General features: G+C 38.8%; 1 protein-coding gene and 1 pseudogene across 1 annotated transcript; both read left to right on the top strand.

Moving 5' to 3' along the window:
* Positions 1–11962: 11962 nt before the first annotated feature.
* Positions 11963–68594, top strand: Samt1 (spermatogenesis associated multipass transmembrane protein 1). Its single transcript, XM_087600958.1, has 3 exons — positions 11963–12057; positions 65714–65812; positions 67800–68594. Exons 2-3 carry the CDS (start codon positions 65784–65786, stop codon positions 68470–68472), a joined length of 702 nt encoding a protein of 233 aa, XP_087457084.1. The 5' UTR covers positions 11963–12057; positions 65714–65783; the 3' UTR covers positions 68473–68594.
* On the top strand, positions 12015–14340 carry LOC685806 (hypothetical protein; annotated as a pseudogene).
* Positions 68595–70681: the final 2087 nt, after the last annotated feature.

The raw sequence follows: 70681 nt of genomic DNA, 5'->3' as shown, positions 1-70681 counted from the left end.
GGCATCTGGGTACCATTGGAATGTCACAGAAGAACCAAGACTATAGTGAGGCCTTGCAACCTGGATCTAGCCCAGGGCTGAGGGGGAAGTGTGATATCTTCTGACTAGTTCCACTAGGATAGTCCTTGACTTCATGGTGGTGGGCTGCAGGTTTGTCTTGGTTTCAGCCTCAGCTGCGAGCATAGGGAAGCCTTCTAGAAGAGATTAGAAAGCAGCTCTGTAGGCAAAGCTCTTCTCTGTGGCTCCCTACCACTGATCCCAATGAAAAGAGGCAGTCCATTATTTTAAGACATTTATTATCATGGCTGAAGTTGGCCCAGTAAACCCGTACACCACTTCTCAAGGTGAGACTGAAATTATATACCTTTTACATCAAGGGGTGTCTTGGAAGGAAATTTCATTGGCTAAGCATCTAGGACTTTAGGTACATCATTATAATCGAGATCTGCCTTGAGCTTATGTGACATATCATCACATCCTGTACCTGTGGAGGGGCTTGGGGCATTGCCCTTACCTGACTGATGGCCATAAATCTATGGAGTTCTGCAGCTAGTGAATAGGCCTGGTTTCCTGGGATTCATGAGAAATGCCTACCATTCCCTTTTAATGTCACCAGGGTTTCAAGACTCAGTTCAACCAGGAACTAGAATGCCTTTCACAACCCCATAGTTTTCCTCAGGTAATTCGCAGGAACAAGACATTGAAGTATGTTCATAACCATAGAACAGGCCAGGGAATGTGGGGACAGTATGGGCACCAAGTATTTGGAAAGCTCCACAGAAAAATAATGTTAGGGTATTGTTGTTAGCAAAACTACAATATAAAGAATAGAAAAGCTGTGAAATGTTTTCTTTGGAAAAACATCATAAAAACTGTTTTAGTATCATAGTCCAGAGGAATAAGACTGGGAGTACAGATATAAGGATATAGAATAAAATTATTAGGTAGTAAATAGGTGAAACCAGGATACTGTCTAGCTAAACATGGATAGGGTTTCTTTGAAACTTTAGTATAGTGAGCTAGCTCTTGGAGTGTGGATTAAGTCCTAGTTAAATTCTTTGAACTCCCAGGGCAAATATGGCAAGTGATGTTTTTATTCAGAATTACACTTGGGAATAACAAAATAACAAAATTCAATAAGTATTAAAATGTTCAATAAGTATTGAACAGAGAATATCAGGACAGTAAATCTATGCACATGGGTTAAGCTATGGACTATGTGGATGTGTGAGTGGAAAAGTCTTGGGACATAAAAAATGTTAAAATCTTATGCATTCTGGTCATATATAGCTAGACATTTAAGAAATAGGGGTTGAAGATGGAGAATGAGTTTCCATCATCAGTAAGCCAAATTTTTGTAGAAACTGTGAATTTTTATCAAGACCACCCACAAATGACATGGTGCCAGTGTACTTGTTTGTGTGTGACCTGACTTCAAAAAGCTGGTCCAGGAGTTGTATGACCTAAGTTAGAACTATAAGTATGTTGATGGTCATGGTACACATTCTCCAGGATAGTAGCACAAGGAAATGCCATTTTTCATCTAAGCATTCAGATCAAAGACTTATACACTGGTAATTATAAAAGGTTATTTTGTTCTGATATATCTATGTTAAAAGGGAGTTAACACTACTATAGTATGTAGGAGGGGAAATGAGAAGATATATATTGTGGCTAAGAAAGTAGAAATTTCACCAGTAAAAGCTGAGTGCATTTAGTCCTTGATATGGAAGACTAGGCCTTATATAGGTGTTCTTTTTTCCTGTAGAAAGTAAAATGAAAAATTGTTGCAGAGTGACATGACAACAGCCAACCTTGAACTGTTCATGGGAGATTACAAGGCAAGGCCAGTGAGCTTATGAATATAAAATATATAAAGTTGTCACAGTCAGGCTTGGGCATATCAGAAGTCCCAAACAAAGTCTGGTGTAGCCATAATTATACTTTCTTCCTCTAACAAATACTTTGATAGTGCTTATTTCTTTTTTCAGACAAATGCCCAGTATTATGTTAAAAGTTGTTGTGTGCCTACATATGGATGTGCACACCCCTTGCAATACACACAAACTCTCTCTCTCTCTCTCTCTCTTTCTTTCTCTCTCTCTCTCTCTCTCTCTCACACACACACACACACACACACACACACACACACACACACACACACACACACACATTACTATTTAGTCCTTGTAATGAATGCCAGTTCTGTAAATGTTTTCAAGGCTTATCATTTGAAACTGCATTCCTTTTCTTGAATAATACCACCTTTTGAATTTTAGCTTTTCTGAGTTTCCTATATTATGATTTATACGTTGAGGCCTCTTGATTTTGTTTCCTCTCAGTTTGAAATGCCCCTTGGTATCATTCTTCTGTATCTTATATTCAAGCAGTAATGATTGTGAGATTTTATTGGTGGGTTGGCTCATATAAATAAGGGATACAGTCTGACAAGTAACTCCAGGATACTCTAGTGGTTACAAACTTTCCACTCCACCTTCACAGTATTTTCTGAGCCTTAAATGCAAGTACAGTTTTAGATAGGTCCATTGAGACTGGAAGCAAGATTCTGCATTTTGATTTGTTATGCTTTCTGGAGAACTCTCTGAAATAGCTTATTATATTTAGTTAGACTCATTTGCACCTTTACTTACCAGTGATCATGATACGTTAAGATACAGTTATAGTTACTTCAAGAGAAATTTAACCAGCAAAACCCCATAGCTGAATGTCCTTAGAAATACAGTGACCTTTGTGAAAGGTATACTTCTGTAAGTTCTACAAAGGTTATGGGAATAACACACACATAATTCCTGGACTCCAGCAATGTCCAATTCAAGAAGTAGAACCCATAAGTGTCACTGCCTAAGTGGACAGGCTCCTGATATTAGATAAGTCATTGCCATATTGGAAACCTAATCCTAAAGTTCTAACCAAGGAATACCGAAATAAGATAATTTTTATTGTAAACCTTATTTACACATAATTCATGGCCTTATTCAACACATATCATAAACGCTTTTGCTTGATGTAGATGATAATTAATAAACATACCAACAATTAAACAATACAGTGTGAGAAATATTGAGGTATGTAGTCCTAAATGACATCTGTTCATTATGCCATTTCCTATGATCCAGAAGAATGTAATATTGTGAACACAAGTTTATATCAGACAATACCAGTACTGTCATAAAGTAAAGAACACAAAGAATCACTACTATCCAGGAATTTATTTGTATCAAATCCCTGCTTGAAAAAGAAAGTCATTTTTACCAAAGAAATATCACTGGGTACATCTACTGCTGTCTAGGACAAGCAACATAACAGGGGGTTATGACAGCTCTTATTAATATCTTGTTAGACTTTATTTTGTGTTGCTATGGATTTCATGTTTTTTTTTCTACTAAAATTAACTAGATTTCAAGGCCTTTTTATGGTGTGGGGGCCACTAGCAAATAAATAGGCAGTTGGATGAGTATGCAGGTAAGGAATGATCTTGAAAATATCGAAAGGAAAACTTTAATCAATCTATGAGGATTCTTTGAGTCATCCTTCTAAATGAAATAAGAAGTAAATCATTTCCCAAAACTTTCTCACATATGAGAAGGACATTAGACTCTCTAGCCCTTTAATACTATGCCTTGATTCTGAGTCATTGCTCATAATGAGTCATTCAACTCTAGTAGTTATGGAAACAAGAATTTTAAAATCACTCTCTTACACTGGCCAGTCACTAACACTTGCACTTCAAAGAAAGAAAGAGGCAAGTATTTGATATTTTACGTAGTCATTAGTATTAACTTTCATTTCACAAGACTAATAAGGCTGAGTCAGCCACTGAGATAAGGTTTAGCAGCTTGTTACTAGCATTTCCATGTATGTAAATGTTGGAATATTAACTGTCAGGAAACCCTGTTGTGTAAGAGGGCTCTTCAGCTTGTGCTCACCAGTTGACATGTATAGATTCCTGTGGTTGTGCATTGATAATTAACCTCTCATTTTTCTTTTTTTTTTTTTTTTGGCTATTCTTTCTTTTTATTGGATAGTTTATGTAGTTACATGTCCAATATTATCCCCTTTTCCGGTTCCCCCTCAGGCCTCCCCCTTCCCCTTGCTTCTATGAAGATGCTTCCTCACCTACCCACCCACCCACTCTCATCTCACCACCCTGGCATTCCCCTACACTGAGGAAATGAGCCTTCATAGGACCAAGGGCTTCTCTTCCTATTGATGTCAGACAATGCCAATCTCTGCTACATATGCAGCTGGAGCCATGGGTCCCTCCATGTATACACATTGGTTGGTGGTTTAGGCCCTGGGAGCTCTGGAGGCTGGCTATTCTTAATACCTCTGGAGGTCTGTTTATGCATGTTCTTGACCACTGAGCTATACCTCTGGCCAGGGAAACTTCTCTCAGAAAGTTATATTGTAGATATCTCACACTACTATCAATCTTGAGAAACTGAAATGGACCTTCATCCATCATTTACAAATTATCCCATGAGTGTCCAATGCCAATCTTCATTTCATTCTCAGTAACAGTACTTACAAAACACACAGTCAAATACATGTGCTATGTGGCTACGGTGGTACTAATATCTACAAATAAAACCATCTAAACTTAGTTCAGGACAAAGTTAACAGTTTAATCACACCTAATCAGAGCCCCATCAAAGCAGTAGAAATTGCTAATGTCTGACCATCATTATTATTTTTGCATGTAATGTTTTCTGGAAAATGTTGTATATGAGTACTGCATTTACATTATGTGCATCTTGCATTCTCTGTTCCACTCCTCCTACGTCCCTCTATAGCTTCTCACCTTCCTGTCCTCTTCTTTGTTACTGTTACACATACATGCACATACACATGCATGTAAATACAACCTGCTGAGAATATACAGTATTGTGTGTAGGGTTGATCACTTGGAACTGGAGTGGTGGGCTCATCCCTGGAGAAAAACTGATTCTCCATCTCTTAGCAGCCATTAGTTGGTTGTAGCTCTTTTTTTTTTTTGTTTGTTTTTTATTAACTTGAGTATTTCTTATATACATTTCAAGTGTTATTCCCTTTCCCGGTTTCCGGGCAAATCCCCCTCCCCCCTCCCCTTCCTTATGGGTGTTCCCCTCCCAACCCTCCCCCCATTGCCGCCCTCCCCCCATAGTCTAGTTCACTGGGGGTTCAGTCTTAGCAGGACCCAGGGCTTCCCCTTCCACTGGTGCTCTTACTAGGATATTCATTGCTACCTATGGGGTCAGAGTCCAGGGTCAGTCCATATATAGTCTTTAGGTAGTGGCTTAGTCCCTGGAAGCTCTGGTTGCTTGACATTGTTGTACTTTTGGGGTCTCGAGCCCCTTCAAGCTCTTCCAGTTCTTTCTCTGATTCCTTCAACGGGGGACCTATTCTCAGCTCAGTGGTTTGCTGCTGGCATTCGCCTCTGTATTTGCTGTATTCTGGCTGTGTCTCTCAGGAGCGATCTACATCCGGCTCCTGTCGGTCTGCACTTCTTTGCTTCATCCATCTTGTCCAATTGGGTGGCTGTATATGTATGGGCCACCTGTGGGGCAGGCTCTGAATGGGTGTTCCTTCAGTCTCTGTTTTAATCTTTGCCTCTCCCTTCCCAGCCAAGGGTATTCTTTTTCCTCATTTAAAGAAGGAGTGAAGCATTCACATTTTGATCATCCGTCTTGAGTTTCGTTTGTTCTAGGGATCAAGGGTAATTCAAGCATTTGGGCTAATAGCCACTTATCAATGAGTGCATACCATGTATGTCTTTCTGTGATTGGGTTAGCTCACTCAGGATGATATTTTCCAGTTCCAACCATTTGCCTACGAATTTCATAGACTCGTTGTTTTTGATAGCTGAGTAATATTCCATTGTGTAGATGTACCACATTTTCTGTATCCATTCCTCTGTTGAAGGGCATCTCGGTTCTTTCCATTTTCTGGCTATTATAAATAAGGCTGCGATGAACATAGTGGAGCACGTGTCTCTTTTATATGTTGAGGCATCTTTTGGGTATATGCCCAAGAGAGGTATAGCTGGATCCTCAGGCAGTTCAATGTCCAATTTTCTGAGGAACCTCCAGACTGATTTCCAGAATGGTTTTACCAGTCTGCAATCCCACCAACAATGGAGGAGTGTTCCTCTTTCTCCGCATCCTCGCCAGCATCTGCTGTCACCTGAGTTTTTGATCTTAGCCATTCTAACTGGTGTGAAGTGAAATCTCAGGGTTGTTTTGATTTGCATTTCCCTTATGACTAAAGATGTTGAACATTTCTTTAGGTGTTTCTCAGCCATTCGGCATTCCTCAGCTGTGAATTCTTTGTTTAGCTCTGAACCCCATTTTTTAATAGGGTTATTTGTTTCCCTGCGGTCTAACTTCTTGAGTTCTTTGTATATTTTGGATATAAGGCCTCTATCTGTTGTAGGATTGGTAAAGATCTTTTCCCAATCTGTTGGTTGCCGTTTTGTCCTAACCACCGTGTCCTTTGCCTTACAGAAGCTTTGCAGTTTTATGAGATCCCATTTGTCGATTCTTGATCTTAGAGCATAAGCCATTGGTGTTTTGTTCAGGAAATTTTTTCCAGTGCCCATGTGTTCCAGATGCTTCCCTAGTTTTTCTTCTATTAGTTTGAGTGTGTCTGGTTTGATGTGGAGGTCCTTGATCCACTTGGACTTAAGCTTTGTACAGGGTGATAAGCATGGATCGATCTGCATTCTTCTACATGTTGACCTCCAGTTGAACCAGCACCATTTGCTGAAAATGCTATCTTTTTTCCATTGGATGGTTTTGGCTCCTTTGTCAAAAATCAAGTGACCATAGGTGTGTGGGTTCATTTCTGGGTCTTCAATTCTATTCCATTGGTCTATCTGTCTGTCTCTGTACCAATACCATGCAGTTTTTATCACTATTGCTCTGTAATACTGCTTGAGTTCAGGGATAGTGATTCCCCCTGAAGTCCTTTTATTGTTGAGGATAGCTTTAGCTATCCTGGGTTTTTTGTTATTCCAGATGAATTTGCAAATTGTTCTGTCTAACTCTTTGAAGAATTGGATTGGAATTTTGATGGGGATTGCATTGAATCTGTAGATTGCTTTTGGTAAAATGGCCATTTTACTATATTAATCCTGCCAATCCATGAGCATGGGAGATCTTTCCATCTTCTGAGGTCTTCTTCAATTTCTTTCCTCAGTGTCTTGAAGTTCTTATTGTACAGATCTTTTACTTGCTTGGTTAAAGTCACACCGAGGTACTTTATATTATTTGGGTCTATTATGAAGGGTGTCGTTTCCCTAATTTCTTTCTCGGCTTGTTTCTCTTTTGTATAGAGGAAGGCAACTGATTTATTTGAGTTAATTTTATACCCAGCAGATTTGCTGAAGTTGTTTATCAGCTTTAGTAGTTCTCTGGTGGAACTCTTGGGATCACTTAAATATACTATCATGTCATCTGCAAATAGTGATATTTTGACTTCTTCTTTTCCGATCTGTATCCCCTTGATCTCCTTTTGTTGTCTGATTGCTCTGGCTAGAATTTCAAGAACTATATTGAATAAGTAGGGAGAGAGTGGGCAGCCTTGTCTAGTCCCTGATTTTAGTGGGATTGCTTCGAGTTTCTCTCCATTTAGTTTAATGTTAGCAACTGGTTTGCTGTATATGGCTTTTACTATGTTTAGGTATGGGCCTTGAATTCCTATTCTTTCCAGGACTTTTATCATGAAGGGGTGTTGAATTTTGTCAAATGCTTTCTCAGCATCTAATGAAATGATCATGTGGTTTTGTTCTTTCAGTTTGTTTATATGATGGATCACGTTGATGGTTTTCCGTATATTAAACCATCCCGGCATGCCTGGGATGAAGCCTACTTGATCATGGTGGATGATTGTTTTGATGTGCTCTTGAATTCGGTTTGCCAGAATTTTATTGAGTATTTTTGCGTCGATATTCATAAGGGAAATTGGTCTGAAGTTCTCTTTCTTTGTTGTGTCTTTGTGTGGTTTAGGTATAAGAGTAATTGTGGCTTCGTAGAAGGAATTCGGTAGTGCTCCATCTGTTTCAATTTTGTGGAATAGTTTGGATAATATTGGTATGAGGTCTTCTATGAAGGTTTGATAGAATTCTGCACTAAACCCGTCTGGACCTGGCCTCTTTTTGGTTGGAAGACCTTTAATGAGTGCTTCTATTTCCTTAGGAGTTATGGGGTTGTTTAACTGGTTTATCTGTTCCTGATTTAACTTCGATACCTGGTATCTGTCTAGGAAATTGTCCATTTCCTGAAGATTTTCAAATTTTGTTGAATATAGGTTTTTATAGTAAGATCTGATGATTTTTTGAATTTCCTCTGAATCTGTAGTTATGTCTCCCTTTTCATTTCTAATTTTGTTAATTTGGACGCACTCTCTGTGTCCTCTCGTTAGTCTGGCTAAGGGTTTATCTATCTTGTTGATTTTCTCAAAGAACCAACTTTTGGTTCTGTTGATTCTTTCTATGGTCCTTTTTGTTTCTCCTTGGTTGATTTCAGCTCTGAGTTTGATTATTTCCTGCCTTCTACTCCTCCTGGGTGTATTTGCTTCTTTTTGTTCTAGAGCTTTTAGGTGTGCTGTCAAGCTGCTGACATATGCTCTTTCCTGTTTCTTTCTGCAGGCACTCAGCGCTATGAGTTTTCCTCTTAGCACAGCTTTCATTGTGTCCCATAAGTTTGGGTATGTTGTATCTTCATTTTCATTAAATTCTAAAAAGTTTTTAATTTCTTTATTTCTTCCTTGACCAGGTTACCATTGAGTTTCAATTTCCACGTATATGTGGGCATTCTTCCCTTATTGTTATTGAAGACCAGTTTTAGGCCGTGGTGGTCCGATAGCACGCATGGGATTATTTCTATCTTTCTGTACCTGTTGAGGCCCGTTTTTTGACCAATTATATGGTCAATTTTGGAGAAAGTACCATGAGGAGCTGAGAAGAAGGTATATCATTTTGCTTTAGGATAGAATGTTCTATAAATATCCGTTAAGTCCATTTGGCTCATGACTTCTCTTAGTCTGTCGACATCACTGTTTAATTTCTGTTTCCATGATCTGTCCATTGATGAGAGTGGGGTGTTGAAGTCTCCCACTATTATTGTGTGAGGTGCAATGTGTGTTTTGAGCTTTAGTAAGGTTTCTTTTACGTATGTAGGTGCCCTTGTATTTGGGGCATAGATATTTAGGATTGAGAGTTCATCTTGGTGGATTTTTCCTTTGATGAATATGAAGTGTCCTTCCTTATCTTTTTTGATGACTTTTAGTTGGAAATTGATTTTATTTGATATTAGAATGGCTACTCCAGCTTGCTTCTTCTGACCATTTGCTTGGAAAGTTGTTTTCCAGCCTTTCACTCTGAGGTAGTGTCTGTCTTTGTCTCTGAGGTGTGTTTCCTGTAGGCAGCAGAATGCAGGGTCCTCATTGCGTATCCAGTTTGTTAATGTATGTCTTTTTATTGGGGAGTTGAGGCCATTGATATTGAGAGATATTAAGGAATAGTGATTATTGCTTCCCTTTATATTCATATTTGGATGTGAGGTTATGTTTGTGTGCTTTCATTCTCTTTGTTTTGTTGCCAAGACGATTAGTTTCTTGCTTCTTCTAGGGTATAGCTTGCCTCCTTATGTTGGGCTTTACCATTTATTATCCTTTGTAGTGCTGGATTTGTAGAAAGATATTGTGTAAATTTGGTTTTGTCATGGAATATCTTGGTTTCTCCATCAATGTTAATTGAGAGTTTTGCTGGATACATTAACCTGGGCTGGCATTTGTGTTCTCTTAGGGTCTGTATGACATCAGTCCAGGATCTTCTGGCCTTCATAGTTTCTGGCGAGAAGTCTGGTGTGATTCTGATAGGTCTCCCTTTATATGTTACTTGACCTTTTTCCCTTACTGCTTTTAATATTCTTTCTTTATTTTGTGCGTTTGGTGTTTTGACAATTATGTGACGGGAGGTGTTTCTTTTCTGGTCCAATCTATTTGGAGTTCTGTAGGCTTCTTGTATGTCTATGGGTATCTCTTTTTTTAGGTTAGGGAAGTTTTCTTCTATGATTTTGTTGAAGATATTTACTGGTCCTTTGAGCTGGGAGTCTTCACTCTCTTCTATACCTATTATCCTTAGGTTTGATCTTCTCATTGAGTCCTGGATTTCCTGTATGTTTTGGACCAGTAGCTTTTTCCGCTTTACATTATCTTTGACAGTTGAGTCAATGATTTCTATGGAATCTTCTGCTCCTGAGATTCTCTCTTCCATCTCTTGAATTCTGTTGGTGAGGCTTGTATCTACAGCTCCTTGTCTCTTCTTTTGGTTTTCTATATCCAGGGTTGTTTCCATGTGTTCTTTCTTGATTGCTTCTATTTCCATTTTTAATTCCTTCAACTGTTTGATTGTGTTTTCCTGGAATTCTTTCAGGGATATTTGCGATTCCTCTCTGTAGGCTTTTACTTGTTTATTAATGTTTTCCTGTGCTTCCCTAAGTGTGTTCATGTCTTTCTTGAAGTCCTCCAGCATCATGATCAAATATGATTTTGTAACTAGATCTTGCTTTTCTGGTGTGTTTGGATATTCCATGTTTGTTTTGGTGGGAGAATTGGGCTCCGATGGTGGCATGTAGTCTTGGTTTCTGTTGCTTGGGTTCCTGCGCTTGCCTCTCGCCATCAGATTATCTCCAGTGTTACTTTGTTCTGCTATTTCTGACAGTGGCTAGACTGTCCTATAAGCCTGTGTGACAGGAGTGCTGTAGACCTGTTTTCCTCTCTTTCAGTCAGTTATGGGGACAGAGTGTTCTGCTTTCTGGCGTGTAGTTTTTCCTCTCTACAGGTCTTCAGCTGTTCCTGTGGGCCTGTGTCTTGAGTTCACCAGGCAGCTTTTTTGCAGCAGAAAATTTGGTCTTACCTGTGGTCCCGAGGCTCAGGTTCGCTAGTGGGGTGCTGCCCACGGGCTCTCTGCAGCGGCAGCAACCAGGAAGACCTGTGCCGCCCCTTCCGGGAGCTTCAGTGCACCAGGGTTCCAGATGGTCTTTGGCTTTTTCCTCTGGCGTCCGAGATGTGTGTGCAGGGAGCAGTCACTTCTGGTTTCCCAGGCTTGTCTGCCTCTCTGAAGGTTTAGCTCTCCCTCCCACGGGATTTGGGTGCAGAGAACTGTTTATCCGGTCTGTTTCTTTCAGGTTCCGGCGGTGTCTCAGGCACAGGGGTCCTGCCGCTCCTGGGCCCTTCCCCACGGGAGCCCAGAGGCCTTATACAGTTTCCTCTTGGGCCAGGGATGTGGGCAGGGGTGAGCAGAGTTGGTGGTCTCTTCCGCTCTGCAGCCTCAGGAGTGCCCACCTGACCAGGCGGTTGGGTCTCTCTCTCACCGGGTCTGGGAGCAGAGAGCTGCTGTGGGCCGGGATCCACGGGTGTGGGACTTCCGGTAAACACAGAACTTGCCGGGTCCTAGAGAAATTCTGCTTTCCTGTGTCCCAAGCTCACCAGGCAGCTTTCTTGCAGCAGAAAATTTGGTCTTACCTGTGGTCCCGAGGCTCAGGTTCGCTCGTGGGGTGCTCCCCACGGGCTCTCTGCAGCGGCAGCAACCAGGAAGACCTGTGCCGCCCCTTCCGGGAGCTTCAGTGCACCAGGGTTCCAGATGGTCTTTGGCTTTTTCCTCTGGCGTCCGAGATGTGTGTGCAGGGAGCAGTCACTTCTGGTTTCCCAGGCTTGTCTGCCTCTCTGAAGGTTTAGCTCTCCCTCCCCTCATTTTTCTTATCTATAAAAAAGTGATAATGACTACATGGATATATTTTGAAGTTTAAGAATATCAGTTTTTTTGATCTCCATGAAATGTATAAGGCTTCAGGGAAGAATTGTAAAGGTTTGTGTGAGTCAGGAGTTGATTGGTGAGACACTTTTCTGAGTTGAAATGTCTGCCTAATAGAATTTTCCTGCAGGTGATTCACCTCTTATGTGGCTCCTCTTCTGACCAACATTTCCTGTTATTTGGAAGACATTTATCATCACAGCATTGTTTCAAATGGAACAACTCACCCTTGGTACATGGAGGTAAATCTGTAAATTAGATTTGAGGGATTTCTAATTGGGTCTGTATTAAGCACATGCATTTACACTGTAAGATTCAGACATGAGACATGAGCCCATTCAGGTACAATTGGGCTATCATATTTGTGTGGAAAGCAGCATTTTCTACCTGTCTCTGGTTGTAATGAAAACTCACTACTCCCGAAGTCCACTGCTAGAGATCTGTGTTTGCAAGTAAAACGGTGTGAGTAGGGTATTACTGATGCAACCATCACCTGAATTCCTATCTTTCTGTTGTAACTTTTCAAGGGGTACAGTTACTACCTTCCCTAAATTGGGAAGCACATGTCACAGAAACTGTCCAGTATTGGGTACCTGGGAGGTAAATTTTCTGAACCACATGATCCTGTGCTTCAGAAAATTTGCATGGAGAGCATCAATGAAATTTACCACATACTTGGTTGCTGAAAACACTTGCAACCTTGTAATTTTTCTCAATACCCTATGCCATCCCTCAAGAAATAATTTTCTATATTCATTAACACTTACTACCTTCAAACGTATAAATGCAGGACAGATCTAAATGAATTGGTGTGCATATTACATGTAGAATTTTTATATTTTGCTAAGAGATACATAAAATGTAGCAGGAAATTTGATATGCAATAATAAAAAACGTTCATGTCCTTAAACTGTATATTTGTTTACACCATGGGTAAATTATGGAAATATCAATAAGTCCTCATGGTTTCCATGGACATTTTAGATGTCAGTCCTGAATAATAAATTCAGGATCTTTTAGGGTTTCAGCATTCACTTTTCTACAGATTTTGAAAATCATTATTACTGTGGCTTTAATTTTAAAAATTGTATAGATTTTTAAAAAAGTTTTCCATTTCAGAAATTGTGCATAAGAATAACATTCCACACTGTTAGTTTGATCTATTTAGTATTCTTTTTGGCATGCATGTTTATGTTCCTATGTCATTGACTGTGGTTTTGTGTGTGTGTGTGTGTGTGTGTGTGTGTGTGTGTGTGTGTGCATTACTGTGTGTCAAAGCATGTACACATATGTAAGACTATACATGTTTTATGTATGGAGCTTGGACATGCATGCTTATACCACGTGGATTATCTTTATTTTGTTTTATTTTATTTCTTCATACTTCTTTTCTCCATAGTCATATGATAGTCCTGATGTGAAATTTAGAAATAATATTTGAAAATTCTTGTGATTTTTAATCTCATTTATTTTTATGTTTTTACATTGAAAACACAGATTATAAAACATCACAATTCATGTGATATGATACACTATTTTCTCACTATTAATACCTAGAATTAATATTCCTAGTTAATATATACTTACAGCTTAATACATTACAGATACATTGAAATTGTGCAAAACAAACCAGGACTAGATTGTAATCCTTTCATGGTCCTAAGTTCCAGGCTTCTTATACCATTACTTGTATTATGTTTGTTAAACACTAATGTCTAGACTTCTAAAATGCAACTATGTGAAAAGAGTGACATGCTATTAGATATTAGTGCTACATGTAAAGTGACTATTTTGTTTTGCCAAATTCTTTGGTGTCCATGACTTGACTTTATATTTATTCAATGTCATCTTCAAATTTAACAGTTTGACAGAGTGCATCTACAAGCTGAGTGGCTTCCTTAGTAGCTTATCAGCTTTCGTGTTGGAAATACTCATTGCAAGCAGCTTATGCTGGCACCTATGGGAATTTGAAAACAATGTTGTGCAGTATGTGTCCTTTGGACTGTGGGAAGTATATTTTCCTCAACAACTTAATGTCTCTGGAACACTAACAAAGATGCTGGTGTACATCCCAATTGACACAGTATGGAAAATTTCAACTGAAATTTTGTATGCACAGAATCTGATAGTATGGGCCATTTTGATGAAGCCTGTAGTTCTGGCTTTCAGTGCAATGGGCACTAAAATCAGCTGCATGAAAGACACACTTGGACATGCAGATATATTGCTACAAGATTTCTGCCATAATTTTGTGTGTCAGCAAAATGTTCACATTTGTTTCTGTGACCTGGGACCACATGGTAGACTTTTATGGCCAAATCACTCTTGAATTTCCACCTGATTTTCGTGTTAAGAAAGAAACCTTAAGAAGAAAACATTTAACTGCAGTGTTACCAGTAGGCCTCCTAATAGACACCATGTTATCCTTTGGTGTGTTCATGTTTGTCTCTGAGATAAAGCATTTGAAACTACAGAGTCTTCTGAAAGACAAGTGTGGTTCTAAAACAAATCCAATCGAGGCCTGAATTTAGGAATTATGCATTTGTAACATATGTGAGAATGTTCCTTGAGAAGTTTCCATTACTACAGGAAACTGATGTGGCCTTAAACTCATTCTAGATAAATTTCTTCTATACCAAGAATCAAATGTTTCTAATGTTCTGGTTAAGATTATTCATATTCTATAACCCTTACCTTTTTTGGATTTTTTTTATTTATATTTCTAATATTACTCCCTCTTCCATTTCTTGTCCATAAGCTGCCTATCCCATCTCCATCACCCTTCTTCTATAAGGGTGTTATCCTCACCACCAATGCTCCATTCCTGAATCCCCGAATTTCCCTACACTGGGGGGGGGGGGCGTCCAACCATGGAAGGACCAATTGATTTTCCTTCCATTGGTGCTCAACAAGGACATCCTCTGCTCCATATGCAGCTGGCGGCATGGGTCAGTCCATGTATAGTCTTTGAGTAGTGGTTTAGTCCATGGAAGGTCCAATTGGTTGGCATTGTTGTTCTTATGGAGTTGCAAGTTCCTTCAGTTCTTCCACTCCTTTCTCTAATTCCTCCAAAGGGGATCCCATTCTCAGTTCATTGGTTTGCTGCTGATATTCGCCTCTGTATTTGACTTGCTCTGGCTGTGCCTCTCAGAAGATAGCTATATTCGGCTCCTGTCAGCCTGCACTTATTAGCTTCATAAATCTTAACTAGTTTTGGTGGCTGTGTAACCATGTGCTGCCGCAGGCACTGAATGCCTATTCCTTCAGTCTCTGCTCCAAACTTTGCTCCATAAACCCTCCTATGAATATTGTTGCCCCTCATTTAAGAAGGAGTAAAGCATCCACACTTTGATGATTCTTCTTGAGTTCATGTGGTCTGTGGATTGTATCTTGGGTAATTCACATTTTGGGGCTAATATCCAATTATCAGTGAGTGCATACATACCATGTGTGTTTTTCTGTGATTGTGTTACCTCCCTCAAGTTGATAGTTTCTAGTTCAATCCACTTAACTATGAATTTCATGAAGTCATTGTTTTTGAGAGCTGAGTGGTACTCGATTGTTTAGATGTGCAACATTTTCTGTATCTGTCCTCTGTTGAAGGACATCTGGGTTCTTACCACCTTCTGGCTATTATAAATAAGGCTGCTATGAACATAGTGGAGCATGTGTCCTTGTTGTATGTTAGAACATCATTTGGGTATATGCCCAGGAGGGGTATAGCTGTGTCATCAAGAAGTGCAATGCCTGGGGCTGGGGATTTAGCTCAGTGGTAGAGCGCTTACCTCGGAAGCACAAGGCCCTGGGTTTGGTCCCCAGCTCCGAAAAAAAGAACCAAAAAAAAAAAAAAAGAAGAAGAAGTGCAATGCCTAACGTTCTGAAGAACATCGAGACTGATTTTGAGAGTGGTTTTACCAGGTTGCAATCCCAACAATGGAGGAGTGTAACTATTTCCCAACATCCTTGCAAGCATCTGTGTTACCTGAGTTTTTAACTTCACCATTATGACTGGGGAGAGGTGGAATCTCATGGTGGTTTTGATTTGCATTTCCCTGATAACTAAGGATTTTGAACATTTCTTTAGTTACTTCTCAGCCATTCAAAATTTCTCAGCTGAGAATTCTTTATTTAGCCTGCACTCCATTTTTAATAGAGTTATATGGCTCTCTGGATTCTAAATTCTCGACTTCTTTGTATATTCTGGATATTATCCCTCTATCAGATGTAGGGTTGGTAAAGATATTTTCCCAGTCTGTTGGTTGCCATTTTTTGTCCTAATGACAATGTCCTTTGGCTTACAGAAGCTTTGCCATTTTATGACATCCCATTTGTCAATTCCTGATCTTAAACATAAGTCATTAATGTTTTTTTAGGTAAGTTTCCCCAGTGCTAATGTGATCCAGACTCTTCCCCACTATTTCTTCTATTAGTTTGAATGTATCTGGTATTATGTTGAGATGCATGATCTCCTTGCGTTTAAGCTTTGTACAGGGTGATAAGAAAAGATCAATTTGCATTCTTCTACATGCTGACCACCAGTTGAACCAGCACCATTTGTTGAAAATGATATATTTTTCTTCCATTGGATGATTTTAGCTCCTTTGTCAAAGATCAATTGACTACAGGTGTGTGGTTTCAGTTCTGATCATCATTTCTATTCCACTGATCTACCTACTTATCCCTGTAACAATACCACACAGTTTTACCACTATTTCTCTGTAATATTCCTTGAGGTCAGGGATGGTGATTCCCAAAAGAAGTTTTTATATGGTTGTGGATAGTCTTCACGATTCTGGGTTTTTTGTTATTCCAAATGAATTTGCTAATTCCTCTTTGTAAATCTATGAAGAATTAAGCTGGGATTTTGATGGGGATTGCATTGAATCTGTAGATTGCTTTGGCAATATGGCCATTGTTACTATATTAATACTGCCAATGCATGATAGTGGGAGATCTATCCATCTTCTGAAATCTGTGATGGGTGTTATTTACATAATTTCTTCTCAGCCTGTTCATCCTTTGAATAGGGGAAGGCTACTGATTTGTTTGATTTGATTTTATACCCCGCCACTTTGCTGAAGTTGTTTATCAGGCTTAGTAATTTTATGGTGGAACTTTTGGGCTCACTTAGGTGTACTATCACATCATCTCAAAATGATATTTTGAGTTCTTCCTTTCCAATTTGCATTCTTTGACCTTCATTTTTTGTCTGACTCCTCTGGCTAGGATTTGAGTACTATATTGAATAAATAGGGAAATATAGGGCAGCTTTTCTACTCCCTGATTTTAGTGGGATTGTTTCAAGTTTCTCTCCATTTAGTATTATGTTAGTGACTGGTTTGCTGTACTTTACTTTTACTCTGTTTATGTATGGACCTTGAATTCCTGATCTTTCCAGGAATTTTATCATAAAAGGATGTTGAATTTTGTGAGATGCTTTCTCAGCATCTAATGAAATGATCATGTGGTTTCTGTTCTTTGAGTTTTTTTATGAAGTGTAGTGTGTTGATGGATTTCTATATGTTGAACCATCCCTCCATCTCCAGCTACTCCTGCTTGATTCTTCAGAACACTTGCTTGGAAAGTTGTTTTCCAGCCTTTTATTCTGTTGTAGTGTCTGTCTTTGTCTCTGAGGTATGTTTCCTATATGCAGAAAAAATCTGGGTCCTCTTTACTTATCCAGTCTGTTAGTCTATGCCTTTTAAATGAGGAATAGAGTCCATTGATGTTAAGAGATATTAAGTAAGAGTGATCATTGCTTCCTGTTATTTTCCTTATTACAGGTGAAATTATGTTTGTGTGTCTCTCTTCTTTTTGTTTTCTTTCAAGGAGATTCATTTCTTTTTTTTATAGGTGTAATCCCCCCCCCCCGTGTTGTAATTTTCCATCTACTATCCTTTGTAGGGCTGGATTGTAGAAAGACATTGTGTAAATTTTGTTTTGTCTGTTATGGAATATCTTGGTTTCTCCATCTATGTTAATTGAGAGTTTTGCTGGATATAGTAACCTGGACTGGCATTTGTGTTTTGTTAGGGTCTGTATGACATCTGGCCAGGATCTCTGGTGAGAAGTCTGGTTTAATTCTCATAAGTCTGCCTTTATATGATACTTGACATTTTTTCCTTACTGCTTTTAATATTCTTTCTTTGTATTGTGCATTTGGTGTTCTATCATGTGACAGGAGGAATTTCTATTCTGGTCCAATGTATTTGGAGTTCTGTAGGCTTCTTGTATGTTTTGGGGCATCTCTTTCTTTAGGTTGGGAAAGTTTACTTCTATAATTTTGTTGAAGGTATTTACTGGCCCTTTAAGTTAGGAGTCTTTTCTTTCTTCTATACCTATTATCCTTAGGTTTGATCTTCTCATTGTGTTTTGGATTTCCTTGATGTTTTGAGATAGGAGATTTTTGTGTTGTACATAATTTTTCACAATTGTGTCCATGTTTTCTATTGCATCTTTGGCCCCCGAGATTCTCTCTTCTGTCTTTTGTATTCTGTTGGTGATTATTCCATCTATGACTCCTGATTTCTTCCCTTGGTTTTCTATCTACAGGGTTGTCTCCATTTGTGCTTTCTTTATTATTTCTATTCCCATTTTTTTTTAACTCATAGATGGTTTTGTTCATTTCCTTCTGTTTGGTTGTTTTTTCCAGTTGTTCTTTATGGGATTTTTGTGTCTTCTACTTACTTCCTTGTGTTGTCCTGTATTTATTTAAGGGAGTTATTTATGCCCTTCTTAAAGTCTTCCATCATCCCCAGAAAATGTGATTTTAAATCCAATTCTTGATTTTTTGGTGTTTGTAGTTATCCAGTATTTGTTTGTTGGGATTACTGGCCTTTGTTGATGCCAAATAATCTTGGTTTCTTTTGATTATGTTTCTGTGCTTGCTTCTCACCATCAGGTTGTCTAGGGTGTAAGCTTGTTTTACTGTCTCTGACAGTGGCATGACCCTCCTATAGGCCTGTGTTATAGCACTCTTGTAGTCCTGTTTTCTTTCAGCCAGATCTGGAAACAAAGACTTTACACCTGGGTTTGTGTGACCTGAAGCCTCCAAGCCGGTCGCTTGGAGCAGAAGAGTTGGTCTTATCTCTGCTCTCAGGTGTGTATGTGTATGTACTCATGGCGACTGTCTTTCAGCTCTTAGCACAGGCAGAAACCCAATGTGTCATACCCCTATCTCCTCGTAGGTACCTGTGCACATAGGGCACATGTGACCCTAGGCGATTTCCTCTTGGGTCAGGAATGTAGGCAGAAATTTCTTGTCTCCTCTGACGTCTCAGGATTGTCCATACTTCTGAGCATTCAGGTGTCTTGCCCACGGGATTTGAGTGCGGGTATCTGTGGAACTTGTTCAATTCAGTTCCAGGTGGAGGCAGAAACCAGACCATTCCTGCTACTGATGGCTTCTCTATTTCTGCATCCAGAGGCTATGTTGCAGGTTCCCTTTGGGCCAGCAATGTGAGCAGAAGTGTGTCCTATATTTCTTTAAGGGAGTTATTTATGTCTTTATTTCCTCTATCATCCTCATGAGATGTGATTTTAAATCCAAATCTTGCTTTTTGAGTGTGTTGGGATATCCAGCGTTTGCTTCGCTGGGATAACTGGGCTCTGATGATGCCAAGTAGTCTTGATTTCTTTTGCTTAGGTGCCTGTGCTTGCCTCTTGCCACCAGTTTTCTCTGGTTTTAGCTTCTCTTGCAGTCTCTGGTATTGGCTTGAACCTCCTGTAAACCTGTGTGTTAGCATTCATGTAGACCTGTTTTCTTTCACTCTGATCTGGGAATAGAGAGCTTCTCCTGGGTTTGTGGGTCCGGAATCCTCCATCTTTGGAGGCTTCTGGGTTACTGGGAGCACAAGAGTTGACCTTAACTCTGCTCTCAGGTTTGTCAGTGCTTCTGTTGATTGGCTTTCAGCTCCTGGCTCAGGTAGAAACTGGAAGTGTCCTGCCCCTGACTGTTCCTAAGTTTCTGTATTCAGAGGGCACTAGGCAGGTTCCTCTTGGGCCAGGAATATGAGCAGTAGCAGAGGTCTCCCCTGAGCTCTCAGGATTGTCTGCACTTCTGAGAGTACAGCTCTCCTCCCCATGGGATTTGGGTACGGACAGCTGTAGGAGTGGTTCAGCTCCAGGTGCAGGCAGAAATGGGAAATAACATGTCCCAGACTGCTCCTGCCATTGTGTGTCCTGAGGCCACCAGGCAGGTCGCTTGGAGCAGAAGTGTGGGTCTTACCTCTCCTCTCAATTGTTTCAGCACTCCCGGTGACAGAATTTCAGCTCTGGCACAAACAGAAACCAGAAGGGTCCTGCCCCTTACTATTCCTCAGTTCCTGTGCCCAGAGGGACCAAATGGTATTCACCAGGTTCCTCTTTGGCCAAAAATGTAAGAAGTGGTGATCTCTTATGAGATCTCAGGATTGTTTGTCCTTCTGTGAGTCCAGCGCTCTCTCATATTAAATTTGGACAGAGAGCTGTGGGAATGGTTTTCTTCTGGGAGCCGGAAGAAACTGGACTCCCTTAACTTTTTTATTTCTTTTTTTATTACTATTATTAACTTGAGTATTTCTTGTATACATTTCCAGTGTCATTCCCTTTCCCGGTTTCCGGGCAAACATCCCCCTCCCTCCTCCCCTTCTTTATGGGTGCTCCCCTCCCCATCATCCCCCATTGCCGCCCTCCCCCCAACAATCTAGTTCACTAGGGGTTCAGTCTTAGCAGGACCCAGGGCTACCCCTTCCACTGGTGCTCTTACTAGGATATTCATTGCTACATATGAGGTTAGAATCCAGGGTCAGTCCATGTATACTCTTTAGGTAGTGGCTTAGTCCCTGGAAGCTCTGGTTGCTTGGCATTGTTGTACATATGGGGTCTCGAGCCCCTTCAAGCTCTTCTAGTTCTTTCTCTGATTCCTTCAACGGGGGTCCTATTCTCAGTTCATCGGTTTGCTGCTGGCATTCGCGTCTCTCTTTGCGGTATTCTGGCTGTGTCTCTCAGGAGCGATCTACTTCCGGCTCCTGTGGGCCTGCACTTCTTTGCTTCATCCATCTTGTCTAATTGGATGGCTGTATATGTATGGGCCACATGTGGGGCAGGCTCTGAATGGGTGTTCCTTCTGTGTCTGTTTTAATTTTTGCCTCTCTATTCCCTGCCAAGGGTATTCTTGTTCCCCTTTTAAAGAAGGAGTGAACCATTCACATTTTGATCATCTGTCTTGAGTTTCATTTGTTCTAGGCATCTAGAGTAATTCAAGCATTTGGGCTAATAGCCACTTATCAATGAGTGCATACCATGTGTGTTTTTCTGTGATTGGGTTACCTCAGTCAGGATGATATTTTCCAGTTCCAACCATTTGCCTACAAATTTCATAAAGTCATTGTTTATGATAGCTGAGTAATATTCCATTGTGTAGATGTACCACATTTTCTGTATCCATTCTTCTGTTGAAGGGCATCTGGGTTCTTTCCAACTTCTGGCTATTATAAATAAGGCTGCGATGAACACAATGGAGCACGTGTCTTTTTTATATGTTGGGGCATCTTTTGGGTATATACCCAAGAGAGGTATAGCTGAATCCTCAGGCAGTTCTCTGTCCAATTTACTGAGGAACCTCCAGACTGATTTCCAGAATGATTGTACCAGTCTGCAATCACACCAATAATGGAGGAGTGTTCCTCTTTCTCCGCATCCTCGCCAGCATCTGCTGTCACCTGAGATTTTGATCTTAGACATTCTCACTGGTGTGAGGTGAAATCTCAGGGTTGTTTTGATTTGCATTTCCCTTATAACTAAAGATGTTGAACATTTGTTTAGGTGTTTCTCAGCCATTCAGCATTCCTCAGCTGTGAATTCTTTGTTTAGCTCTGAACCCAATTTTTAATAGGGTTAACTTCTTGAGTTCTTTGTATATTTTGGATATAAGGCCTCTATCTGTTGTAGGATAAGTAAAGATCTTTTCCCAATCTCTTGGTTGCCGTTTTGTCCTAACCACCGTGTTCTTTGCCTTAAAGAAGCTTTGCAGTTTTATGACATCCCATTAGTCGATTCTTGATCTTAGAGCATTAGCCATTGGTGTTTTGTTCAGGAAATTTTTCCAGTGCCCATGTGTTCCACAAGTTTCCCTATTTTTTCTTCTATTAGTTTGAGTGTATCTGGTTTGATGTGGAGGTCCTTGATCCACTTGGACTTAAGCTTTGTACAGGGTGATAAGCTTGGGTCAATCTGCATTCTTCTCCATGTTGACCTCCATTTGAACCAAAACCATTTGCTGAAAATGCTATCTTTTTTCCACTTGATAGTTTTGGCTCCTTTGTCAAAAATCAAGTGCCCATAGGTGTGCGGGTTCATATCTGGGTCTTCAATTCTGTTCCATTGGTCTATCTGTCTGTCTCTGTACCAATACCATGCAGTTTTTATCACTATTGCTCTGTAATACTTCTTGAGTTCAGGGATAGTGATTCCCCCTGAAGTCCTTTTATTGTTGAGGATAGTTTTAGCTATCCTGAGGTTTTTGTTATTCCAGATGAATTTGCAGATTTTTTGTCTAACTCTTTGAAGAATTGGATTGGTATTTTGATGGGGATTGCATTGAAATTGTAGATGGCTTTTGGTAAAATGGCCATTTTTACTATATTAATCCTGCCAATCAATGAGCATGGGAGATCTTTCAATCTTCTGAGGTCTTCTTCAATTTCTTTCTTCAGAGTTTTTAAGTTCTTATTGTACAAATCTTTTACTTGCTTGGTTAAAGTCACTCCGAGGTACTTTATATTATTTGGGTCTATTATGAAGGGTGCCGTTTCCCTAATTTCTTTCTTGGCTTGTTTCTCTTTTGTGTAGAGGAAGGCTACTGATTTATTTGAGTTAATTTTATACCCAGCCACTTTGCTGAAGTTGTTTATCAGCTTTAGTAGTTCTCTGGTGGAACTTTTGGGATCACTTAAATATACTATCATGTCATCTGCAAATAGTGATATTTTGACTTCTTCTTTTCTGATCTGTATCCCGTTGACCTCCTTTTGTTGTCTGATTGCTCTGGCTAGAACTTCAAGAACTATATTGAATAAGTAGGGAGAGAGTGGGCAGCCTTGTCTACTCCCTGATTTTAGTGGGATTGCTTCAAATTTCTCTCCATTTAGTTTAATATTAGCAACTGGTTTGCTGTATATGGCTTTTACTATGTTTAGGTATGGGCCTTGAATTCCTATTATTTCCAGGACTTTTATCATGAAGGGGTGTTGAATTTTGTCAAATGCTTTCTCAGCATCTAATGAAATGATCATGTGGTTTTGTTCTTTCAGTTTGTTTATATAATGGATCACGTTGATGGTTTTCCGTATATTAAACCATCCCTGCATGCCTGGGATGAAGCCTACTTGATCATGGTGGATGATTGTTTTGATGAGCTCTTGGATTCGGTTTGCCAGAATTTTATTAAGTATTTTTGCGTCAATATTCATAAGGGAAATTGGTCTGAAGTTCTCTTTCTTTGTTGGGTCTTTGTGTGGTTTAGGTATAAGAGTAATTGTGGCTTCATAGAAGGAATTCGGTAGTGCTCCAATGTTTCAATTTTGTGGAATAGTTTAGATAATATTGGTATGAGGTCTTCTATGAAGGTCTGATAGAATTCTGCACAAAACCCATCTAGACCTGGGCTCCTTTTGGTTGGGAGACCTTTAATGACTGCTTCTATTTCCTTAGGAGTTATGGAGTTGTTTAACTGGTTTATCTGTTCCTGATTTAACTTCGGTACCTGGTATCTGTCTAGGAAACTGTCCATTTCCTGCAGATTTTCAAGTTTTGATGAATATAGGCTTTTATAGTAAGATCTGATGATTTTTTGAATTTCCTCTGAATCTGTAGTTATGTCACCCTTTTCATTTCTGATTTTGTTAATTTGGACACACTCTCTGTGTCCTCTCGTTAGTCTGGCTAGGGGTTTATCTATCTTGTTGATTTTCTCAAAGAACCAACTTTTGGTTCTGTTGATTCTTTCTATGGTCCTTTTTGTTTCTACTTGGTTGATTTCAGCTCTGAGTTTGATTATTTCCTGCCTTCTACTCCTCCTGGGTGTATTTGCTTCTTTTTGTTCTAGAGCTTTTAGGTGTGCTGTCAAGCTGCTGACATATGCTCTTTCCTGTTTCTTTCTGCAGCCACTCAGCGCTATGAGTTTTCCTCTTAGCACAGCTTTCATTGTGTCCCATAAGTTTGGGTATGTTGTACCTTCATTTTCATTAAATTCTAAAAAGTTTTTAATTTCTTTCTTTATTTCTTCCTTGACCAGGTTATCATTAAGTAGAGCATTGTTCAATTTCCATGTATATGTGGGCATTCTTCCCTTAGTGTTATTGAAGACCAGTTTTAGGCCATGGTGGTCCGATAGCACGCATAGATTATTTCTATCTTTCTGTACCTGTTGAGGCCCGTTTTTTGACCAATTATATGGTCAATTTTGGAGAAGTACCATGAGGAGCTAAGAAGAAGGTATATCCTTTTGCTTTAGGATAGAATGTTCTATAAATATCTGTTAAGTCCATTTGGCTCATGACTTCTCTTAGTCTGTCTACGTCTCTGTTTAATTTCTGTTTCCATGATCTGTCCATTGATGAGAGTGGGGTGTTGAAATCTCCTACTATTATTGTGTGAGGTGCAATGTGTGTACTTTGAGCTTTAGTAAGGTTTCTTTTATGTATGTAGGTGCCCTTGTATTTGGGGCATAGATATTTAGGATTGAGAATTCATCTTGGTGGATTTTTCCTTTGATGAATATGAAGTGTCCTTCCTTATCTTTTTTGATGGCTTTTAATTGAAAATCGATTTTATTTGATATTAGAATGGCTACTCCAGCTTGCTTCTTCTGACCATTTCCTTGGAAAGTTGTTTTCCAGCCTTTCACTCTGAGGTAGTGTCTGTCTTTGTCTATGAGGTGTGTTTCCTGTAGACAGCAGAATGCAGGGTCCTGGTTACGTATCCAGTTTGTTAATGTATGTCTTTTTATTGGGGAGTTGAGGCCATTGATGTTGAGAGATATTAAGGAATAGTGATTATTGCTTCCTGTTATATTCATATTTGGATGTGAGGTTATGTTTGTGTGCTATTCTTCTCTTTGTTTTGTTGCCAAGACGATTACTTTCTTGCTTCTTCTAGGGTATAGCTTGCCTCCTTATGTTGGGCTTTACCATTTATTATCCTTTGTAGTGCTGGATTTGTAGAAAGATATTGTGTAAATTTGGTTTTGTCATGGAATATCTTGATTTCTCCATCTATGTTAATTGAGAGTTTTGCAGGATACAGTAACCTGTGCTGGCATTTGTGTTCTCTTAGGGTCCTCATGACATCTGTCCAGGATCATCTGGCTTTCATAGTTTCTGGCGAAAAGTCTGGTGTAATTCTGATAGGTCTGCCTTTATATGTTACTTGACCTTTTTCCCTTACTGCTTTTAATATTCTTTCTTTATTTTGTGCGTTTGGTGTTTTAACTATTATGTGACTGGAGGTGTTTCTTTTCTGGTCCAATCTATTTGGTGTTCTGTAGGCTTCTTGTATGCCTATGGGTATCTCTTTTTTTTAGGTTAGGGAAGTTTTCTTCTATGATTTTGTTGAAGATATTTACTGGTCCTTTGAGCTGGGAGTCTTCACTCTCTTCTATACCTATTATCCTTAGGTTTGATCTTCTCATTGAGTCCTGGATTTCCTGTAAGTTTTCGACCAGTAGCTTTTTCTGCTTTACATTATCTTTGACAGTTGTGTCAATGATTTCTATGGAATCTTCTGCTCCTGAGATTCTCTCTTCCATCTCTTGTATTCTGTTGGTTAAACTCGTATCTACAGCTCTTTGTCTCTTCTTTTGGTTTTCTATATCCAGGGTTGTTTCCATGTGTTCTTTCTTGATTGCTTCTATTTCCATTTTTAATTCCTTCAACTGTTTGATTGTGTTTTCCTGGATTTCTTTCAGGGATTTTTGCTATTCCTCTCTGTAGGCTTCTACTTGTTCTCTAAGGGAGTTCTTCATGTCTTTCTTGAAGTCCTCCAGCATCATGATCAAATATGATTTTGAAACTAGATCTTGCTTTTCTGGTGTGTTTGGATATTCCGTGTTTGCTTTGGTGGGAGAATTGGGCTCCGATGTTGCCATGTAGTCTTGGTTTCTGTTGCTTGGGTTCCTGTGCTTGCCTCTCGCCATCAGATTATCTCTAGTGTTACTTTATTCTGCTATTTCTGACAGTGGCTAGACTGTCCTATAAGCCTGTGTGTCAGGAGTGCTGTAGACCTGTTTTCCTGTTTTCTTTCAGTCAGTTATGGGGACAGAGTGCTCTGCCTTCAGGCATGTAGTTTTTCCTATCTACAGGTCTTCACCTGTTCCTGTGGGCCTGTGTCTGGAGTTCACCAGGCAGCTCACTTACAGCAGAAAAGTTGGTCCCGAGGCTCAAGTTTGCTCGTGTGGTGTTTTCCTCTGGCGTCAGAGATGTGGGCAGAGTGCCATCACTTCTGGTTTCCCAGGCATGACTGTTTATTTGAAGATTTAGCTCTCCCTCCCACGGGATTTGGGTGCAGAGACCTGATTATGCGGTAGCTCCCTTCAGGTTATGGCGGTGTCTCAGGCTCAGCGGTCCTGCTGCTCTTGGGCCCTCCTCTACGGGAACCCAGAGGCTGTATACAGTATCCCTTTGTGCCAGGGATGTGGGAAGGGGTGTGCAGTGTTGGTGGTCTCTTCTGCTCTGCAGTCTCAGGAGTGCCCACCTGACCAGGTGGTGACATCTCTCTTCCACTGGCTTTGGGAGCAGAGAGCTGCTGCGGGCCGGGATCTGCGGGTTTGGCACTCCCACAAACGGAAGTGCCCGGTCCTAGAGGAATTTTGCCTCAGTGTGTCCTGAGTTCACCAGGCAGGTCTCTTGCAGCAGAAAAGTTGGTCTTACCTGTGGTCCCGAGGCTCAAGTTTGCTCGTGGGGTGCTGCCCACGAGCTCTCTGCGGCGGCAGCAACCAGGAATATCCGCGCCACCCTTTCCGGGAGCTTCCATGCACCAGGGTTCCAGATGGCGTTTGGTGTTTTCCCCTTCATCAGAGATGTGTGCAGAGTGCAGTCTCTTCTGGTTTCCCAGGCGTGTCTGCCTCTCTGTAGGTTTAGCTCTCCCTCCCACAGGATTTGGGTGCAGAGAACTGTTTATCAGGTGGGTCCCTTCAGATTATGGCGGTGTCACAGGCGCAGTGGTCCTGCTGCTCCTTGGCCCTCCTCTACTCTACGGGAACCCAGAGGCCATATACAGTTTCCTCTTGGTCCAGGTATGTGGGCAGGGGTGGGCAGTGTTGGTGGTCTCTTCGCTCTGCAGCCTCAGGAGTGCCCACCTGACCAGGCGGTGAGGTCTCTCTCCCACGGGATTTGGGAGCAGAGAGCTGCTGAACTTTTTTATTTCTTTAATCATTATTATATCTCAAACTCTGAAATCTATGACAATATTAAGCATTTGCAAGCAAGTAGGCAAATTAACATCTGAAATGCTTGTTGCAAAAAAAAATAAACAAATGCCAAGTGAAATCACTTCATAAGGAAGTTGATGCCTAAACAAAATAATGTAACCACAATTCCTGTTTGGAGAAGTCCAATCAATCCTAACAAAAGCTAACCACTTTTTAAGAGTTTTTGAAAATCCAATAATGAAGAACCTCCTTATATATTTACACATTTGCAAGGAATTTAAAGAGTGTCACAACATAGTTGATTAGATAACTCCCACACTAGCTATCTTATGCCTCCAATAAATTCTCAGTTGACAGGAAGGAATATTGCATTAATGGTGAATAGAGTTCCATAAACAATATGTTTCTGGAAGCAAAACAAAACAAGAGAATCATAAACACTTTCAATTCCATTCATAATTTTCTACAATGAGATATTGTCATGCTCTTGTGGAGAACAATATTTTCATATAATTGATCATCAGACATTAGAGGTCATGCCAAATAAATCTTCTACCTTTTAATAATTATTCATGATAAGGAATGTCAGACTACTTCCTATTACCAATATCAACCAGGTGCATTTCCTGAGAACTACAATTAAGACTTTCTTGTTGAGATATTGGTATAACAGTGTCAGAAATGTTATGTGAGTAACCACCATAATTTAAATGGATTTAAGGCCCATTCCGTGATATAGAACCTGTAGAATATATGGTGAAATGTAAAGAATCCTGATGTTAATTGGACTTAGAAAACTCCTTTTATCTTTGTGCTCTAAGAAGATTTAAATAGAATGACTTTTAAAGAAACACTGATATATCCATAGATTAGTGCCTTATATACAACACTTAGCAGAATACTATAAATTAATGGTTAAAAAATAATAGACCAATAGGCCAATTCACTGTACCACCTCCCTATGTATAAGTAGGATTGGGGGTTTGGGGAATTATCCAATGAGTAAGGAACAGAGATCAACTGAAAAAGCCAGCATGTTATCTGTGAACACAAATCCAGTCTGGACAGGGTATACCTGGTATAGCTGGGCTAAATTTTGAAGAAATTCACTAAGTTTATTTAGTCTAGGTGGCATATGCACATGGATAAATTGGAACTATGTGAGCAGACAGAAAAACTGACAAGGTCAATCAGATTAGGGAACCCCAGAAATTTTCATATTGAAATTTTTATGTTTTTGAATCTGCTACAGTTCTGATTCCTGTCCTTGTCATGTGACCATGGCCCCCTACTATGAAGACCATGGCAACTGTTCAGATCATAGAGTCCAGATTTCTCTATTTTAGTAAGGTACATAGATACATTCTGATATTTAGGCAATAAGTTTCATTTCCCAGGCAAAAGCTCCTGAAAAAGGTATTAACTTTTGTCCAACTTGAGTAAATGGTATGCACCTTTTTGCTCATGAATAAGCAAACTGGACAAGCAAGGATTGTCTCCTTCTTCAAAAAACAACACAAGGGTGGAATTCTTTGATTTTATTGAGCTGCACCTAAGTCTCCCACACAATAGCCGCCCATACTCCTGGTATTCACCCGTGAACTAAGCTGTATTTCCCTCTGCTCAGACTCATCTCAGGTCCAAGGGCCTCATTCTCAACTCTTTGCAGTTCCCAGCAGCATCTGGGTTCCCAGAAATTTCAGAAAAACCACCTTGCTCCCAGTCTGTGCCATATGAAAGGGCTCACAACTGAAACTATTAATAATATTTTACTATATTTGCATATAGGAAGCTAGCATAACTGCCACCTGACAGGCTTCACACAGAAGATGATGGAAATAGATGTAAAAACCCACAGCCAAATATTATGTGGAGCTCTGGGAATAATATGCAAGAGGGAGAAATTAAAATAGCCTGAGGCATCAAAGACAACACAGGATAACTTACAGAATGAACGAGTCTGGGCCTATAGTGGATAACAGAAACTGAAACACCAGCAAAAGAGCATTCATGGGGTAGTCCTAAGACCCTACTCATATATAAATGATTGGCTGCATAATCTTCATGTGTAATTCCTAACAAATGTGTCAGGGGTTGTCTCTGATTCTGCATCCTGCCTTTAGACCCTTTCTTTCTAATATGGCTGCTGTCTTAGTCAGGGTTCTCAGAGACACAGAACTTATGATATTCTCTGTATAGAAAGAGAATTGCTTCATGACTTACAGTCTTTAGTCCAGCTCCTCAAAAATGATCAACAGCAGCCATGAATGGAAGTCCAAGGATCTAGCAGTGGCTCAGTCCCACAAGGCAGGCAGGCAGGCACAAAGAGAGACTTCTTTCTCCCAATGTCCTTCAGCAGGTGTGCCCCAGATTAAGGTGTATACAACCAAGCCTGAGGCTGGGATTTGCTTTGTCCCAGGTGACCTTGAATTCAGAGATCTCCTTGCCTTAAGCTACTGGGATTCATAGCCTCTTTGCCTTAAGATCTCAACATGAAGTTCTAGGTCAGAAACTTGAGCCTCCCAGCCTCAGGATCAGGATCAAAGATGAGACTTACAATTCTGTATTGCAATTCATTACAGATATAGTCAAGTTGACAACCAAAAATATCCACTACAATCCACCCTTGTTAATTTGACACAAATAGTTCATATACACATGAAAGAATACCAAGTTCGTGAATATGCCTAATATAACTATTCCTCATACAATTGAAAACACATTAGTAAATTTACAATGGGGTAATGTCCCTTAGGAACATTCTTTTAGTATGAAAACTTACATAGTAATTGATGTTAAAGAAATTTGGGGAAAGACAAATGTGTTCTTAACAAATTAAAACAGAAGAAGCATCCATATTACTTTATAATCCTAATTTCTGCAACTGGTTACATGGCCATAGCTGGTATTTATCACTACCTTCCTCTACTATCTGTTCTGTATTTCCTCTACCCTCTGTGAGCACTTCTGCAGGCCCTGGATCTTTTTCTGGAGGAGTGACCCATACCTTCGTTCCTGATGGGTCTGTGTCCTTTTCTATTCTGCTTGAATTAGGCTGCTGTAGTTTCCCATTGATTTTAACCATAGGATATGGTAATACTAAGACATGCCCTAAGGAATCTCGTACATTTCAGACATAATCCATCTTACCTGCATTGTGGAGAGGCAATACAGTTTTCTTATGGTAATCTGGATCTATGACCCCTCCTACCACTGCTATTCATTTCTTAGCCTGTTGGTTTAAGGGCATTAGAAGCCCAAAATGACCAGGGAGGAGTCTGAGCTTTCAGTTCAATGGAATGTTTTCATCACTCCTGGTAGGAGCACTTCCTCTTCTGGTCTAGGGCAGCAGGACCTAGAGTTGTGGCGACAGGAAGAAAGAAATTTATAGAGGGTCAATAGGAGTGATAGTGAGTGGAACTATTCCGTTTTCCACTCCTCAATTCCAGAACCTGTGTATTCTGGTTATGAGGAAAACTGTACCATACATCAGACACTGATTCAAAGCATATACTGCCTTCTGAAGAACTTTGCCCCAGTCCTTTATGCTGCTGCCACCTAATAGTCACTGGAACTGTGTCTTCAAAAGCCATTCCATCTTTCTATGAGACAATTTGCTTGAGGATGATGGGTATAACATGGTAAGACCAGTGGATTCCATGATTATGGGCCAACTGTCACACTTCTCTGGCTGTGAAATGAGTTCCTTGGTCAGAAGCAATACTGTATGTAATACCATGACGATGGATACAGCATTCTGTAAGTCCATGGATGGTGGTTTTGGCAGAAGCATTATGTGTAGGAAAGGCAAATCCATAATCAGAATAAGTATCTACTCCAGTGAGAACATAATGTCCTTTCCACAGACAAAGTGGTCCAATGTAGTCAACCTGTCACTAGGTTGTTGACTGGTCACCTCGAGGAATGGTGCCATATCTGGGGCTCAGTTTTGGTCTTTGCTGTTGTCAGATCTGGCCTTCAGCAGCAGCTATAGCCAGGTGAGCCTTGGTGAGTGGATATATGTGTTGTTAACCCCAAGCATAGCCTCCATCTTGACCTCCATGGCCACTTTGTTCATGTGCCCATTGAGCAATGACAGGGATAACTTGGGAAAGAGGCTGACTGTCCACAGAATGGGTCACCTCATCCACTTGATTATCGAACTCCTTGTCAGCTGAAGTCACCTTTGGTGAGCATTTAATTTGTCAAGGGTATGGTTATACATGGGAGTCATCTTCTGCTTCTCTGAGGAGAAAGGTAGGGGGTCTGGAAAAGTCAGGAGAGAGGGAAGAACTGAAAGGCTAGGAGGAATGGAAAATATTGAGAGGGAAGAGGGAGAAAGAAAGGGGGTTTGAATAGGGTATGTGGGTGCCCAGGAGAATGAATAGAGATATGCCGCTGCAAGAGTTTAGGTGGGTATAATTTCTAAAATGTACTAGGACCTGTGATGTGAGTGGATCCCAGGACTCAATGAAGATGACATTAACTGAAATGCCCACCAGTGCGAAGATAAAACTTGAAGAGACAACTTCCAGAAGATAGAGAGTGCCCCCTAGTGGTGGGATGGATCCACCCACAAATCTTCAAAATTTTTGACTGAGAATTGCTCCTGTCTAAAATAAACACAAGGAGAGAACAGAGCAGAGACTTAACTAAAGGCAATCTAGTGATTCGCTAAAATGTATATCCATTCCATGTGCAAGCATCAAACCCTGACACTATTTCTGAGACCCATGATGTGCTCGCAGACAGGAAGCTAGCATAGCTGTCCATTGAATGGCTCTAGCAACACCTAAGACAGATGGAGACACGTATAGCCAACCATTGGAATCTGGTCTGGGACCCCTATGGAAGAGTTAGGGGACGGATTGAAGGAGCTGAAGAGAATGGCAATCCTATGGAAAGATCAACAGTCTTCAATAACCTGGAATTCAGGTAGCTTCCAGAGTTTAAGGCCAACAAACAAAAGGCATACATGTACAGACTCATGGCCATCAGGCATATATGTAGCTGAGGACTATCTATTCTGGCCTCAGTTGGAGAAGATGTACTTTTCTGTAGAGACCTGAAGCCCCAGGAATTTGGAATGTTGGGAGATTAGGTGGGTGTGGGTGAGGGCATGAGAGTGATGGGTGAGTAGGTGATTGGGGAAGCAATTTTTCTGAGCGTCAAAGGGGAGGAGGGATGGAATGAATATATCTAGGATGGGGGACTGGAAAGTGGGCATCATTTGAAATATAAATAAAATAAATTAATTAACAATAAAAAGTATAGAAAGTTGCAAATTAATTTAATTACATAATTAATTAAAAATACATTTCAAAGAGATTAACCACAAGAGGTAAAGGATGATAATTCATTTTATTGAGGATAATAGTAAGCAAAATACATTATAATTTTAAACATATATGCAGGAAACCCAGTCAAAATTAAGAACAGAGGAACATACCACAGAACTTGAAAATATACATAATTTCACACTCTCTAATAGTATATAATTTCAATAACCAACATGTTGTAAAACTATAAAAACATGTTGTTATTACTCCCACTAGGTTCAGCACCACAGTGTCCCAAAATATTTGGTAGATTTTTCCATCTCAGTCAGCAAAACCTCTCACCTGATTTGCTCTATTCCATATCACACTGCTGATGGCCACTCTCTGAACCTGGTAACAATCTCTCTACCCATCCAGTTCCCAAGGCAGGCTGCCACCATGCCAGAAATATACATCTCAATTCCATGGCAGCTTACTGCCCCAGCCACAACATACTCTTTTAACTTAATTTGGCACAAGAAAAATACACAACACAATAACCTCTGATCCAATTGATAAGATATAATTGCCCACCTAAACATATAAGGCCCTATACCTATCCATCTCTTAAGAACATTCATAACAACCTGTACAGGTACATAGTGGAATCATAACATCTGTCTCCAAGTTCTCTCAGCAGCTTCTTCTTCAGTCTCCTTCCATTCCAGTCTCCTCCTCTTCCCTCAAACTTTTCTCCTGCCCATCCTTCCTTCTCGTCCAATGATATGCCTCATTCTATCTTGTACCTGCCTTCACTGGTATGTAATCCTACATTTCACCCTTTTTGTCTAATTAAAAAAAAGCTTTTCTCTCAAGTATAAGCTGAGCATAACTGTTATCATTTTGCAATTAGAAGCATAAAACATATCTAAATCACAGTCCAACACTTTAACAGTTAAACAGAACATTGAATTATCTATTCCAGATTAAGAAAGGCTTAAAATCTGTGTTATATATTGGCTAGTTTATATATTACCTGATAACTATCTAATAAAGTATGTATTTTCAGAGTTAAACAGCCTGATAGTCTATGAGACTATAATCAGCCTTCAACCACATCAGAAATCTGAGAATGACCAATTATCTATAAACATAGTAAGCCTAACATGGCTTCCAGAACTGAGAGGTTGTGTAGACAAATCTCCACTAGCACAGTGCTCTGTTAGCAACATGTGAGCACAAGTCTTCAGCCTTCTGGCTTGAAATCCATTCACAGATTCTTCAAATTCAGAATCCTCGGAGGGCTGATAATTATGGCTCAGTAGAGATTATCAGTCAACAAGTATTCTGCATAAGGTGTTCCTCTTTGGACAGTATTAGTCTGAAGATGAAACAAGCAGTTTCTGCACAATGACTGCCAAGCCACAAAGTATTGCCTCACCAGGAGGTAGAGATACTCAATTTTTTTTTGTTAAATCTGCTAAAGGGGAACTGTTAGGAGCAGATATGTCTCAATAAATGATAAATAACTTTAAATCTCATCTTGTGTGGATTTCTGATGCTTTTGACAACCATCTATCTATAAAAGGTAATCTGGATTGTTGTCCATTAATTGTCTTTATTATGTTGAAAGTATTCTAATAAACTTAGGGCCTTGAATTTGCTATTTGGCCCTTAACTCACATGTGTAATCAACTCAGAAGTTTGTAATGGCATCAATAGAAGGACTGGCTGTAAACCTTGTACTTTTAAACTTTGTAAAAAATAAATTCTATACCAAAGCAAAGATATGACTTTAACTTAGTTACCAAATGAGATTATGACTGAATGACTCACTCTAGCTAATCCCTCCATTAAATCACAACCATTTCTAAATTCCTCATAAAAACAACCTTAGAATAACCACTATTCATCATCCCCCCAAAAGTTCAGGGAATTGGGGCAAGGACTCTTTTAAAACTTCTTCAAGCTGTACAAGAGTGTTGAGATATGGGGGGGGGAGGAAGAATTAATCAAATACTGTAGCCAGATGTGTCTCCTGACTTGACCCAGCTGAAAGTCCTTGAGACCAGGAATCCAAGTAGTCACACTCTGCAAAATGCAATGCTCAAACAAAAGTTTAGAGTCGAGATATCTTTTTGTTTCTTTTGAATCTAGTTTTTCAGGCAGTCTTCCTCTCTCAAATCTTATCAGTATGACACTGTGAGGTTTCCAGAACCTAGTCACACTTTTTAAAAGCACAAAACCAAACCCTTTTCCCCAGAATACTGTGCTCCTTCATTTGTAACTAAAAAAGCTTGTATATTGCACTTTCTCCCAGAGTATTAATATAACCATAAAACTTAAAGTCACACCCATTATGTAGATTAAGCAATTTTAAAGAAGGAAGTAATCCAAACAATAGTGTTAAACAATGAGCCTGACAGACTTTTCCAATCTATCATATCAGGAAATTAACCCAAAATTCCTGTGGAGCCTATGTTAAGAGATTCTGAGATTCCTGTTGTGCTAAATATCAAAAATAACTACAAGCCCTCACTAGCCGGCAGCAAAGAGCCATATGGCATTTAGCAGGGTAATTCATAAAATGAACTAAACACCTTCTATCAATTCTAATACCAATAACAACTTATCAAACCTGGACTTTAGCCTAAAATATATCAATCTGTCAAGCTCTCTACCCAGAGTCTCAGATTTTTATTTACCCGAATACCCAAAATATATTGATCTGTTAAGCTCTCTACCAGGAGCCATAGATTTTTTTTATTTAACCTTAATAACTTGTAAATGTCAAAATTCTCTACTCAGAGTCAGTGAGTGGTTTTTCCCTATCTAAGTTCTGAACTGTGGATAAAAATGCCCACGTGATTCGGATAATCTCTGTCCTCTCTTCTTCTTAAAACAAACTAAATCAGCTTCTAATAAAACCTGTCATTAAGAAGTAGCTTGTCTAACTAGGATTTCAACCCAAAATTCCCATGGAGTCCACGTTAGAAGGAATATGTGTATCATGAAAGACTCTAAATAACTTTCTTTAAAAGGCAGCTTTAATTTCTAACTCTCTGAGCTGTCACTACTTATCACACAGCAGGGGACCCACATCCTGCCAACCCAGATCATTTCTGTTTTTCTGTTTAATGTTCCCAGGTTTGAGACATCACATGACTCAACACGGTGCTTGATTCCTATTACTTAGAAAACAAAACCTTTCTCTCAACTCTTAGGATTAATAGTGGATTCTCACTGATACGTTGTTTCACTATCTGTTGCTGTAAATTTTTAAAAAATGGCTTTATTTTACCCCACACTAGACCCAGCACTGTAGTGCCCTAATATATCTCATAGATATCTTCATCTCATTCAGCAAAACCTCTAAACTGCTTTGCTCCATCCCATATTACACTGCTGATGGCCTCTCTCTGAGACTGGCAATAGTCTCTTTACCCATCCGGTTCCCAAGGCAGGCTGCCACCATGCCAGAAATATATATCTCAATTCCTTGGCAGCTTATTATGCCAGCCGCCATGTATTCTCTTAAAACTTAATTCACCACAAGAAAGAACACACAACACAATACCTCTGATCCAATTGATAAGATATAATTGCCCACCTAAACATACAAAGCCCTATACATATCCATCCCTTAAGAACATTCATAACAACCTGTAAAGGTACAGATTGGAATCATAACATCTGTCTCCAAGTTCTCTCAGCAGCTTCTTCTTCAGTCTCCTTCCATTCCTGCCTCCTCTTCTTCCCTCGAACTATTCTCCTGTCGCTCCTTACTTCTCATCCAATGACAGGCTTCATTCTATCTTTTAACTTTCTTCACCTGTATGACATCCTACACCAACCTCCACCAAAAGATAAGTATTGGGATACAAATTGAACAGACGTATAGAATGAATGACATCATTCATCCAGTGGTTTTATCAAATATACCAACCCCATGATAAAAAAATATATATTCTATTTATCTGAGCATGGAATCTTACCTAAAAATGGGTCACACATTGTACATAAAAGACATCATTAAAAGGCCAGAAAATTTGAAATAATTTCAATTCTCCTGCATGGAGAAAATGTCATAAAACCATGAAATCAACAGCAAAGGAATCCTCAACACCCACCCAAAATTGTTGCAATTAATCATTTTAACTATAATTTTTCAAATCTTGTTTTAAAAAATGATGGTTCTTTTTTTTTTCTGGCTTCGTCGTTTTATTAGCCCACCATCCCTTCCTTCCGTTAATGAGACCCCAGTCCTCCCAGCACCTCATGGACCCAGTCATCTGGAGCCCTGAGAGCTCTGTGGAGGTGACAGGAAGAAGACAGAGGGCCAGCAACAACTGGAGGTCAGAGGATGCGAGTGGACCAGGCTCTCAGCAGCTCTGCTCCATGGAGTATCTCCTGCAGAGGTCTCCGGAGCCTTCCCTTTATTCCAGTGATTGTACCACACATGATCCTCAGCAGTATCCATCCCCAAGGTTGTGGCTTGATCCAAAGCACGGTCCACAGATTTGTGTCATCTGAACGTTTGGTCCCCACCAAGTGGGAGATAGTGGAAGCTTTTGGTTATATGGCTATCTGGCAGATAAAGGGCCACCGGCTGAGCTAGAGGGGTACAGCCCAGGCCCTGTTCCATCTGAACTCTCCACCACGACGCAGTGAACCCTCTCAGAGCACGCACCTGTCTTTCTCCCAAGTTGTTTGTCTCGGGTGGTCAATCACAGTGATAAGGAAAAGCACCTAGACTGCCTGGGACTTCCAGGTCATACAGCTGCTCAGCCTTACACGGCCCTCCTGACTCTGCTCTGGTCACACCCCCTTAACCTTGTCAGAAACACTGTATGCCTTCAGATCAATGTCTTTCCGCTTGCTGTCCGACCTCCCTGACCTCCATGCTGGCCGAATACTGGCCACATACTGGAACCAGTTGCTCACTTACTTTCCACACTCTCTGCTCTGAGTGCCAGAGTCACTGGTTTGGAATTCCTTGGGCTAAGCACAGACACCTGTTTCTTCAGGATTTCTTCAGGAACCTCTGTTCATGCCTCTAGTCCAGTTCTCTGTAAGGGTTTCCTGGCCATCCTTCTACTCTGGCACACAGTGCTACCATGCTTTAGATCTAGAATGTTCCGTGAAGGCTCACATACTGAAGGCTAGATTCTTAGCCTGTGATACTGTTGGAAGGTGGTGGGGCCTAATGACAGGAACTCTGATCCCTGGAAGGCATGTCCTTGCAGGGGTACAAGGACCCTGGCCCTTTCTCTCCCTCTCCCTCTCCCTCTCCCTCTCCCTCTCCCTCTCCCTCCTTCTTTCTATCCCTCCTTCCATTTCTCTCCATGCTGTGGTCAGTTCTGTCCCACCTGTACTCCCTGCTGTGATGTTTGGACTTGCCACAAGCCCAGTGGGCTTGGCCAAAAAAATGATGGTTCTTAAGTGCTTTATCCTCCCTTTAGCCCACAATCCAACAGAGGTAGTGGGAAAGAAAGGATATGCAGGAAGTAGACATGATTAGAAAAGTTCTTGTAGAGTGTTCCAACTGTGTTGTCTGGATATATGCAGGTCAGATCACAGGTTAGCAGAGTTATCTAGATCCACTTGCAAATAGTTCACAGATACATTAGCAGTCCAAATTCAGTAGAGTCTGGTTAGATCCAGCAGTGACTCCGCATAGAGGAGTCAGCCAGGCCTCTGTCTCAGCTGGAGTCAGGAGGAGGCACCAGGAGTAATGTCAGGAGAATTTATTGGCTGTGCCTCATTCAGTGAAGCAAATATCATTGAAGACTATAGACCTACAAGTATTGCAGTTACCTTGATAAGCAAGCTCAGCTTAGCCACTATCATTGTGCAATAAGTCCTATTTATACCCTTGAATATCACCTGTCCTCCCATGTCTTTGCTCAGCACATGTATTGACTCAGAATAAGTACCTCTCTCATCTGACATCACTCTTTCAATCGGAGTCCAGAGAATTGGCAAGAACCTGCAGCACACCACCAGAAGATTTTTGTTCATTCTGTGGATTCCTGGAAAATGCAGCTCAATTAATCAATATTAGGCAGACCAATACCTTCATATTTTTCTTATTCACATGTTTTTTCATGAGCTTGCTTTAGCACAACATCCTTTCTCCTGTGTCTACTTCAGCGAAACATTCCTTGAAGAGTCTTTCTTAAACTTTCACAAACATGTCCACCTTAATAAAACATTCTTCCACATGTTTGCCACATCAGAACACCATCCAACTGACTTTCCAAAGTTTCCACTTCAAATAATCATTTATTGAATAATGAGTTTGACAAAGAAATGAAGAAGTAAAAAACATGCTTGAAATAAGTGAGTGAATATTGAAGCAAAGAAAAGAAAACTTCTGAGGCAGTTTTTTATTTTCTCTCAATTAGACCTCTTCTGTTTGATTATACAAAGCACATACTTACCATTTGTTCAAGTCTTCCCTTTCCCCTCAGGTCTTAGGTACACATCACTGAGTAGAAACACTTTTGATGGATACAGTCCATTGAGCTCACTTTCATTCACCTTCATCTGGCTCTCATTAGAAAGGTGATCAGGGTCATTCTATCTTTGCATCTTTTTGATGCCAAGTGAAGATCAGTTTTCTTTCTTGTCCTCTCAAAGGGAAAAACATGATGAAGTAGACAGAAAATTAAAAGTAACTAAACAATATTATGACTGTCAGATGTCAAACATGTCCTTTAACTGAAATCACAACCTTAATAACAAAAAATAATATTTAGAGTCAGTAAATATCTTTGTCTCATTCTGTTCCCTGAAGTTCAAAACACAAGTGACTTGGGGTTTTTCTCATCTTATGAACCACAATCACATATGTAGCTTTCATGTAGTTATAAAATTCTTAAATTGTGATAAAAATAGTGTGCAAAAGAAACATGGGAAGATAGCTTTGCTTGAATTATTGCCAAAAGCCACAGTGAATTTTGAAAGGAAATTAAGAACTCAGAGAAGAGACAGTAATCATCTTACTCTTTTGTTCCACTTGGCTTGTTTAGTAAAAATTTAAATGTATTCACTTTACATGCTGATTGCTGTCACTCTGCCAAGTCTCTTCATACCACAGTCCATCCCCCTACCCACTCCCCTTCACTTCTCAGAAAGTGGATACCTTCCCCGGATATGTCCCACTCAGTAGTCTCAAAGCACATGTGCATGCAGAAATTCACATGCACGCGCGCGCGCGCGCACACACACACACACACACACACACACACACACACATACACACACACACACACACACACACACACACACAAGCACAGACACATTGGTTGGGCAAAACAAAAAGTAGAGTCCAAATAACTTCATGCAAACATGTAAATATATACTTGCATACTTTTCATACACTTCTCTGAATCTCTGCTAAGTTCATCCCCCCACTGATTATTGGGACACCCTCTCATCTAAGATATATGACATACCTGAGATTTAGCATTTCCCCTCCAACCCTGCCCACTCTATTTGTCAAGTAATGCTTATTGCCATCTGGCTATCACCCATCTCTTCTCACATATCATCCTTAATCCTCACCCCCAATACCCAGGGCATTTCTTCTCCCACGGTTTCTTCCCAACATATGCCTCCTATGACAAGTTGTTTACCTCGCCTAAGTAAAATTCAACCATCTTTGCTTGGATCTCATTCACCATTAGCTTTTTTTGTTCTATGGAGTATAGTGTGGGTATCCTGAATTATATAGCTAATATCCATTTATAAGTGACTTCATACCATTTATTTCCTTTCTGAACTACATTACTTAACCGCAGATACTATTCTCAAGTTCCATCTATTTGCCTGGAAAATCCATATTACCTTTGATTTTAATAGCTGGATTATATTCAAATTTTTAGATAAACCACCATTTTGTTATCCATTCTTCAGTTATGGGATATCTAATTTGTTTTACATTTCTGGCTATTATGAATAAAACACTCATAAACATAGTTGAAAAAGTATTGCTGTGGCATAGTGGAGAACTTTTGTGTGTATGCCCAGGAATGACAATCCTAGTTCTTGAGGTAGAGCAATGTCCAGTTTTACAAGAAACTGCCAAATTGTTTTCCAAATTTTATAAGTGAATACTCACACCAGCAATGGTGGAGTGTTCCCCTAGTTCCACACCCTCACTGCCAAGTGCTACAGCTTGAGGTTTTATATCTTAATCATTCTATGGTGTTTAAAATGGAATCTCATAGTCAATTTTATCTGCATTTTGTTGGTTACTAAGACTGTTGAATATTTCTTAAAGTTCATTTCAGACATTTCAAATTTCTCTGTTAAGAATTCTCTTTAGCTCTGCACCACATTTTTATTTGGGTTATTTGGGTTGTTGGTGTCTATCTTCTTTAGTTCTTTTAAACATTTTGGATATTTTCCCTCAGTGAGACCTAGGGTTGCTGAAGATCCTGTTGCAATTTACAGGCTTCTGTTTTGTCCCAGTGACAGTGTTCTTTGCCTTACAATGGCTTTTCTGTTTCCTAAGGTCCTGTTTAACAATTTTTGATCTTAGACCCTGAGTCATCAGTGTTCTATTCAGAGGAAATGTACCTTGTTCTAATTCATTGACGAGTATTTCCAACTTTTACTGTTATGAAAGTAAATATTCAGTATTATGTTCATGTACTTTATCTACAGGTAATTGCAGTTTGTGCCGCATGATAAATGTTGACTTATTTTTGTTCTACAACATGTACATATCAAGTAGACAAGCACCATTTGTTGAAGATGCCTTTTTTCCCATCGTATGGTTTTACATTCTGTGTCAAAAGTCAAGTGCTCATAGGTGTACAGATTGTTTCATAGTCTTCATTGTGACTGTATGGGTCAACCTGTATGTTCCTACAACAATGGTAATACAGGTTTTATTACTACTGCTCTGTAATACAGCTCTGATATCATCTGTAATAAGGTAACCCAGTCACAAAACAACACACATGTTATCAATTCACTGAGAAGTGGATATTAACCACTATGCTTGGAATACCCAAGATACAATTCACAAAATACATGAAGCTTAAAAAATGGAGTGGAAGAGGATTGCAACCCCATAGGAAGAACAGAAACATCAACCAACCAGATGGCCACAGCTCCCAGGGACTAAACCAACAACCAGAGACGGAACCCATGGCTCCAGCAGCATACATCTCCAGTGCATGCATATGTAACATAGAATTACCTTGTTGGACATCAGTGGGAGGGGAGGCCCTTGGTCCTGTGAAGGTTTGATACCTCAGTGTAGGTGAATTCCAGCATCATGATATGGGAGTAGGTCTGGGAGCTCCCTCATAAAAGCAGGGGAAGAGGATATGGTATAGGGAGTTTGTGAAGAGTAAACCAGGAAAGGAAGATCATTTGAAATGCAAATAAATAAAATATTCAATAAAAAAGCACAAATTAAAATAACTAAAGACAAAAGCACGAATGCTTCAGTTCTTCTTAGAAGGATGAACAACAAAATACTCAAGAGAGGACATATGGAAACAACGTGGAACAGAGTCTGAAGAAAAGGCCATCCAGAGACTGCCCAAACTATGGGTCCATGCCATAACCAGACCCCAAACCCAGACACTACTGCAGATGCTAAGAAATGCCTGCTGACAGGAGCCTTATATAGCTCTCTTTTGAGAGGTTATTCAAGAGTCTGACAAATACATAGGTGGATGCTCACAGCCAATCACTGGAATGGGGACACGGGGTCTCCAACGGATGAGTTAGAGAAATGACTGAAGGAGCTGAAGCATTTGCAACCATAGGAAGAACATCAATATCAACCAAACACATACCCCAGTGCTCCAGGAGACTAAACCGCCAACCAAAAATTATACATGGTGGGACCCAGGGCTCCAGCCACATATGTAGCAAAGAAGGGCCTTCTCAGGCATAAGCGGGGGGAGAGGCTCTCATTCCTGGGAAGGATCCAATGTAGAGAAATGCCAGGGTAGAGAGGCAGGAGAGGGTGAGTGGTGGGTGGTTGTGCTTTCTCATAAAACAGGGAAGGGAGGACAGGATAGGGGGTTTCCAGAGGGAAACTGTAAGAGGATAACATTTGAAATGTAAACAAATAAAATAGCCAAAATAAATAGAATTCAAGAAAACTAAGTGTTTGTTCTTTGAAAAAATGAACAAAATAGACAAACCCTTAGCCAAACTCAGCAAGGAAGAGAGAAAGGATCCAAATAAACAAAATAAGACATAAAAAGGGTAACATAACAGACACTGAAGAAAGCAAAAGAATCAATAGATCTTACTTCAAAAGTGTGTAGTCTACAACATTAAAAAAACTTCACGAAATTAATGATTTTCTAGACAGGTACCATTTACCAAACTAAAATCAAGATCAAGTAAAATATTTAACCAGCCTACAACCCCTAAGCAAATAGAAGCGCTCTTTAAATTCTCCTAAGCATAAAATGCAGCGCCAGATGGTGTTAGTGCCAACTTGTGCCAGAACTTCAAAAAAGTGATATTTATGATCTTGGAATCCTTTAAATGTTTATTCATTTACCAGTATGCATGGTAAAATCAACAGATATTTGCCTTCCAGAATAATGGTCACGATCCATACTTGATTCCAGACATATAGCTCCTTTAGAATATTTCCTCATGATTACCTTCACTGAGAACATTGCTTATGCTATTCCATGCTAAGAGACCAAGCATATACTGATGAGGCACAGGATTTTACTTTTGGAGGAAGCCTGAACCTTGTTCTCCAGTGAAATTCATTACTCCAAAGTCCATCTCAGATCACACAGTATATCTATGAGAATTCACTTTCATATCCTCTTGGTCATGCCCACTCATGCTGTCTTCCCACTCAGAGACAAGACACTTCATGACCAAATGTGAACCACTTCTAATTTTTATCTCCACATAACCATGCTCTCCCGTTTAATCTTTTCTGGAGGCCTAAATTTAGTCACATATATACAGCCTCTGAATTTGCTACTGTTACTAAGACTGTCTGTGGTAACTTTACAAATCATGATGTTGCTTTCAATGCATTGGTTATGTACTGTCCTTGCCCCTTTAGCTTCTTGGAACCTTAGCTCCTCAGGACTTCATTACTGTTCCAGCTCTTGGTCTTTGGAAAAGATTCTGTGAAGCCTGCAGGAGTAGGCCAGGTACTGAGAGTATCAAAAGGGGAATTCACTGAGTAAAACAATATTTCTCGTCAATTCCCCAAGAAATAAGGTCACCATTTGCTATGTACATTTTGCCATGCCAAAATCTGTAGATACCCTGCATTTCTTATTAAGATACATTGAATCTTACCTACAAACAGAAACATATGTCAGAGTATTCATGCCCAGACATACATATACTCTATCTCTCCCTCTCCTCCCCCATCTCTATTTCTCTCTACACCCATACACACAGACTTGGCTCAGGTGTCTGAATATGGATGCCCAATATTTTTATCTGCTTTATGTATGCAAAGAACATTTGTTGCTATTATCTTTACCACATGCACTCTTAATCATGGTTACCAAATGGTTGTACTGTATTTCCTCAAGGGTATTATTTCAACTATCGCAGACCTAGTTCTGGTTGTGTAGGTGTCATACCAGCTGTGGTTATTTGAATATGCTTTTCCCAGGGAGTGGCACTATTAGAAAGGTTCATGTTGTGGAGAGGTACTGCATTGTTGGATGAAGTCTGTCACTTTTGAAATGGCCTTTGATACCTTCTACCCAGCTTCGTAAAAGTCAGTCTCTGCCTATTTGCATTTATGACAAAATGTAGAACTCTCAGATTCTCCACTCCCATATCTGCATACCTACTGGCATGCTCCTACTTGGATGTTATTGGACTAAACCCATAAAACAGCCCCAATTGAATGTTGTCCTTTGTAAGATTTGCCTTGGACATGGGGTTTGTTCCAAGCAGGAAAACACTAACTAAGACAGAAATTGGTACCAGGAACTGGAGTATCACTGTGATAGGTGTGTCCATGTTTTTGTTTTAAGGAATGTGGACTTGGGGAAATTGGGTTTCTGAAGCAATAGAGCGCTTTAATTGGAGATTAATAGCTTATTCTAACAGGAATAGGGAGGACATTGTTGATGAGGGTGGTTTGATTTGTGGAAACCTGGCTCTAGAGTGTTAGGAGGAGAATAACTTTAGTATGGGACCTAGAGACAGTTTTGTGGAATTTGGTGAAGGAAGTAGCTGATTTGGGTCTTTGTCAGAAGAGCTTGCATGAGGCTCTAAGGTGAGGTCTAAGGTGAAGGGAATCAGATTAATTGCATTGACAAAGAAAGAATAGACAATGTCCTCTGGTTTACTTTCCTAAAGAGCATTCTGATAAAACATTGCTGGGTAAAAAAATCCACAAAATATATTGTTCAAGTAATAAGAGGGCACCAGCTTGTAAAAGGAAGATAAATCCTGAGTCCAAGTATCTAAAAAGGTTAAGGGAGTAGTAATCTCAGGGTAATATCCTATTCAGCTAAGCTTATTGTTTGTGTTTACAAATGAATTAGGAATAGTTTGCACTTTTAATCTTGAACAAATTACAATCAAAAAATAATTGTGATCCAGATTTGAGGCTGAAGGACTTTGATCTATATATTAAGGAATAAGGAATTAAGGAATAATGGCTAGGGAAATCTGTCCAGTATGAATGGGACTAATTATTGTGGCACACCCCCTTAATCCCAGAAGAAAGGGCAAGCAGATCTTTGAGTTCTAGACCAGTCTGGGAAAGAGAAAATTACAAGGAGAGAAAACCTGAAGGCCAAGTGTGGTGGCATGTGCCTTTAATCACAGTTTTCAGAAGACAGAGCCACAGAAAGTTTTCTGAAGCTTAATAATAAAAAGCAGTTCGTATAAATTAAAACAGAAAATAGATATGAGAAGATATAGTTGATACAAGTAAGTGCCATTCTGGAAGTTCATCACATTAACTCCTCAAATGATCCACATGTCTGGAGCTATGCTTGTACAGAGTTGGTGATGGAACTATACATCTTAGAATCCTAATTCTGAAACTGTGCAATCAGTGTCATGCCACAGGGTATAAACATGATGTTCACCAGGAAAACGAGTGAGATATATTGGACTCTAGAGCTAGACTTAAGATAGTGGAGGTAGTGTAGATTTATATGCTTTGGAAGAACTCTGTAAAGAAAATATTTATAAGAGCTGTGTGCTGGATGCTAGGCCTAGGAAGATTGAGATGTTTCTGATAGGCAATGACCTTGTCATTTCCAGACAAAAACAATGACATTTGTAAAAAACCTGAGATAGGATTTGGGGATGGCCAGTGTCAACAAATTGTAGTTAAACTTACCAGGAAATACCAGGATAGGAGTTGAATGACAACAGTTATACCTGGGAGTATGGGAATGGCTATGGTAGTATAGATACTCTAAAGCTCACTAGACAAAAGCAATACTTATTTATCATTGACTGCATTAAAAAGTGGGCCAGTAGTATGTCTAAGGAAAGGACAGGAGTTGTACTTTGAGTAAAAATTCCACATTAGCAAAATGATTGACTCCTTTGTCTTCAGTTTAAGGAAATCTGGAAGAAAAGTATCCTCCTTTGGAAGAGGTGTAATCACTGGCGAATGACTTTCAGGCATTGAAAGAACCATACATGAATCAGTGATGACTCATGAATAAAATATTGCCAGGGTGTAATATGATCTTTGGAAAACATTTGAGAGAAAACTTGGCTCTGGTGGCTGGGATCTTTTAAGATCAGCATTCAGAATGTATGAGGAATTGTACTGTTTATTCAACAAGAGTCCACTTTTCAACATGCAACCACACAATCAATGTCAATGGTGACTTAAAGGGCTCATAGGAAGAAACTGAGACTTGACATTATGAGACAAGTTCAGAATTTCTGAAGACAATACAGGAAAGGTAATTGGAAAAAGGACACTCTCACTATTCACACACCAGTGTAGTGGAGATATCAGGAATGGGTATGAAAACCAAGGGCAGAAACACATATATGGTGAACATGGTGGATCAAAGAAGACAATAATCTTGTGCTGCTGCTGATACAGATATAGTTACCAAATCCCTTGGAAATAAGATTCTGAGGCAGTGACATCAATTGGGCATTTAGTTGCTTGCAATGGTGTTGCTTCCTATTGCTTTGGTTTAATCATAACTGTGCCTACATTTTTACTTTATAATCTAATATAATATTTAACTTTATTATATATTAGCCCACAGATGGAAGATGTTGGGATTTAAGAGACTAATTATTTCAGTGTTTGAAGTTTTTAAGATAAGGATGCTGATACCTTCCCACAGCACCCTGCTCCCAAATCCTATGGTAGAGAGAGCTGAACACCCAGAAGTGTGGACAATCCTGAGATCACAGGACAGATTGCCACTTCTGCCCAACTTTGCCCACATCCCTAGCCCAAGAGGAAATTGCATCATGCCTCTGGACACAGGAATATAGGAAGAGTCAGCTGCCAATAACTGCAGTTCAGGTCTGTGCCAAGAAATGAACTAAACTGAACAGGTCAAACAGCTCCCTGCACCCAAATCCCGTGGGGGTTGTGGGGGCAGCTGGATCTTCAGAAGTGGGGACACTCCTGAGAAATCAGAGGAGACTACTCTCTGCCCATATTCCCAATTCAAGAAAAAATGCCTAGTGCAATCTGTGTTCCCTGAGCACAGGGACCTAGGAGCAGTAGGACCAGGACCCTTCCAGTTGCTGCCCTCACTAAGAGCTGAAAGCCACCCTCCAGGAGAACCTACATGCCTGAGAGCTGAGCACTCTGTTTCCACAAATGCCTAAAAAAAAACAAATAGACAGATCTACAGGAGTGCTGACACACAGGCCTACAGGATGGTCAAGCCACTGTCAGAAACAGCAAGATAAGCTAACACCAGAGACAACCTGATGGTGAGAGGCAAGCACAGGAAAACAAGCAGCAGAAGCCAAGATAACTTGGCATCATCAAAGCCCAGGTCTCCCACCAAAGCAAACACTGGATATCCAAAAACACCGAAAAAGACTTAGACATAAAATCACATTTTATCATGATGATGGAGGACTTTAAAAAGGTGATAAAACACTCCGTTAAGGAAATACAAGACAGCTCAAATAAACGAGTAGAAGCCCTTAAAGATAAAATACAGATATCCCTTAAAGAATTGCAGGAAAACACAAACAAATAGGAAAAGGAAATGAACAAAAAAGGAGTTAAAAATAGAAATAGAAACAATTAAGTAAGCACAAAGGGAGACAACCCTGGAGATGGAAAACCTAGGGAAGAGATCAGGAGTCATAGATATCAAGCATCACCAATAGAATACAAGAGATAGAAAAGAGAATCTCAGGAGCAGAATATACCATAGAAAACATTGACACAACTGTCAAAGATAATGGAAAATGGAAAAAAAAAGGTCCTAGTCCAAAATATACAGGAAGTCCAGGACACAATGAGAAGATCAAACCTAAGGATAATATGTATAGAAGAGAGTTAAGTCTTCCAAATAAAAGGTCCAGTAAATATATTCAGCTAAATTATAGAAGAATACTACCCTAACCTAAAGAAAGAAATGCCCATAAACATACAAGAAACCTAGAGAAATCCAAATATATTGTACCAGAAAAGAAACTCCTCCTGTCACATAATAGTCAAAACACCAAATGTATAAACACACAGAAAACAATATTAAAAGCAGTAAGGGAAACAGGTCAAGTAACATATAAAAGCAGACGTATAAAATTGCACAAGACATCTCACAGAGACTATGAAACCCAAGATCCTGGACAGATGTCATACAGACTCTAAGAGAACACAAATGCCAGCCCAGATTACTGTATCCAGCATAACTATCAATAAACTTTGAGGGAGAGACCAAGATATTCCATGAGAAAACCAAATTTATACAATATCTTCCTACAAACCCAGGCCCACAAAGGATAATAAATGGCAAAGCCCAACACAAGGAGGTAAGCTACATCCTAGAAAAAGCAAGAAAGTAATCTCCTTGCAATAAAACCAAAAGAAGAGAAACACAGAAACACAACCCCACTTCTAAATATGAAAATAACAGGAACCAACAATCACTATTCTTTAATATCTCTCAACATCAATGGACTCAATTCCACAATAAATAGACATAGATGAACAGATTAGATATGTAAAGAGGACCCAGAATTTTGCTGCAAATAGGAAAAAACACTTCAGAGATAAAGACAGACAATACCTCAGAGTAAAAGGCTGGAAAACAACTTCGCAATCAACTGGTCTGAAGAAGCAAGCTGGAGTAGCCATTCTAGTATCAAATAAAATCGACTTTTGACCAAAACTCATCAAAAAAGGTAAGGAAGGACTATTCATATTCATTAAAGGAAAAATCCACCAAGATGAACGCTAAATCCTAAATATTAATGCTCCAAATACAAGGGCACCTACATTCATAAAAGAAACCTTGCACCTCACAGAAAAATAGTAGGAGATTTCATTACCCCACTTTCATCAATGGACCGACCATGGAAACAGAAATTAAACAAAGACATAGAGAAACTCAGAGAAGTTATGAACCAAATGGACTTAACAGGTATTTATAGAATAGTCCATCATAAAACGAAAGGATATACCTTCTTCTCAGCATGTCATGGTGCCTCCTCCAAAATTGACTGTATAATCAGCCACAAACAGGCCTCAACATTTACAGGAAGATAGAAATAATGCCATGCAACCTATTAGATCAATATGGACTAAGGCTGATATTCAATAACAACAATAAGGAAAGAATGCACACATATACATGGAAGTTGAACAACGGCCTCCTCAATGATAATTGGTCAAGGAAAAGGTAAAGAAAGCAATTAAAGACTTCTGAGAATTTAATGAAAATGAAGGTACAACATAACCAAACACATAGGACAAAATGAAAGCTGTGCTAGGAGAAAACATAGCTCTGAATGCCTGTAGAATGAAACAGGAGAGAGCATATATCAGCAGCTTGACAGCAGACCTAAATGCTCTAGAACAAAAAGAAGCAAAAATACCCAAGAGGGGTAGAAGACAGGACATAATCAAACTTGGGCTGAAATAAACCAAGTAGAAACGAAAAGGACTCAACAAAACCAAAATCCAGTTCATTGATAAAATCAGTAAGTTGGATAAATGCTGCCAGACTAACCTGGGCACAGAGATTGTGTCCAAATTAACAAAATAAGAAATGAAAAGGGAGACAAAACAAGAGAATCCTAGGAAATTCAAAAAATCATCAGATCCTACTAAAAAAGCCTATGTTAAATAAAACTTGATAATTTGGAGGAAATGGACAATTTTCTAGACAAATACCAGGTTCTAAAGTTAAATCAGGAACAGATAAGCATTTAAACAACACCATAACTCAAAATAAATAGAAAAAGTTATTAAAACTCTCCCATCTAAAGAGAACCCAGGAACAGATGCGTTCAAGTGCAGAAATCTATCAGACCTTCATAGAAAACCTCATACCAATGCTGTACAAAATATTGCACAAAATTGAAACAGATAGAGCAATACCTAATTCCTTCTATGAAGCCACGATTATTCTTATAACTAAACCACACCAAGACTCAACAAAGAAAGAGAAATTCAGACCAATTTCCCTTATGAATATTGATGCAACAACTGCTCAATAAAATTCTTGCAAATTGAATCCAAGAACACATCAAAACCATCATCTATCATGTTCAAGTAGGCTTCATCCCAAGTGTGCAGGGATGGATCAATATATGGAAAACCATCCATGTAATTCACTATATAAACACCCTAAAAGATAAAAAGCACATGATCATTTCATTAGATGCTGAGAAAGCATTTGATAAAATTCAACACCCCTTCATGATAAAAGTCCTGGACAGAACCGGAATTCAAGACCCATACCTAAACATAGTAGAAGTCAATTACAGCAAACCAGTAGCTAACACTATACTAAATTTAGAGGAACTTCAAGTAATCCCACTAAAATCAGGGCCTAGAAAAGGTTGGCCCCTGTCTCCCGACTTATTCAATATAGTTTTTGAAGTCCTAGCCAGAACAATCAGACAACAAAAGGAGGTCAAAGCAATACAAATTGGAAAGGAAGAAGTCAAAATATCACTATATGTTTATGGTATGATAGTATAATTAAGTGACCTCTAAAGGTACCACAGAGAACTACGAAGCCTGATAAACAACTTCAGCAAAATGGATGGGTATAAAATTAACTCAAACAAATTTGGAAAACTTCCTCCACTCAAATGACACCAGACTGAGAAAGAAATTAGGGAAATGGCACCCTCATAATAGTCCCAAGTAATATAAAATAACTCAGTGTGACTTTAACAAACCAAGTGAAAGATCTGTATGATAAGAACCTCATGTCTCTGAAGAATGAAATTGAAGAAGATCTCAAAAGATGGAAAGACATTCCAGGCTCACGATTTGGCAAGATTAATATAGTAAAAATGGCCATTTTACCGAAAGCAGTCTACAGATTTACTGCAATCCCTATCAAAACTCTAATTCATTTCTTCATTGAGTTAGAAAGAACAACTTGCAAATTCATTTGGAATAATAAAAAACTCAAGATACCTAAAATTATCCTCAACAATAAAAGAATTTCTGAGGGAATCACCACCATTCCTGATCTCAATCAGTATTACAGAGCAATAGTGCTAAAAAACTGTAAAGTATTGTTACAGAGACAGGCAGGTAAATCAGTGGGAAAGAATTGAAGACCCAGAATTGAACCCACACACGTGTGGTCAGTTAAATTTTGGCAAAGGAGCCAAAACCATCCAATGGAAAAAAGATAGCATTTTCAACAAATGGTGCTGGTTCAACTGGAGGACATTATGTAGAAGAATGCAAATCAATCCATTCTTATCACCCTGTACGAACCTTATGTCCAAATGGATCAAGCACCTCCTCATCAAAACAGATACACTCAAAGTAATAGAAAAAAAAGTGGGGAAGAAGCTTGAACACCTGGGCAAAGGGAAAAAATTTCTGAACAGAACACCAATGCCTTATGCTCTAGGATCCAGAATTGACAAATGGGACCTCATAAAACTGCAAAACTCCTGTAAGGCAAAGGGCACTGTTATTAGGACAAAACGACAGACAACAGATTGGGAAAAGATCTTTACCAATCCTACATCATCTAATTAAGGCTAATATGCAAAATATACAAAGAACTCAAGAAGTTAGACTCCAGAGAGCCAAATAACCCTATTAAAACTGTGGTACAGAGCGAAACAAAGGATTCACAGTTGAACAATATCAGATGGCTGAGAAACACCTAAAGAAATGTTCAACATCCTTAATCATCAGGGGAATTCAAATCAAATCAACCCTGTGACTCCACCTCAGGGCAGTCAGAATGACTAAGATGAGAAAATCAGGTGATAGCAGATGCTGGTGAGGATGTAGAGAAAGAGGAACACTCCTCCATTGTTGGTGGGATTGCAAACTCATACAACCTCTCTGAAATTAGTTTGGAGCTTACTCAGAAAATTGGACATAGTATTACCTTAGGAAATAGCTATATCTCCCCTGGGCATATACCCAAAAGATGCTCCAAAATAAGTCATATGCAACATTGTATTCATATCAGCCTTATTTATAATAGCCAGAAGCTGGAAAGAACCCAGATAAATAAGATAAATACTAAAAGGCATAAGATCGTGGATAGATTATATCCAGAAACCTTAGAGACCACACCAAAACACAAACAACAACAGTTGGATGCAACCCTAGTTAGAAATTACCATTTATACCACACCTGGGCCTAAAGTTACTGTCTCATGGTGGTGACTGTGAAGTCAGGAGTCATCTGTCCTTTGTATGTTGCTGTTTATTTATCTTTCTGTCAAGGTGGCTAATTTATGAATCTGCCTTTATTCCTTTAGATTTGTGAAACACCTCCCAATTCTATTTTGAGTAATTGAGTAATTACGCATTTTTGATCTTATGTATCTAGAGCTCTTTCCCAAAGAATTAAGGGCTGTCCTTAAGATCCTAGCATTTGCTATTTTGCTGAGACATTACCCAAATTTTCAGTTCCTGGATTCCTGCTGTATCTAATTCTCCAGAAATAATTAATATTCTCTGGTAGGACATTCTTAGGAGGAATGTGAAAATATGTAAATTATCACACAAACATGACTTATTCTCACAGCAGTCATCAAAATTCATGAAGGCTCACACCCAGGCCCTGTCCTGGGGCAGGACCATGGCACTATTTCCACAAAAGTGCCACAGGCTACACATCGCTAGTAGGCTCACACCTGGGAACTCTCCAGGAGCAGGCAAAATGTTACTCTGCCTCCACCAGAGCCAAACCAGGATTGGCAGTACATATAAGCTTTCTCAATAATTTTAACAGGGAACTCTTAGAATTGATAAACATATTCAGCAAAGTGGATAGATAAAATATTAACTAAACACATTAGTAGCCTTCCATTTAAAAATTGAAAAATTGGATGAAAAAGGAATTAGTGAAACACCATTTTCAATAGAAAAAATAATAATATAGACTATCTTGGTGTAACTCTAACCATGCAAGTGAAAGATATATATGACAAGAACTCCAAGTCCCTGAAGAAATAAATAGAACACGACCTCAGGAGTTGGAAAGATTTCTTATGCTTATGCATTGGTAAGCTTATCATATTAAAATGGCAATCTAAAGACTAAAAGGAATCCCCATCAAAATCCCAACACATTTCTTCACAGAGATGGAAAGAGCAATACTCAACTACATATGAAAAGACAAAAACCCAGAATAGCTAAAACTATCCTCAGCAATAAAAGGACTTCTGGCAGAATCACTATCCCTGAAATCAAGCAGTATGACAGAGCAATAGTGATAAAAACTACATGGTATTGGTACAGAGACAGACAGATAGACCAATGGAATAGAGTTGAAGTCCCAGAAGTGAACCCACACACCTATGGTCACTTAATTTTTGACAAAGGAGCAAAAACCATCCAATGGAAAAAAGATAGCATTTTCAGCAAATGGTGCTGGTTCAAATGGAGGTCAACATGTAGAAGAATGCAGATCGATCCATGCTTATCACCCTGTACAAAGCTTAAGTCCAAGTGGATCAAGGACCTCCACATCAAACCAGATACACTCAAACCAATAGAAGAAAAAGTGGGGAAGCATCTTGAGCACATGGGCACTGGAGGAAATTTCCTGAACAAAACACCAATGGCTTATGCTCTAAGATCAAAAATTGACAAATGGGATCCCATAAAACTGCAAAGCTTCTGTAAGGCAAAGGACACTGTGGTTAGGACAAAACGGCAACCAACATACTGGGAGAAGATCCTTACCAATCCTACAACAGATAGAAGGCTTATATCCAAAATATACAAAGAACTCAAGAAGATAGACTGCAGGTAGACAAATAACCCAATAAAAAATGGGGTTCAGAACTAAACAAAGAATTCACAGCTGAGGAATGACAAATGGCTGAGAAACACCTAAAGAAATGTTCAACATCTTTAGTCATAAGGGAAATGCAAATCAAAACAACCCTGAGATTTCATCTCACACCAGTCAGAATGGCTAAGATCAAAAACTCAGGTGACAGCAAATGTTGGCAAGGATGAGGAGAAAGAGGAAAACTCCTCCATTGTTGGTGGGATTGAAGACTGGTACAATCATTCTGGAAATCAGTCTGGAGGTTCCTCAGAAAATTGGACATTGCACTACCTGAGGACCCAGCTATACCTCTCTTGGGCACATACCCAAAAGAAGCCCCAACATATAACAAAGACACGTGCTCCACTATGTTCATAGCAGCCTTATTTATAATAGCCAGAAGCTGGAAAAAACCCAGATGCCCTTCAACAAAGGAATGGATACAGAAAATGTGGTAGATCAACACAATGGAATATTACTCAGCTATCAAAAACAATGATTTTATGAAATTCATGGGCAAATGGAGGGAACTGGAAAATATCATCCTGTGTGAGGGTAACCCAAGCACAGAAAAACACTCATGGTATGCACTCATGGATAAGTGGCTATTAGCCCAAATTCTTGAATTACCCTAGATGCACAGAACACATGAAACTCAAGAAGGATGACCAAAATGTGAATGCTTCACTCCTTCTTTAAAAGGGGAACAAGAATACCCTTGGCAGGGAATAGGGAGGCAAAGTTTAAAACAGACACAGAAGGAACACCCATTCAGAGCCTGCTCTACATGTGGCCCATATATATACAGCCACCCAATTAGACAAGATCGATGAAGCAATGAAGTGCAGGGCGACAGTAACTGGATGTAGATCTTTCCTGAGAGACACAGCCAGAATATAGCAAAGACATAGGCGAATGCCAGCAGCAAACCACTGAACTGAGAACGGGAACCCCCTTGAAGAAATCAGAGAAAGGACTGAAGAGCTTGAAAGGGCTCGAGACCCCATATGAACAACAATGCCAACCATCCAGAGCTTCCAGGGACTAAGCCACTACCCAAAGATTATACATGGACTGACCCTGGGCTCCAACCTCATAGTTAGCAATGAATAGACTAGTAAGAACACCAGTGGAAGGGGAAGGCCTTGATCCTGCTAAGACTGAACCCCCAGTGAACGTGATTGTTGGGGGAAGGGCGGTAACGTGGGGAGGTTTGGGAGGGGAACACCCATATAGAAGGGGAGGGGGAGGGCATAGGGGATGTTGGCCCGGAAACCGGGAAAGTGAATAACAATCGAAATGTAAATAAGAAATACTCAAGTTAATAAAGAAAAAAAGAAAGAAAAGACAAAATCCCAGGATAGAGGAAACAATTCTTAACAATAAAATGATTTGTGGAGGAATCATCATTTCTTACCTGAAGCTATACTCTGGAGCAAAAGTGATTTAATAACCACATGATATTAGTACATAGACAGACATGTGTATCAATGGAATAGAATGGAAGACCTAGAAATAATTTCACACACCACTAGACACATGATCTTTGACAAAGAAGCCAAAACAGTAAAATGGAATAAAGAAGGCATCTCCAATAAATGGCTGTGGTCTAACGGCATTTCTGCATGCAAAATAATGCAAATTGTTTCCTATTTTCACCTTGTACTAAGAATAATTCTAACTATATCTTGGACTATCATCTTGAAAACTGATAAACTCAATATAATAGAGGAGAACATATGAATAGCCATGAACATATTATCACAGGGGAAATTTTCTTGAACTTAATACGAATGGGTCAAGATATAAAATCAAAAACTGACAAACGGAACTTCATGAAATGCTTCTGGAAGCAAACTGGCACTGTTAATAGGATAAAGCAGCAATCTACAGATTTGGAAAAGATCTTGAATAACTCTGACATCCACAATACAAAGAAATATAGAAGTTAGATTCCAAAATGGAAAATAACAATTAAAAGTGGGGTACTTTGAGAGCCAGAATATTTTGAGCAGATGTCATACAGAACAAAGAGAACACAAACGCCAGCCCAGGCTACTATACCCACAAAACAGTCAATTAACATAGATTGAGAAAACAGGATATTCCATGACAAAACCAAATTTACCAAATAACTTTCCACGAATCCACCCCAAGAAAGGATAATAGATGGAAAACTCCAACACAAGGAGGAAATGATTGAGCTGTGTGTCGTCAGCTAATGTGTCACATATTGGAAATAATAGTTGGGCCTAGTTCTGTGTCACTTTTGAGAGAAAGGATGGCAGGGGACTCACAGTCCAGTACTGAAATTACTCAGGTTATGTGTCTTTGAAGAATTCTGGAGGCATGAACATAAGCAGAGATCACTAAGGAATATTGTTTAATGAACCACCTTCCATAAGTACCTCAGCTTTGCCATTTTGTAAAACCAAGCACCAGCTTCCCAAGATCACAGAAACTTTGACATTCACATATGAATCAATCCTCAGGAGAGGCCTCCACAGAGTTATCTGTAGTCTGTTATCATGAAGGAAAATTCTCATCCTAGTTGCTATTTGTTCAGATATATCTAGACTGTGTTAAGTTAATAGAATCCATTAGGACTACAACATACTTGGCAGCATCAGAAGAAACATCATCATATACGTTATATGAGGCCATAATTTGCCTGGTCTATAAACCACACAAGGACTCAGCAAAGAAAGAGAATTTCAGACCAGTTTGCTTAAAAAAATAAAATAAAATAAAAATCCCATTAATATAAAACTCCTCACTATGATACTAGCAAAGCAAATCAAAGAACTCATCAAAAAATTCACCACATTAATGTAAGGCTTCATTGCAGATACATCAGGATGGTACTGAAGGGGTCGTTTGATGCTCCAATTCATTTTCACAGTAAAAATTAAAAAGCAGGTAACTGGTTCCTGGAATTAACCTGGTGGTCTTGCTTCCTTTCTAGTTCTGGTTCCAGAAGGGTATTAGAATTAGCATTCTATTGCTTTAATTGGTACATGCTGCCCCCATCTATTTTCTGACCCATTCTCTGCAAGCCATTTTAACATGGCCACCTGTCAGGTCCAACCAGCCTTACTCACAGCTTTCTTGGCTGGTTTCCACCATGCCAGGAATACACTTCCATTCTGTGGTGGGCCCAGTGCTTCCATACACCATACACACTCTTGAACTCAATTAAGTCACCACATGAAAGAACATATCACACAATATCCTCTGATCCCATTGATAAGATATAATTTTCCCATCTAGACAACACAAAATACTGTGTACATCATCCCTTCGTAATAGTCATAGAAAACTGTAATATGTCCAGTGAAGATTCTTAACATCTGCTGCCATGTTGCCTTGGCTGCCTCCTTCCCCCTCCCTTTAGCCTCCTCTGTCTCTCTAAAACTTTTCTCCTGCTTATGCTCATTCTTCCTTCTCATCCAATGACAGGGGCCTCGTTCTATCCTATACCTGCCTTCATCTGCATAATAAAATCAACCTACACTTTACCCCTTCTGTCTAATTAAAAATAAACCTTTTCTCTCAAATATAAGCTGAGTGAAACTTTATCATTTTGTAATTTAATAGTATAAAATATACTTAATACCCAGTCCAACATTTATCACTTAAACATAACATTTAGTTATCTGCTTAAGAAAGGCTTAAAATCCATGTTATATCCTGGTTAGTTTGTATAATATCTTATAACTATCTAATAAAGTATGTATTCTCAAGGTTAAACAGTCTGAGTAGGCTATGAGACTATAATCAGTCTTCAACCCCATCAGATATCTGAGAATGATCAATACATCTGTAAATATAGGAAGCCTAACACAGCTTCAAGAACTGAGACAGATTAAGAGACAAGTTTCCACTTTAACACTCCCCTGTCAGCAATGTGTGAGAGCAATTCTTCAGCCATCTGGCTTAGGATCATCTGACAGACTTTTGAAACACAGGATTTTGAAGGGCTGATCACTCCGACTTATCAGAAATTATCAGTTAAGTTATTTTGTAACATATCCTTTTCTGGACCGTATTTATTCTGTAGATGTATTGAGTTAGATCTTGCATAGTGGCTGTCTTGGTATAATACATCACCTCACCTGGAGTTGGAGATGTTCAGTTTGTTCTTGGACTCCACCAATGGGGAGCTGTTAGGAGCAGACATGACTCACCAAAAGATAAATAACATTAAATGTCTGATTTTGAGGATTTCTGATGGTTTTGAAAACCATCTAATTATGTAAGTAATCTGGACTCTTGTCCACTAATTTTCATAATAAATTATCTGGGAAACATTCTAACAATAATCTTAGAGCTATGAATTTGCTATTTGCTCCTTAACTCACATGTTTAATCATCTCCCATTAGTTCTTTAATAGCCGTAAAGGATTGGTATAAGCGTTGTGTACTTAAATGTATTGTATATGCACAATGCATTTTAATGAAAGTAACAATGTTAATTTTAAATTATAAGGAATTTATATCAAAGAAAATATAAATATGTATTAAATTAATTCTGTACCAATGTAAAAGATTATAACTTAACTTGTAACAGATATAATGATTTCTACCAAATGAGATTACGGTTGTAAAATCAATTTGAGGTAATTCCTCTCTGTTAAATTATGACCATTTCTAAATTCTTCAGAAAAAAAACCAACCTCAGAATAACCATTTTAGGCCCCAAATTCCAGAGAATTGAGGTGACAACTCTTCAATAGATTCTCCAAGCTGAACATGGGTTTGAGATAGCTAGAAGGGAGTGGAGATGAGGAAGCTGGCCACACCAACAATTGTTGTAGTCTCTGATATCTGTCTTGGACAGGGTCCTGAGACTCAGAAGTGCATGCAGGTCTGATGGTGACACTCACCAAAGTTGTACATTCTGTAATATATAAATCTCAAACAAAACATTAGTATCTTCAAGATTATCTGTATGGGTTGAATCTGTCTGTGTAAGTTTTACAGACTAGTTAGGATAAATTTGTGTCCATTCTGTTTTGTCTTGTTCTTTTTAATCTACTTCTTCACGCAGTTTCCCTTTATCAAATCTAACCCATATACCTCTGGAAGGTTTCTAGAGCCTAATCCTCTGTTTGAAAAATACAAAGACAAAATTTTTCTCCCAAAATACCAGGTTCTTTAGTCTGTAACCAGAAAAGCTTCTTTCTTGTATTGTCTCCCAGAGACATAATATATGAAGACTCAAAATCACACCTATTATGATGTTGGGAGCGATGCCCTTGGAAACCTCCACCATTGAGGTTATTATTATATTTAGAGTTAAGTATGACTGGATTCATTGAAAATCCCCAGCCAGCTGCAGAAGACTAATACAAATCTGGTGGTCAGTATCAATAATGATATGATAAAGTTCTGACCTTGCTGAGAAATACATCTGACGTCGATACCCAATGTGATGACCTGTAACCTTTCTGAAAAACCAATATCCTGTTGTCATCAGCTGACCACATGAATACTGTGTCCTTGCCCTGAGTAAATGTTTCCCACTTTCTCCCTCTCTCTGTTACCCCTGTTATGGTATAAATTCATCCTTGGAAAAAATAAAATTGTCACCTTGATCAGACACTTGTCTTGGCATCCTTCTTCACGTCTCTTGTCCCCCATTCTCTTCCAGGTACCCTCTGCACCCTCGTTGACATTATGAAAATTAAAACTATTTTTAAAAAAGTTAAAAAAAAGCAAAACAGTAGTGTATGAACCTGTTTAGGTTTTTCTAATCTGTCATATCAGGAAATTAACCCAAAATTCCGTGGAGCCCATGTTAATAGAACATGAGCTTCCTGTTATGGTAAATGTTAAAATAACCACAAATCCTCACTAGCTGGCATACCATGGCAGCTCATAAAGCAATTTGATAACCTATTCATTTATACCAATACCAAATGAGTTAGTAACTTGTCAAATTAAGATTTTAGCCCAAAATACAGATGTTAAGCTCTCTACCTGGAGCATCAGTCTTATTTCACCACTCTTTGCATGGAGCAAGTGACTAATTACCTCTAAGTCCTGAACCATGTGTGAAAATCCCAATGTGATTCAGATAAACTCTGTATTCTCTCCTGCTAACTATAAAAAAATTAATCACATTACCATTAATACAGATGTAGAAGCAGGCAACTTGTCAAACCAGGATAATATCCCAAATTTCCCATGGAGCCTATGTTAGAAAGAATATGAGTATCCTGAAAGACTTATTAGAGCATTATATATTAACACCACCTCTCTGCTAAGATCTCTATCTGTAGTGCCAGACTTTATTTATTAATAACTCTATAATATATGTTTGTAATTATTCAGACTAGTGTTACAGAGTTTTATTTATCTCTTATCTAGTTCTGAATGGTGGATCAAATTCCCCACATGATTTGGACAAACTATGTATTTAAGTATTCTAAAAGGAAAAGAAAAACAGCATTTTAAATGACTAATACATTAATCAACATTTAAGGAAGCAGGCAGCTTCCATGCTTTTAGGTCTTTGTGACTGTGGAGCAGTCTGTATTTTTCATATTCGGGGACCTACAGTCTCTGAGCAGACATCCCTGCTGTTCCTATGTTTAAGGTTTCCACATTTGGGCCATCATGTTACTCAATATGGCACTGGGTTCCTCTTATTTAGAAAAAACACTCTACATTTCATGCTAATAGTCATAAATGTAGTGTATTCTTGCAAAACTGGTTGATTTTCCACTTGTTGTGGTAAAACTAAAATATTGGTGACACTGGTTCCCATGCCTCAATGCACAAAGCTAGCCCCCTGGTATTCTCAGACACAGGTGGTCATTCCCTGGCATTAGTTCTGGCACTATAGGGCCATATAGAATCAACATTATTTTTTCTCTGATTAACATCTCCCCTGGCTGCCTCTCTCCCACACTAGTTCTGGCACTGGAGCACCATAAAGAACTTATAAAAATTTATCTCAGAGGTGGCTGTTTCCAATGTGGTACCATGCCACATTTGTCTAGCTATCTCCTATCCCCAGTGGTCTCTACACTCCCATTGCTAGTTGCGTTGGTCAACCCTTGCCAGCTGGGTACTCTCTGGTTCCAGTCACCCCATAAAATCAAGAGTCAAGAAACTGTAACCCAACAATCAGATTTACATGTTAAAACCTCAATCCACAATACATGCACATAATGAAATTACAACCAATCAATAGGATCCAATTTGCCCATCTAGACTACAGAAAATCCTGTATACATCCTTCCCTTAAGAATAGCCATAACAACCTGTAATATGTGCAGAGAGGATTCTTAACATCCATTGCAATGGTCTCTCAGGTGCCTCCATCCAGTTTGCTCCAGCCTCCTCTTCTCTAAAACTTTTCTCCTGCCAATCCTTCCTTTTCGTCCAATGACAGGCCTCGTTCTATCCTGTACCTGCCTACACCCGCATAATGACATCAAAATACAGTCCTAATGCTCAATTTCATCTTGATCTGTAAGTAAAGAAGCCATGTACCAATTACTGGTCAGAAGGGATAGGCAGGTACTCGGCGGCAATATAGGGATGCAAGAAGAATAGAGGAAAGTTCAACATGCTTCACAGAGAAAAAAAGACAAGCCACCATGTTAGGTCTTTTGTGAAGCAGCAGCTTGAGGTGACTCCTAAAGGTGGGAGATTGGAAATGTTTATCAGGGACTAGATGTAACTGAGTAACTAAAGTTAGGGGCAGGTGGGGGTGAAGAGCTAAAAGTATGGATAAGGATATGGGAACTGCAGGAGTTTAATAATGTTAAGCCATTGTGTTACAAAGTCAAGTTACAAATGAACATTGATTGTGTCTGTGTCTTTTATCTGTGGATTCAAGGGAATCTGGGTGGAGACTGGTATTACAGACCATTCTGGAACTTGGGTGGGGTAGAAAAAGCTACATACACCGTGGTTCAACATATGAAAACTTATTGATGTAATCAATCATATCAATAAATTGACAGAAACAGAACACATGATCATTAACACGCGCTCTCTCTCTCTCTCTCTCTCTCTCTATATATATATATATATATATATATATATATATATATATATATATGACAGAATACAGCAAGTTTACAGCAAGATAATAACCGACAACAAATTAAATTGAGAATAACTTAAATCAATTCCACTACAATCAGAGACAAAAAAAAGTCTGCCCCATTTCACCTTATCTAACCAATAGGCTGGAAGTTCTAGCCCAAGCAATAAAACCAATAAAGTAGAAAAAAAAGGTAGAACCTGGAAAGAAAGAAATCTAGTTCCTCCTTTTGAAGATGATAAGTTAGTACATATAAGCAAAAACAGAAATTTTATCAGGGAACTCTTCCGTATAGTAAACACCTTCAGCTCAGTGGCTGCATATAAAAAAATTAACTCACAGAACGAGAATCTCTCCCAGTTACCAACTACAAAAAGGCTGAAAAAGAAAATAAGGAAGAAACATGCTTCATTTAAAAAATAATATAACACATTGTGATTTAAATATAACCAAGAAAGTAACATACATGCATTAAAAGAACTTCAAATCTCTGAAAAAAGAAATTGAAGAAGATATCAGAAGATGAAATAATCTCCCATGCTCATCAATCAGGAGACTGACCAAGCAAAAAATGGCCATGTTACCAAAAGTAAACTAGAGCAAGATCATAATTCTATAAAATGGCAAAATAATTCTTTATAGAATTTGAAAGAACAATACTCACATTCATATAGAAAAATACAGCAGAAAAAGTGAGGAGAGAAATGCCAGCATACCTACAATTCTGCATAGTAGAAGGACATCTGGAAATTTCACCGTTCCTAATTTCAAACTATTACAGGGAAATATAAATAAAGAGCATGGCATTGTAATAATTCCAGGCACACAGATAAATGAAATTGAATCAGATACCATGATATCAATCTACATTGTAATGCCTGTTTATTGTACGCAACTGAAGGATGGATACTGATTTTGTTTCCATGCTGATAGTTGCATCTCTCTGAATGTGTGGGAAATAGAAAGATTAATGGCCAATGATTGTTAGTTCCTGTTTTTTTCCATTTATTATGGTGATGATGGTAGTATGTTTTTTTTACCTGTATATGAGATTTGTTCTCTCTCTCTCTCTCTCTCTCTCTCTCTCTCTCTCTCTCTCTCTCTCTCTCTCTGTGTGTGTGTGTGCGTGTGTGTGTGTGTGTTCTTCCAATTAGCTGGTGTGACTACTTGTTATGTTTTCATGTTTTCATGAATGTAGTTAGCCCCTTGGTATGGATTATCCTTCTGTTATATTCTATGGGTTTGGACATATAAACAGATACTATTCAAATTTCGTTTTGTAATGGAATACCTTATTTTCTCCACCCACAATTTTTCTCCATTTAGGTTTATGTTGGTTGTGAGATTTTGGTACATTTCTTTTATTATGTTGAGGTATGCCTCTTGCATTCGTATTATTTAGGAGTTTGATCATATGTGGGACAATCTCCGCATCTCTACGATGAAGCTTACATAAACACAGTGGATAATATTTTTTCTATGGCCTTAATGACACTGTATTTTGGTAAAAGTTTTGCATTTAATACATAGAAAACTTTGTCTTTAATTATACTTAGGACTTTTTGTGGTATGAATATGGACAAATAGTGGCAAAGTAAAAACCATTAAAATACATTACTTCAGTTTTCCCGTTATAAAATATTTTTTTTGAAATTCTCATAATATGTACAATTAATGCACCTCTATTTCTTTGCTTCATTTGGTTATGAGATTTTCAATTACAGATTTATTGGAGAATATTGGTCAGTTTAAGTTATTAAAATTATCTGATTTAAACGTGGTATGGGACATTCATCCTTTTTTATATTTTTAACTTTGCAAGAACACAGACTTTACATTTGTTATTAAGATTATACTTTAATTCCATTTCCTCCTAACAAATCCTTCTGATAGTCCTCAACTTTTTCTGGCATATATCCAGTATTGTGCTTAAAGATACTGCGTGCCTACATATGGATGTGTTTCCCCCAACACCCCCCCCCACACACACATTATTACCATTTTCTTGTAATGAATGCCACCTGTGTAAATGTTTTCAAGGCTGATAATTTGGAACTGGTGTTCCACTTCTTGATAATAACAACTCTCCGAATTTTAGCTTTTTGGAGTTGTCTATATTATGATTTATAATGTTGAGATCTGCTAATTTTGTTTCCTCACAGTTTGACAAGCTCCTTGGTATCATTCTTTTGCATCTTATAATTGCCCATTAATGATTGTGAGATTTTATTGGTATTTATTATGATATAACTCAGGGATATAATCTGACAAGCAACTCCACAATACTTTGTTGATTACAATCTTTCCATACCCACTGTGCAGTAATTTCTGAGCCATAGATACAAGTATCAATTTTAGGTATGTCCACTTAAACTGGAAGCATAACTCTGCATTTTGATTGGTTTTGTTTTCTGGGGAAAGTCTTTGAAGTTTTATATTTTTAGTTTGACTCATTTCCACTTTTACTTACTAGTGATCATGATACTTTAAGATACAGTTATAGTTACTTCAGGATAAATTTAACCAGCAAAACCACGTATGTACAAGTTCTTAGAAATACGGTGACCTGCCTGGAAGGTATACTTGTGTAATTCTAATAGGGTTACGAGAGTAACACACAACATTTATACTAGACTCTGTCAAGTTCCACATCAAGATGTAAAACTCATAAATAACACTGCTTAAGTGAACAGATACTTGATATTAGATAGGTCCTAGCCATAGGGGAGGTTTACTTTTAAAATTCTAATCAAGGAATATTGAAATAAGATCACTCTTAATGTAGACCTTATTTAATCATTAAATATGGCCCTTACTCAACACATATCATAAACGCTTTTGTGTGCTGTAGATGATAATTAACAAAGAGTCCTACAACTAAACAATCCAAAGTGTGAGAGACATTGAAGTATGTAGTTGTAAACAACATCTATTCAGCATGCTACTGTACTTAAGTAGGTGTGAGGACATTATTGTGGTTTGGGGGGGGGGCATGAGCAAACACATTTCCAGTTGGATATGTATGTAGGTAAGGAATGATATTGAAAATATTAAAGGGAAAACTTTACTCTATGAGTATTTTATGATGAAACTTTCTAAAGGAAAAATGAATTAAATAAATTTTATAAACCTTTTCACAATGGGAAGGACATTAGCCTCTCTAGTCCTTTAATATTATGTGCCTTGCTTCTGATGCATTAGTCATAATGGGTCATTCTACTCTGGTAGTTATGGAAACAAGAATTTTAAAGCCACTCTCTGACACTGGCCAGTCACTAACACTTGCACTTCAAAGAAGAGATAGAGGCAAGTATTTGATATTTTATGTAGTTGTTAGTAGTAATTTTCATTTCACCATACCAAGAAAGTCAAGTCAGCCACTGAGATAAGGTGTAGCAGTTTCTTCATAGCATTCCCATGTATGTAAATTCTTGGAATATCAAGTGCAAGGAAACCATAATTGTGTAAGAGGACACTTCAACTTTTGATGACCAGTTTACATGTATAGTTTCCTGAGGTTGAACATTGAAATTAGCCTTTATATTTTCTTATCTAAAAGAGTGGTAATGACTGCATGGATGTGATTTGAAGTTTAAGAATATCAGTTGTGTTATTCTCCATGACTTCAGGTAATTAAAGCACAGGTGAGAATTGTAAAGGTTTCTGTGAGCCAGGAGTTGGTTGGACACCGTTCTGAGTTTAAATGTCTGAGTAACAGAACTTCTTTTCCTGAAGGTAATTGGCTCCTCCTCTAGTCATCATTTCCTGTTATTTGGAAGATATTTATGATCACAGCATCTTTCAAATGGAACGCCTTACTGTTGGTACACAAAGGTAAATCTTTAAATAAGTTAAATGAGGAATTTCAAATTTGGTCTGTATGAAGCACATGCATTTACTCAATAATAGTTAGACAGAAGAAGAGCCAGATACAGCTAGGCTAGCATATTTGTGTGACCCAGCAGCATTTTCTGCCTGTCTCTGTTTGTAAATCAAAATTCAGTGCTACTGCAGTCCACTGCAGAAGAAAAACCTCTGTAAGTAAAATTGTGTGAGTAAGGTATTACTGAAACTACCCTCAATTGAAATCCCATCTTTCTGCTGTAACTTTTCAAGGGGTACAATTACTATCTTCTCTAAATTTGAAAGCACATGACACAGAAACTGCCCAGTATTGGGTACCTGAGAGGGAAATTTTGTGAGCCATACGATCTTATTTTAGTACTTTAAGAAATTTTGCAAGAAGAGTAGCAATGAAATTAACCACATACTTGGTAGCTGCAAACATTTTCCCCCTTCAAATTCTCTCAAGTACCCTCTGTCAGCCCTTAGGAAATAATTTTGTATGAACATTAAAATTTATACCTCCAAAGATGTAAATGGAGGAGAGATCTAAATGAATCTGTGCCTACATTTCATGTGGAGTATTTTTTTTTTTGCTCAGAAATACACATAAGTTAGTCAGGAAAATGATAAGAAATAATCAAATGTTCATATTCTGAAAGTGTATGTTTGCTTATATAATGGGTAAATTATGGAAATATCAACAAGTCCTCATGCTTTCCATGGAAATTTTAGATGTAAACCATGAAGAATGACTTCAGGATCTTTTTGGGTTTCAGCAAACACTTTTCCAATGAGGAATTGCCTTGGACATGATATCTACATGTTTTGAAAGTCATTGTTATTGTGGCTTCAATTTAAAAATATAGACTTTTGAAGGAATCAGAGAAAGAACTGGAAGAGCTTGAAGGGGCTCGAGACCCCAAAAGTACAACAATGCCAAGCAACCAGAGCTTCCAGGGACTAAGCCACTACCTAAAGACTATACATGGACTGACCCTGGACTCTGACCCCATAGGTAGCAATGAATATCCTAGTAAGAGCACCAGTGGAAGGGGAAGCCCTGGGTCCTGCTAAGACTGAACCCACAGTGAACTAGTCTATGGGGGGAGGGCGGCAATGGGAGGAGGGTTGGGAGGGGAACACCTATAAGGAAGGGGAGGGGGGAGGGGGATGTTTGCCCGGAAACCGGGAAAGGGAATAACACTCGAAATGTATATAAGAAATACTCAAGTTAATAAAAAAAATTAAAAAAATATAGTCTTTTAAAAAGTTTTCCCTTTCAGAAAGAGTACATAAGAATAGCATTCCACAATGTTAGTTTATCTATTTAGTGTTCTTTTTTGGCCTGAATATTTATGTTCCTATGCCTTTGCATGTGTGTGTTTGTGTACATATCTGTGTGTCAAAGCATGTATTTATATGTAAGACTATATTTTTTCATGCATGGAGTTTGGACATGCATCTTTATACCACATGGATTATTTTCATTTTGATTGTTATTTATTCAGATTTCATTTCTCAATAGTCATATGATAGTCCTGAGATGTAATTTAGAAATGATATTTGAAAATACTTTTGATTTTTACTCTCATTAATTTTTTATGTTTTCCATTGAAAACACAGATGACAGTACATAAGCTTTCATGGGATTATATAACACACACACACACACACACACACACTTTTTTCTTACTATTAATAGCAGGTATTAATATTGTCACTTAATAAATCCTTTCAGTTTATTAATAGAAAGAAAAAATCATTTGTAGATGGTAATCCTTCCATTGTCCTGGATTTCCAGGCTTATTATGTTGTTACTTGTATTATCTGAAATATTAATGCCTAGAATTCTTGACTGCAACTATGTGAAAATCATGACATATTATATTAGTGCTCCATGTACAGTGAATATTTTGTTTTGAAAATTCTTTTGTGTTCCTGTCTTGACTTTATACTTTTTCAATATCATCTTCAGATTTGACAGTGGGGCAGAGTTCATGTACAAGCTGAATGGCTTCCTGAGTAGCTTATCAGCTTTCGTGTTGGAAATACTCATTGCAAGCAGCTTATGTTGGCGCCTGTGGGAATTTGACAGCAATGTTGTGCAGTTTGTGTCCTTTGGACTATGGGAAGCATATTATCCTCAACAGCTTAATGTCTCTGGGACACTGACCAAGATGCTGGTGTATATCCCAATTGATTCAACTTGGAAAATTTCAACTGAATTTTTGTATGCACAGAATCTGATAGTATGGGCCATTTTGATGAAGCCTGTGGTTATGGTTTTCAGTGCAATGGCAATTAAGATCAGCTTCATGAAAGACCCACTTGTGGAGATGCAGATATATTGCTACAAGATATCTGCCATAATTTTGTGTGTCAGCAGCATGTTCACATTTGTTTCTGTGACCTGGAACCACATGGTAGACATTTATGGTCAAACCACTCTTGAATTTCCACCTGATTTTCCTGTTAAGAAAGAAATCTTAAGAAGCAAACATTTAACTGCAGTGTTCCCAATAGGCCTCCTAATTGCCACCATGTCATTCTTTGGTGTGTTCATGTTTGTCTCTGAGATAAAGCATTTGAAACTACAGAGTTCTCTGAAAGACAAGTGTGGTTCCAAAACAAATCCACCCGAGGCCTGAATTTAGGAACTATGCATTTGTAACATCTATGAGAATATTCCTTGAGAATTTTCTCATTTCAACAGGAAACTCATGTGGCACTCAACTCATTCTAAATAAATTTGTTCTATATCAAGAATCAAGTGTTTTTCAGGCTGTGCTTAAGATTACTTCTTCCTTTATATCCCTTAACTTTTTAAAGTTATTTACTTTTTATTATAGCCTAAACTCTAAAGTCTATGACAATGTTTTCAGATTTTTCCAACATGGAGTTTCTAACAAGTAGACAAATTAACATCTATAAAATCGTCTTTGCAAAAATAAATAAATATCAAGTGAGATCACTTCAAAAGGAAATTGATGCCTAAACAAAGAAAGTAACCACATTCCTGTTTGGAGAAATTCAGATCCTAAAATCAGCTTAGACCATTTAAAAATCTTTAAGAAAATCTACTAATGAAGAAACTTCTTAGACATTTACACAGCTGCACCGAATTTTAAGTGTCACAACATAATTGTTGAGATAACCTCTATAGTAGACATAGTATGTCTTCAATAAATCCTCAGTTGACAAGGTGGATTACATTATTTTTAATCAGGGGTAAACAGAGTTCCATAAACAATCTATTTCCAGAATCACAACAAAACAAAACAACACAGTAGACACTTGGCAATTCAATTCATAATTCTCCACAATGATGTATTGTCACCCTCTTGTGGAAAATAATATTTTCATGTAATTAACATGGAATATTAGAACTCATACCACATAAATCATCACCTTTGATAAGTATCTATGATAGTGAATGTTAGACTACTTCCTATTATCAATATCAAACAACTGCAATGCCTGAGAACTGCAGCTGAGATTTTCTTGGTGAGATATAGGTATAATAGTGCCAGAAATGTTATGTAACAACCATAATTTAAATGGATTTAAGGCCCATTCCATGAGGTAGAATCCACAGAATATATGCTGAAGTGGAAAGAATCCTGATATTAATTGGACTTAGAAAAATCCTCTTATATTTATGCTCTAAGCATATTGAAATAAAATAGCTTTTAAAGAAATTCTGATATACCCATAGATTAGTGTCTTATATACAACACTTAGTAGAATAGTATTGATTAATAGTAAAAAAATAGACCATCAGTAGACCATTTGACTGTGCCATATCCCTATCTATGAGTAGGACTGGGAGTGAGGGGAATACTTTAATGAATAAGAAACAGAGTTCAGCATAAAAACCAGCATGTATTCTGTGAAAACAAATCAAGTGTGGACAGGAATTACCTGTGTAGCTTGGTTAAATTTTGAAGGAATTCACAAAGGGTATTTGATCTAGGGCTGCCCACAGGTGGATCAAGTGGAACCACATTAGCAGACAGAAAAACCAGTGAAGCCAAGCAAATTAGGGAACCCCAGAAATATTCATACTAAAAGTATTAGGTATTTGAGTCTGCTACAGATCTGATTCCTATCCTCATCAGGTGACCATGACCTCCCAATAAGAAGATCATGGTAACTGGTCATATCACAGAGTTCAGATTTCTCCATTTTAATGAGGTCCATAGATATATCCTGAGTATTTAGGAAATAAGCTTCCCTTCCGGGGCATCCCCTCCCAAAAAAGTTACATAAACTCCTATCCAGCTTGAATAAACAGTATGACCCTTTCTGACAATCAATAGAGTGGACAAGCAAGGAATGTCTCCGTCCTCATAAACCACCTCAAGGGTGGAATCTTTTTTTATATTGAGCTGCGCCTAAATATCTTGCACAAGCCCCTTCCATACTCCTGGTACTCACCCCTGAAGTAAACTGGATTTCCATCTCCCCAGACTCATCTCAGGTGAAAGGGCCTAATTCTCAACTCTTTGCAGTTCCTAGCAGCATCTGTGTGCCAAGAAGTTTAAGAACAGACATCTGGTTCCCAGTATGTGCACTTTTTCACCTGGAGAAACATGGCCATGACCCCTATTTTTGGTGGCATTCAGTCTCCCCAGAGAGAGTGGCTGGTATGTCCCATGAGCTTGGATCCGCAGTCAGCAAACCCAGTCACTATTGCTGATGCTGATAAGCACTTGTTGACAGGAGAATATAGGGGTGTCTCCTGAGATGCTCTGCCAGAGCCCTACAGAAGAGAATGGTTGCAATTAGGATCCCAATGGAGGAGTTAGAGAAAAGACTAAAAGAAATGTAGGAGATTGCAATGCCATAGGAAGAATA

The sequence above is a fragment of the Rattus norvegicus genome, chromosome X, assembly GCF_021556685.1.
Source record: "Rattus norvegicus strain SHRSP/BbbUtx chromosome X, alternate assembly SHRSP_T2T, whole genome shotgun sequence".
Taxonomy (NCBI): Eukaryota; Metazoa; Chordata; class Mammalia; order Rodentia; family Muridae; genus Rattus; species Rattus norvegicus.
This window is presented reverse-complemented; position numbering and strand designations above follow the sequence as displayed.

What these genes read in the sequence shown, in the direction of transcription:
- Samt1 (XM_087600958.1), top strand. Translation starts at nt 65,784, where the DNA reads ATGGAACGCCTTACTGTTGGTACACAAAG. An exon ending in CTTACTGTTGGTACACAAAG is followed by an intron (nt 65,813 to 67,799) that starts GTAAATCTTTAA and finishes TATCATCTTCAG; the next exon opens with ATTTGACAGTGGGGCAGAGT.